The following is a 58,324-nucleotide window of genomic DNA, read 5'->3' as shown; positions in this document are numbered from 1 at the left end:
ACATCCCGGCCCGGGCCCCCACCACATCTCGGGCTCGACTCCACCGTAGCACGATATTGCCCGCTTTGGGCTCCGACCATGCTCTCACGATTTTGTTTCTAGGAACTCACGTGAGCACTTCCCAGTGGGTCACCCATCCTGGGATTGCTCTCGCGCGAACTCGCTTAACTTCGGAGTTCAGACGGAATCCGAAGCTAGTGAGCTCCCAAAAGGTCTCATGCTAGGTAGAGAGGCTTACAAGATCCATTCCCCCGGACGATGTGGGATGTTACAATCCACCCCCTTTAGGGGCCCGACGTCCTCGTCGGCACACTTTCGACCAGGGATTGGCTCTGACACCAAATTGTCACATCCTGACCTGGACCCCCATCACATCCCAGGCTCGACTCCACCGTAGCACGATATTGTCCGCTTTGGGCTCCGACCACGCCCTCACGGTTTTGTTTCTGGGAACTCATGCGAGCATTTCCTAGTGGGTCATCTATCTTGGGATTGCTCTTTTGTGAACTCGCTTAATTTCGGAGTTCCGACGGAAACCGAAGCCAGTGAGCACCCAAAAGGTCTCGTGTTAGGTAGAGATGAGAATATACATATAAGGCTTACAGGATCTACTCCCCTAAGCAATGTGAGATGTTACATGTGTTATGCAAATCTTATGGATTATTTTGACTAAAAAACTATGTAAAATCGATAAAAACTTATCTCAATCGGATTGAAATAAGCTAAATTTTAGAGTACAATTCAATTTTGATTGCGAAACACCACAACGAACTGTAAAATACGTAACTCAACGGGCATCAGCTGCCTAAATGTACTACTTACTCAAATTATTTGAGCAACCTGTAACATGAATTGGTTCTCATTCTGTAGTTCTATATGGTAATAATTTCATACCATGTCAAAATATTTGATTTTTTTGGTGTATAAATTATTAAGAAGCGACTTATTGTAACGTCCTTCTCAAGTTATAAGCAGCAAGAAACATGATTTATTGAATGACTTCCAACTGGCCGTGGACGCCAACAGACCAAACAATTGAATATTTACATAAACTCATGTCTTCGTCTCTCTAGTCGTGTCACTCCATCCCTGTCCAAGAGAAAAGTAAGCTCCCCAACAAAACCTTTTTCCTTCTTCTGTGCCATTTTTGTGTCCCCGAAACATGGTCGAAATGGGGATTGTGGGTTTGGAAGAGAGGGTGAACATCGAGGTGCAGGAGTTCTGCCGTGCGTTGGTGGCCTCCGCCGGCCTCCACCGCAGAAAAGACGACCACCAGCAACCCGACCACAAGCGTTTCGACTCGAGGGGTGATTATGAACAAGACATGTTGGTGTGTGTCACTAGCGGCGTTTCCTTCTTAGGCCTTGCCATCGTCGACCGTCTCCTCCACCGTGGCTACTCCGTCCGCCTCATCGTTGACAACCAAGGTAATTGTTAGTTATCTATTACTGTAAATCATCATTAGTTAATGCTTTATCCATCCAAGTTCCAATTTGGATTCTCGAAATGTAGAATGTGAGTTAAGTCGGTTGGTTAAAGCAGTATGTCTACTTCTTTGTGATCGTATTTGAATCGGCTTGCTTTTACTGAAAGTGATTGTTTCAGAAGCCTAATAAAAATCCGAATGAAGTTGCACAATCACAATAGAATGTTTCTTCATTTATTCCTATTTCTTTCATTGTTTGTTTGTTTTTATTTAAAAATGTAGTGACTTTGTCAGGTTAGTCCATCTTTTCTAGAGCCCAAAAGACTTAAAAGGACATTTCAGCATTTTCCTGACTACAATCATGCGATTCGCTAACATCATGAATCGAATCCATGACGTTTGTTTAATTACATTTACATTGCAACATTTTTCTTTATTTGAGCGCTATTTTGATTATTGTAGAACCTTGAGGAATTGATACCCGATAAATTAATAATCTCGATTGAATAATATTTTTTTGACAATCTTGACTTTTGAGATAATACATTATAAAAAATTTATATAAATTTCACGTAATATATAAATTAAAAATGATCAAAGAAATCTAACATTGCAATTGTTTTGGTGTTATCTGGATTATTTTTGTTGTACTCAATCAATGCTTTGCGCTTTTAAACCGTCATTGTTGATTTTTTACACCTTTGAGATGAGAAGTCATTGTTGTAACTTGTATGTATGATATGTTGTGTTAATATGACTTTTGTTATTTAAATAGAGTTTTGTGGTTAAATATTCATAAGTTATATAATATTAATGCATTGAACAATGTGCAATATATATATTTTAAATAAATATATTCATGAATTTTATATTGCTAATCAAATACATAGAATTATTAGTTTGTAAAGCAAGAAATTAAATACAATGTACAATATTTAAGAAAATATTGATAAATTAATTAGCTATTACCTATTAATTAATAGAATTTATCGATTATTTAATATTCTCTAAATTAATATATTTTCTTTGGTCTCAACACTATCAATTTATAGAGATTTAATTGTAATCAAGCATAATTTTTGTACATTCATTTTCTTCTTATGCATTTTGTGACTTTGTCAATGAATTTCCATCTAATTCAAGGGGCATGCATAACTAGAGTGTGCAAGGGACTAAAGTGTATGAAAATCTTTTCTCTTCTTTAACGTAGTCTAAATTTTTTATTTTTTATTATTTTTTGACAAGAAACGATAGTAAAATTTCATTACTGAATCACAATTACAAAGAGTCCACAACAATTACAAGAGTTGCCATATAATTTTCAGTGACCAAATAAATTGATCTGGAGGTAATTCGCACAAACTAGATTTAATAATAACCCCCCAATTGGCAACCACAACCGCACACTCACTAGCACAAGCAATGTCTGTACAAATTTGCCATAAAAACGGCAGACGAAACAGATCCACACCATAGCCATGTAATGTTAACGTAGTAAAATGAATTTATACGGATTAAAGTAGTAAAATGAATTTATACAGATTAAAATATTGTTTTGATCAACTTAGTTACGCATGTAATTAGGTTGCAATATTGATTTACCTTAATGCGATATATGAATATTATGGAGGCAGATTGTCTGCCCTCCTGTTACGATGTCCTTCTCATTCTCTTTTATTTATACAGTTACGGTTAAATCATGTTAACATTTTATATTATTTATAAAGATAATAGACAAAAAGTAATAAAAATATAAAATATTAACATAATTGAACCGTAATCGCATAAATAAATAAAATTAAAAAAAACATCATAATAGGAGGACAGACAATCTGCCTCCGAATATTATTCCTTTACTTGTACCCATAGAGAAGATGTCGTGTGAAATTTGCTTAATTACATCCGGAATTTATGTGTTGTCGTGTCCCCCCGAAACATATATTCCAGAAGATGCAGAAATAATGAGGGAGATGAGGACAAGCGGCACCAACAGCGATCGCATATCTGCAGTTATTGCGAAGCTAACCGACACCGACGTTGTTGAAAGCTTGTCACACGCGTTCCATGGCTGTCGTGGCGTTTTCCACACCTCTGCATTTGTTGACCCCGCTGGCCTCTCTGGTTACACTGTGAGTTACTTTACCCTATTCATTTGTCTTACTTTTCTCCAACTTGAAAAGACTTCTACGTGGCATGCAACCGACTGCACACAAAGGAATTTCGATCCTCTCCTAACTTTAGTGTTCAAAGTCTAAGAATCAGAGAATTCGATCTCTTGGTTTGTGAAGAGAGATGGGAACTTTAGATTTGTGTGGGATTGGCTAATAACAATAAGTTAATGAGAATCGTCAGATTTAATTTTAAATAGTTTAAATTGTCTGATCGTTGGACTTAAGAGGCTGAAAATATCTTTATCCGAAATCCTAACAAAGAGTCACATCCGCATTATTTTGATGCCTTGTGGCCTAGTCTATTGTGTCTGTTGTCCTTTGTCGTCGTTCGGACTCTAGATTTTTTTTTCTTTTCGCCAGACACTAGATTTCTTTTGGAGGAAGTGATTTTTGCATACCCTTTTACTCTTTTTGCATGTACTTGTTCTACTGCAACCATTGGATACTTGTGTTTATTTATGTCCTTCTTTTGTGCTTTGATTATGAACGAAGGTTTGGAGGAGAATAAACAGTGTGCGGAAAACATTCGTTTCTTATTGATAATGTACATACATTTGACCAAAATTGCTTAAAATTGAATAATTAGTGCTATGATCATCTCATCCGACAAAAGCTAATCTTACCAACCTTACTTGTACGTCATGAATTGCATATAATTTTGTGTCTATCATTTTCATCAAGAAAAAAGTAAAACTAAATAGTTTCGCATATTCCTTTGATTTTGCTGCTTGTGCACAATTCTATTTATTTCTGACGTTTAAATGGCGAATGATCGTTTGGATTTGAATGATGTGATTAGAAATCCATGGCTGAGATAGAAGTGAAGGCAAGTGAGAATGTGATGAAGGCATGTGCAATGACGCCATCTGTGAGAAAATGTGTGCTGACTTCTTCACTTTTAGCCTGCGTTTGGCAAGACAGCTCCCAGAATTTGAACTTCTCCCGTGTGATTAACCATAACCACTGGAGCAGTGAGTCACTCTGCATAGATAAAAAGGTACTGTTTACAGTTATTTTACTGAAATTACTAAGGTTTTAAAATGCTCTAGCCGAGTTGTAAGGCAGTGAGTCACTTTGCATAAATAAAAAGATACTATTTACAGTTATTTTACTGGTAATTACCAAGGTTTTAAAAGGCGCTAGCCGAGTGGCGAGACAGTAGACATTTAGATAGAATTTAGACAGGTGCTTAGTCAGGTTTAGAAGACCTTTCTTCTTTTTTAAACACTTAGAAATTAATCGTGGCGGTGACCAATCATCTAGCGCTTAGGCATGAATTTTTAGAACAATTGTAATTACACAATAACATTTCTATGCTGATCACAAGGGTAATTATCATTAGTAATTTTATAAAAAGTTTGATTTGGAAATGGTAGCTCTGGTATGCATTGGGCAAGCTGAGGGCAGAGAAAGCTGCATGGAAAATAGCCGAGGAAAAGGGGTTGAAGTTGACCACCATCTGCCCGGCTCTCATTACCGGCCCTGAAAATTCAACTAGAAATCCAACCGCAACTCTTGCATATCTCAAAGGTATTTGTTCATTCCCGCCTTTTTTGTTTTCTAAAAATTTGGTATTGAACTCGTTATACATGGTAATCCAATCGGATGAGTTTAACGATATTCCAAATTATAAGTGAAAGAAATGTCACCAAACCGTAATACCACCATGAGAAGAAGCAAGCTCATGGGGCTCTTTGCTCCACTCGAGCACTGTGGCCCCATTGAGCACCACCTCCTCCAGCAGTGCTTAAAACCGTCCAAATGTGTTAAAATTTTGGAGATAGAATCCTCATCGGATCCTCTTTGTGAGGATTCTAAAAATCCTTTAATCTTGTTATTTCATCGTATATCGTGCGGTCAGAAATCATTTTAAATTATATTATTTCATCGTAATTGACAAAAACTGACCGCAGGATGTACGATAAACACACCGAATTAAAGGATTCCCGGGATCCTCACAAAGAGAATCCGACGAGAATTCTATCTAAAAAATTTGTTACAAGTCAAAATCCACATGTTCCCTTGTAATTTTTACTAATTTTGGTTGTGTAACACAGGAGCGCAAGAAATGTACCAAAGTGGAGTGCTAGCCACAGTGGATATAACAAGACTGGCAGAGGCACATGTAGGCGTGTTTGAGGCAATGAACAAGGCAGCATTTGGCAGATACATCTGGTTCGATCGAGTCATTGACGGAGAAGAAGAGGCCGAGAAGTTAGCAGAGGCGACGGGCATGTCGAAGAACAAGATCCTGGGCAACGGCGGCTCTAACGTTGTCCACAATCGATTCGAATTGTCGAACAAGAAGCTTACAAATCTTTTGACGGGAAGAGTACATTGCTCTTACCATTCATAAACAAATTCGGCATTTCAATTAGAGTTCAACCCGTTGTTACAATTCCTTGTCAATAAAATGCAAAGAGCCTAACGGATTAGACTAAATTGTAAAAAAAAAAAAAAAAAAGAACAAAAATACAAGTGCAAAGGAAAAAATAACAGAAAACTACAGGGACAAAAATAATTTGTAAATTATGATTACAAAAATTTAATTTAATTTAAAATTATTTGTCTATTTAATTATTACAATAAAATTTTACTATTTTTTATAATTTTAGAACAAAGTATTTGTCAATTTCTTTACACTCGATTAGAGATCTTAAATATTTTCAAAAAGATGCAAATTAAAAAATGGATGGTTTTCATCGTCAAAGTTCGATATGGTGTGAGCATCCTGTTTTGAAAACAAAATGAGAATCACTTCCCTTAAAAGCCTCTGTACAAGTATTATACGCAAAACTATTGTTTCTATAAAGGCAATTACTTCAACATTGAAGAATTAGGACCGAAATTCTGGATTTTATACAGATTTTCAGAGATCACAATATTGAGCGAAACTAAACTAAATAACATATGTTTTCAGATATAAATTTTGGGAAAATTTATAAAAAAAAAAAATATTTATAAATGAAAAAATAAAAAGGGAAAAGGGGGAAGTGGGAGAGAGGCTCAGAGAGTTGCTAACAGTGCTCAGCGAAGAGCCCTTTTACAGGCACTTCTCGTACAAGAGGTGTCAGAAATTTAAAGCACTCTTCATCTTTGCCGTATCAACATATATATATATATATATATATATATATATTAAATTTGACCACTAAAAAACCAAAACCGAGAAGAAGCAAAACCCAGAAAAAAAAAAAAAAAAAAAAAGCTGCGAGCAAGAAATAAAAGTGTGAGGTTAGGGTTTTCGGAATGTGTTTGAGATGTCATTGGTTGCGGCGTTTTATAACCTTTTCTTTCTGGGCCTTTAGGGTTAACACCTCAGGTGAGTCCACAATTGACGTCAAAATACCCTACTCGATTAGCAAATTCAGCCCCTTTTCTATGGGCCTATGCTTCCTTGCTAAATTAGCAGACAAAAGGGATCACTTGTACTACGATCTAATGATCTTCATTTGTAAGTGAAAAGAATGAGTGAGAACAGATATTTGAATGATTGCTTCGGTTAGTCAGAGACGAATTCACTTTGGGACAAGGTGAGTCAATTGGCTCTCCAAACTCAAAGATTTTTTGTGAAAGAACTAGGTGTTGTCTTTTGAAAATCTAAGATGCCCTTAAAAGTTTCTTTCCAATTGTTCGATCTATTGCCTCTATAGGCACTAGGCAGGGCAGCTGCTAGCCTCATGTCCTTATATGATTTTGCTATAAGCATCTTTCAATTGTTATGCTCGCTCAAAAGTTATTGACATCAGTCAACATGCTCACTCGAAAGTTGTTCGCATATGTCAACATGCATGCAATATGACTTGACAAATAACCTAAGGCCTACCAAGGCTGGATGAAATGCTACTTTTCATGTTACACCGCCAAAAAAATTATGACCCCCCCTCCCCAAAAAAAAAATCCTAATGGCGATAATTCACCTTTTTAGACCGGGGTGTGCTATTCACACACCCTATTTTACTTCTCACACACTCCTTGATAATTTATGTCCGTTGATCTTCTTCAATTCGTTCGATCGGACGACCGAAAATTAAAATGGTATGTGAAAAGTAAAATAGGATGTGTGGATATCACACCCCTTTTAGACCCCAGGAAGACTCAAATAAATATTCTAACCTCTTATAATCATTAATGTATGGTTCACAAGCGTTAAGAATTAAGTCTAGGACAAACCGTGTAAAATATAGGTTTGAAATTCGCCCCAACCACTGAGTCACCAGTTATGGTTTAGATATGGTTGTTAAATGTTAATTAATTTATAAAGTAGGAGAAATTTTTAGTTGTGACAGGAATACGAGTGGTACACCACGTGTTTTTATGTAAGTAGTAAGAAATTTTATTTTTTAAGTTATTAATTTTTTAACACACATATTCTATCATTTATATAGTGATACGGTGATATACCATTTCGTGTGATGATCACACTAAAAAATCTCTGGTAAAGTAGATCACAATTCTAACAAAAGGGCCGGCAAGGCAACAGAGATATGTAAAGACGATGCAAAAAGAGACTCAAGGACACATGAAATCTCGTGAGTCAACCCAAGCGGACGTGGGAGAGATTACCATAGTGTCGACATGCATTGTGGTGATCATGATTACTATTTATTTATTTATTTTAACAACAAAAAAACAAAGATTATTATTTGTTTAATAATTTTGAGTACCAATTTATCAATTTATATTGAGCTGGAGGGTAGTGTGGCAGCTTACAAGGCCTTGCTTGAAAATTGACAACCATATGCCGGTCAAACATATTAGTAATTCAAATTTGTTTAATTTTTTCGTTTTTTTTTTAAAGTATTTAGATGATAGTTTCGTCATGGCAGTCTATTTTTTTGAATTTATTTAATTAATCAAGTTGGGAGTTTGAAACATAAAGAATCATGAGTTTCATGCAGAAGTAACAAATTTGCATGATCAAATTTCAAAAATAAATCACTTCTAGCAAACGCACTTTTTATAAAATTTGTTAAAATTAGTGATTTGTTTAATTACTATTTCTAAGATTAGCCCGTCTTATATTCCGAAAATTCATTCATGATGATGCATCGTGAGTTTGAGGGAGTGTTGAAAAACCGAAAAAGAAAATTATTATGAGATTGATGAATTAGGAAATTTATTTTATTTTCTTAAGATCTTGATTATTTTGTAAGTATTTTGCTTAAGATTCACTTGTCTTGGGTACTAAGTTTATTGTATTTTTATCCCTTATAAATTCATCTAAGATGGGAGAAGATTAAAGCATTCAAAAGGCTAGAATTCTGAAATATACTTTTAGTTTTTAGAAGAAGTAGTTTCCGCCCTAACAACATTTAGGGACTAAAAATTTGAAAGCGTTTTTGGGTGCAAGAAGCAATTAGATTTGACGTGTTTTTGACAGAAAAAAAAAAACACTTCTAACATAATTGCTTACGAATAAAAGTGGTTTTTAAGAAAGTAATCCCATACTGACCGTAACGGAGGAACAAACGGAGATGTTTAGGGCAGCAGAGAGCAGGGTGGAGGACAAGGAGTGGGAAAAGAGCAGGGTAGATGAGGAACAGTTCCCCATATTTGCTGTCATCGGTAAGAGAGAGAGAGATAGAAAATTTTTATTGTGACAGAAACACAATTGATATATTACGTGTTTTTATAAAATTAGTGAAATTTTTTATTTTTTAAGTTATTAACTTTTTAACACACATATTTCATCATTTGTATAGTGACACGTAGTGTATCATCTCGTGTGCCGGTCACATTGAAAAATCTCTCATCTCTCTCAAGAGTGATGCATGAGCACCGTTTTTTCCCTATTTTTTTATTCTGCCTTCCTCAGAGTTTTATACAGAAGAAAATCTTCTGCTTTCGTTAACAAAGTTTTACAAGTCAGTTAACAAATAGATTAAAGTAGCAGACTCAGAGAGAGAGAGAGAGAGAGAGAGAGAGAGAGAGATTCTATTTCTTCTGCTTGCAGAGATGTTACATAAACAAGCGGCGGTTATATATAAAATCTGGGGGTTTGAGATCAGATCGAACTTCCAGCTTGTTCATCTTTCATTATACGCATTCCACATTGTATTTCAACAATCGAGCTTTTTAATCATCCAGAGTCAACCCAAGATCGCGAGCTTTGACTTAAATCTCAACCTTTGATTTGATCTCCGCTTCTCCAGGTCAGTTCTTTCTTTCACTTCCTTAATATACATTTGCATTGCTCATTTCATTCATCTATTTTCTCGTAGTTAAGATTATGAATGCCTATTTGAACCTCTCATCGTAATTTAGATTAGACTACATTGTCGCTCGAACTCGAGTTAGGAGAAAAAATGTGGAATGTAGATTAGATATCGCTAGACGATTCATGCAATTGCAAGCCAGTACTGTGATGTGATATATGATTTGCTATGCTTCTTAGTGAGTGATTTCTTTCACTCAATCGAATTACCTTTTATAATTACTAATTGGTGATTGCCTGATTTACTGCGGATCGGTCCCACTCATGTCTAACCTTTTTATTGTGAGTCCATCTGTTTGTGAAGAAGGAGGTGGATTGTCTTCCCTCTCATTTACATACTCTTATCATGTTTTCCAGTGATGTGTGATCACGGTTAAGTAACGTTAACACTTTATATAATTTTTTTTATAGAAATAATAAAACAAAAAGTAATAAGAATATAAAATGTTGATGTGGTTTAACCGTGACCATACAAACAGAAGGACATGGGGAGAGTATGGAAATGGGAGGGCAGACAATCCACCTCCTGAAGAAAGTCTTGACTTTCTGTTTGAGCTTTGAGAGAAGGGTTTCTTTTTTTTATTTTTTTCCTTTTTTTTTCACTATTCAATTTTACACACATCATACATGATATTGTTAAATTGCTAATTAGTTAATAAGTTAATACATCGCTAACTACTTATTCAGGTTTACCACACAAATATTTTCCATAATTTCAAGCAATAATTTTTTAGGTCAGCATTGAAAGTCTTTGATCAGAAAGCATTTAAATATCTAATTGTGATAAGAAAAAATAAGAGACAATATTATCGATAATAATGGAATAATTTTGACAGTAATCAAATGGTTAAAAAGTTTTTAATTTGGCTACTAATGACTAGGATATCTATATACTATATTTGTAGGATTGTGATACTATCTTTTTCTAAATTTGATTAATGACTTTTTATTTTCCTGCCATTGTTCTTTTCCATGTTTTAATTAATTATTAATTTTTTTCTTAATCCACTTTTCCCTCATTCAACACCCCAAAACTACAAATTCCCATCTCATCGTTTTTAGTTTTCGCATTAGATTCTCTCCCAAATAACGTCGTTTGCTTCAAAATGATTCTTTCTGCTTTCTAGACTTGGCAATTGGGAAGGATGAAACTATATTGGACATTGCTGATACATTCTTTAATAAAACGAACCTCATATCGTTGATGCATTAGGATTTTTCCCGATTAAATGTAGCATCATTTCAAAGTGGCCTAGTGATTTGGGACAAATTTCAAACCAGTATTTCACACAACACATCCTAGCTTCGATTTCTGGCGCTCGTGAATCACACGATGGTGGGCATAAAGAGCCTAGCGCGTGTAAATCACATAGTAGTTGTCATGAGGAGGCTGAAATACCTCTATGAGTCTTCTCGGCCCCCAAAAGAGTCGACTGCCGTGCTCAGCCACTAGCTGATCCCTTTTCCTTAAAGAAAAACTCTGTATTAAATGTGGCAGTAATATAGTCAATTTTAAGTGTCTATATTATTTTTATTTATTTTTTTCAATCATGGTCATAATTCAGGGCCCATGTGAACTTCCAGGGGGCGTTTGTTGCGCCGAACTATCTCGGACTGGACTAGCTTCAAGGACTAAACTAGATTGGCTTAGACTAGACTAAGCTGGACTAATTTAGTGAAGCGTTTGGTGCAGTGTTAGACTAAGAAGCTGGATAATAACAAATTCTAATATTATATTATTTAATATATAAATTATTAATATTTTATTATGATCTAGGTGACCGGAGATAACGAGGAGTCTATCGGGAGTGGTTGTTGAGCATGACGAGGACGAGAGAGGATAGTCTTAGCTAGTCCCATGATTATTGGGGGGTCTCGCTAAGACCTCTTAGTGAAGGGTTTTGTCCATGCTAGTCCCCTTTAGTCTCATTAATGTTAGTCCCAGCATGGAACAAACACAGTATTGGACTAACAGTTAGTCCAGTCCAGTCCAGTCCCACTTAGTGAGGGCAAACAAACGCCCCCCATAGATTAGAACTTAAAAATTAGGAGCAATTTGACAATACTTTATTAGAACATGAGATTTAATAATGCTTTCAAAGTAGGTGATACTTTTTTTTCCCAAATCTACAATTTGGATAATTGATGTGTGTTGATTTTGACAGTGCATTAAGAAAAAGAAGTACAACTTTCATCAGATAGAAAATTGATAGCATGTCACCACCTTTGCATTTGTCACACTTTTATGGTAACATTTCCAATCGAATTGCACCCTAACAAAAATTATTCAATTTCCAATTGTCTTTTTGGGGTAAAGAGACCGACCTCCTTTGCTTTTTCACATTGCTTTTGGCATGTGTGTTTCCCTTCCAACATTTGCATGTGTTCTCAACCAAAATATCAAAGTGCATTTCACGAAAACATGTCAGGGTAAATGTTTAGTTACGTCTTGTTTTGTGTACGTCTTAGATGTATTTTTAAAGTTTTATTAGTAAATATTATTTTTTTTCCAACAAAAAGTTTCCCGATTCGCCCAAGGGCGGATGCCCAATGGGATTAGGGTGGTTCCAACGCCACTTGTATGTTTTTTTTTTTTTTTAATACAAGTGATATTGTAAACTAGTTTAGCCAACCTACATTAACGATAATTCAAACTTAAGTGCATAAGGTTGTACATTATTCTCGCCAAATTTTACGTACGACACTGATATGATGACGCTATTTTGTTTATTACACTACAAAAATCTTTATTTATATCTTATCTTTGTAAAATATAGAAAATTTGATGTAAACGTTTGTGTGGTGAAGTTATTATTTTTTGGACAAAAGTTCAATCGATTGGTGGAAGGTGAGTGAAGGGATGGGATGGGATCATAGGAGGACAGAGCAGAAATTGTTCGAGAGCTGAATTAGGCATGAGACATGAAGTGATCATTCGTCTCACGAAAACACATTGAGGGAAACTTATTCATAAACTCGGGCCTCCCTCCCTGACTTTGCCTGACGTGTCTCTGTCTCGTCTTCCTTCCCATTCCATTTTCTACCACCTTTCTCATTCTTAATTTTTTTCAGTCGGTCGGAAACACGGTCAAATACATTAAGTATTATAATAAAAGTTTACAATAACTTGTATTAGGATACTTGGTATATCCACCGTGTACTTGACTCATTGAAAAATCTCTCTGTTCCTTCAACCCAAAACCCTAATTCTTACTGCTGTGCTTTATAGAATTCGGGTTGCCTGAGTTTGATTTTGTTTCTCATGTCGGTTTTATGAGTTTAATTCTTATATAAAGAAATTAGATCATATGGGTTTAACTCCTATAGCAATATTTTTCAATGGTGTGAGTTTAATATTTGTGAGAGTTGTAATTTATAAGAATATTCAAACTCATGAGTGCTAAATATTGTAATTAGGAATCACACTCACTCATATTGACCCAAATATTATGATTTACCATGTGAGTTTGTTCTTTATAGTATCGAACTCAAATTTTCCGACCCGCTATAAAAGACTCAATAACACCTGTTGTTCTAATAATGCAAGTTTAATAAACATGCTCTATTATAAGAAATAAACTCACGAGACCCACTGGACTTAACATTTAAACTCCCGACTCATTTTTATTTGAAGACATGTTATTGAACTACGATGTTATACTATGAATAAGTAAAAACCGTTTATGTAAGTTATTCTTTCGTTGCTTTTAGTCTAGTTGCTGGAAATGGCCAACATGCTGTCTTGATTTGGGGGTTTTGGCCCGTGGGACCCACAAGCCTTTGACCTAGTCATCAGTTGGAGATGATTTTCGTGTCATTCCAAACTATTTTTAGCCTTATGGCTGTTTGGCCGGGCCGGTTGGAGATGTGCTTATGCAACTCTCTTTCAAAACAATTTTATGGACCATTTTGCCCTCCTGTAATTACCAAGATAAAAATGCATGAAAAAAGAATAATCTCTTCACGTCTCTCCTCCCACGTACCAGTATAAAGCATAAGCATGTAGGAAAGACCCCTCCCTAGAAACTTGGGATCAAAATCTACGCTCCTTCCGCATCACCGTTGAAATTTATAAAACCTCTCATATTTTGCAGGTCAGGTGAAATCCAATGGACGAGAATAACCCGCCTCGGGCGTCACGTAACCACCACGGGAGTTCGTCGTCGTCGTCATCAACGTCCGGGTCGTCCGACCATCGCGGAGAATGTCACACGTCATCCACGGGATCCACCACGACACCAGCGCGGAAGAGCCGGTACGGGTACGCCGTCGACGACGGCGCGGGGGACCGGATCGAGTGCACGGGGAGGTTCTGCAAGTCGTGCAGCGGCGCGTTGATCGCGGACTGCGTGGCGCTCTGCTGCTGCCCCTGCGCGCTGGTGAACTTTTTGACCCTGGCGTTCGTAAAAGTGCCGTGGATGGTGGGGAGGAAGTGTTTGGGATTGGGGAAAAAGAAGGGGCAAAAGCGGGAAAAGAGGAGGAAATGCAAGGGGGGGAGGAGTAGTAAACGTGGGATCGAGTGGGTGGTGGAGAGAGGGGAGGAGGAGGGAAAAGTTCCCGAGATTTCATGGCGGGGTGGGGATGGCGAGGAGGAAATGGAGTGCGACGGTGCCAGGCAGGAGGCGGAGAGGATGTGGTTAGAATTGTACCAGATTGGACATCTGGGGTTCGGGAGAGTTTCCTTTACTGGTATTCAATCTCTGGGAAATAAGGGGCAATTAGGGAATGTAAATTAATTGTATACAATTAATTGTTTGTGTAATTTAATTTAATTTGTATACACTTGGGGTTAGTGCAGTTCAATTTGCCTTCTGTTTTATTGTTTATACTGTATACGGAGCAGAAGCGATTCACGCAGACTCATTTTCTTCTTGTATAACGGTAGAAAGTTTAATATGCAAATTTACGAAAATATCGATGATGTTTGCGGTTAAATTTATCGTATTTGCCTTGAAATAGAGGGATTATAAATCACAAGAAATGGAGTAGTTTTGGAGACGGAGACAGGGACCGAGAGACAGGAAGTGTGAGTTTGTGGCAGTGGGAGAGTGACAGGAGGCAGCATGAGGCCAAGGGAAAACTGCGAGTTGGTTACCTTTTTCAAGAAAAATAAAAATAACCAGCCTTTTAATTTGATTTTCATATTTACTTATTTTGTTTGCTGCTAGGTGTTGCTATCGGTATCACCTGTGAACTTACGCCTAGTCATGTTTTGAAATCATGAAAAGTTTAAATTGGATTTATAACTCAACTTAAGTTTGATGAAAAAATTGTAACACGAACTGGATTCATAAATTCGAAATAGGGAAAATAGGGTGGGTTATGTAACCCATCCTCACACATGGTTTACAAGTCCTGCGATCTTCTTCTTCATTGGTGCGCAGATTTTTCTTCTTCTTCAATTTGGCCTTCAATCTTCTATTTGGTTTGCTGTTGATTTTCTTCTTCGTTTCAGCGACCGTGAGCTCGCCTTCGATCTAGGTCGTACAATGGGGGTGGGTGTGGGTTGATGGAAGAACCCATCGCGTAGCCTTTCAATAAGTTGATGCCACATCCACATCATCAGTTACTTGACACAAAGATTTATACTTAGAAACATATAGATAATTAGGCTATCTCCAACCGATCCGGCCAAAGGGCCATAGGGTTAAAAATAGTTTGGAATGACACGAAAACCGTCTCCAACCAAGGGCTAGGCTAGGCCAAATGACTTGTGGGCCCCACCAGGCCAAAACCCCAAAATCAGGTCAACGGGCTAGCCATTTCCAGCCAGCCTTCCAGCGCCAGAATGTCAAGCTTGACATTTTGCCAGCTCAACCCATTTGAATGCCAACAGGTACCTGATGTCAGCATGACGCCAGCTAGCAACGGCTAGTTAACATCATGCTGTCGTTAGGTTACTATTGGAATTTGATTTTTTTTTTGGACGAATTTAAACAAAAAAAAAAAAATTATTTCCTATAAATACCTAAGCCATTCATACACCATTTCTCACATACTTTTCAATTTAGCATTACTCACTTTAGCGACACATGTCACTCGAAATCATATCTGAAAAATTATTGAGATAACATAAAGATAAGAAATCTGGAGAGTTACTCACGTTAGCGACACATGTCACTTGAAATCCTATCCAAAAAATTATTGACATTATATAAAGATAAGAAATCCTGAGGCTTATTTATTTGACGATAAGTGGCACTCAAAATATGTTGGAAAACCTTATTTTAATATAGTAGTTTAATTTAATTAACCATATTAATTCAATTAAAATAATAAATTATGTTTGGCCTATGACTCTTTGGCTCCCTTGGTTGGAGATGGTATAAAATATAGTCTGACATTGTTCATTAAAATATAATTTATCGCAGAGCTATAAGGCTAAAATGAGTCATTTGGTCCTCATTCGGTTGGATATGATCTTATGTAATGATTTTTTAATATAAACGACATGTCATGATAAAGTTATTATTATACTTGTTAATATTGAATGATCGGATTAGATAGTGCAAAAGAAATTGAAGAATGCAAATAGCTTATAGTTCAGTTGATTAAGAACATTAGCTCATACACTTAAGATTCCGTGTTCAAATCTCCTTTTCCATAAGTGAATTTAGTGTAGATTATCCTATTATCGTTTGTTATTAAAAAAAAAAGAATAATAGAAAGGAAAAAACTACAATGGCAATTGAGTAATTAATCAGGTTTAGACCATCAAAGACTCTTCACACCCCGCCAAATTTTTGGCAAACCATGGCATATGACACACGCTTTTATATAAGGAAGTGCCGCGTGGCACATATCGATAACTGAACGGCGTAGGTTAGTACCTTTCTATTGGATATGCGCTATCCTGCACCTAGATGCGCGCTGTGCCTAATCGGGCTTACGGCTGCGAACCCATACAAACGGAACAATTCTTGCTTCAGCTAGCGACTTCTTCAGAGAGAGTGCGAGTGAGGCTCGAGAAAGTTCCGAGTCGACACAGTGAGCGAAGCGAAGATGGCGAATGAGCCAACTCGGATAATGCTGGGAGTGAACGAGTCGACCATCAAGGGCTACCCGCACCCCTCGATCAGCAGCAGGAAGGCGTTCGAGTGGACGCTCCAGAAGATCGTGCGCTCCAACACCAGTGGCTTCAAGCTCCAGTTCCTTCACGTTCAAGTCCCCGACGAAGACGGTCATCTCTCTCACCATCACTCTCTCTTTCTGCTTTTACTTTTATGTTTTTGCTTGTTAAATTGTGCTTGTGCTCTGTTTGGTTGCCGAGAAAACGGAGGAATTTGAATAGAAAATGAAAGGATTGGGAAATCGAAACCGTTACTGTAAATTTGTGCTGGAAAATAGTGAAATAATTTGATCAAGGAGTGTTAGGGGGTCGCAGATTGTGTGAGAGTACTAAATTGGCTTCGCAATTGAATACTTTGTTATTGTCATTTGGTTTTAAATTGCAATTAAATTGGTAATAATTGTCGATTTGACCTAATCGGCGTTGTTTTTAACAATCGTTAAGGTTTTGGTACCAAACGGGAGGCCATTGAGTATGAAGGAGCTTCATAACCTTTTAAGTAGTGTGATAATTTCTTTCAATTTTTTAGTTCGTTTAAGCGGTGAATATTGTTTACTATTTGAAGTTCAATTTCGAGTTTGATCCGTTACAAGATCGGACTATTTTCTGTACAAGTTTGTTTATGATTGTGTCTCAAAGTTGGCTTTGATATCGTGACTTCTTTTAGCATGTTTCATGTATTTTCTCGTCGTTTCTAAAGGCGTTGTGTGCCCGGAACATCATGATCATGATCATAATTATTGTCGACGCGGTCCTCTAGTATTAACCGTCATCATAGCGTAGTGAAATTGTGATCATGAATTGATCTGGATTCATTGTTGTATGAACTTTGAACAATGTTAATCACTATACGTATAGTCCGACAGTCGAGCTTCTGTATGTTCTTGTTGATTTAAGCATGCTTAGCGCTTTGTTTTGGTTGCCTTGAAAACTGTCTGATTCTTTATCCTTCTTATTAACGATGTGATGTTAACTGATCTTCGTTGCTATGTATTAACTGGAAACTAATTGTTACTGCAAATAATATGTTCCCTCTTTCTATAATAGGTTTTGACGACATGGACAGTGTGTATGCATCGCCGGAGGATTTTAAAAACTTGAAGAACAGAGACCGAGCTAGAGGGCTTCATCTGCTGGAGTTCTTTGTTGACAGATGTCATGCAATCGGGGTACTGACTTGTGTTGGGGGGCGACTTTAATTGATTGCATCTGAAGAATACTCTATTTTATGATAACACCTACGTATTGGAATCTCGTAGGTTGCTTGTGAAGCATGGATCAAAAGAGGGGATGCCAAGGAAGTAATCTGCCGCGAGGTGAAGCGTGTGCAGCCAGACCTTCTGGTGGTGGGCTGTCGGGGTCTTGGTCCTTTCCAGAGGTATCTCTAAGTCCTTACCTTTCACAGACATGCCTGATATCCACAGTTCTTAGTCTTCTTAGATTGCTGACGTCCTTTTCTCGCATCTTTTGAAACTGGCGGATAAAGTTATTGAGCAATTGTTATATATGCTCACTGCGCTGGATCCCTTTTTCTGTGATGTGCAGGGTTTTTGTTGGGACCGTGAGCGAGTTTTGCGTGAAGCATGCTGAGTGTCCCGTCATCACAATCAAGCGCAGTGCAGAGGAAACACCCCAGGATCCTGTCGATGACTGAATGTTACCGGAATGTGTATGTTTTGTTTCTTTAATTCCGTCAGTACACTTCCGGCACCAGACCCTTGTACCTAAAAACCAACTGGGAATAAATTACATGTATCGCTTCGGTCGTGTGAATTTTAGTTCTTTCAAATCGCATGCAGAGGGAATTACACTAATATGTCCGATGAAACTTGAATATTTTGCGTTGTATTGCAATTAGTTTGGGAGCTCGTTTTCGAGCTTTCTTGTTCATCATCTTACATTCAGCTTAATACTCTCTCTTTGCCATATTTGTTGCTTTTGTCAAATGGAGATGTAATGTTTCGAATATGCTTCTGCATATCCCCAAAAGTTTGCGTATCGTTCCGTTTGGGACCCGAAGAAAGCTGAAATGTACATCAAACTAACTGCTGAAATTCGAATCAAAATATCGAGAGTTGTTACATGGAGGCGTATTAACTTCATCCACAAGCATCCCAAAAGAAAGCATTTAGATCTCTCCCTAAACCTACATATTCGCTCGCAGAGAAGCTGGCTGATCTACGACGACGACGATTAGACCATCGTGCTTACCGTCCCCAACAGCTCTTTTATCTCGCTCTCCAGTTTCGATTTCGTGACATCCGACACTTGGCCATTTGAATCATCCAGCATTGAGGTCATCTTCTCCAGTTTCTGCTTGATTAAGTCGATCTGCGACGCCTCACCAGCAGCAGCGGGTGCCTGTGAAGCTAATGCCTGGGTTTTGGTCTTGCCCCTGGACTTCTTAGCGGGAGCAGAATTGGATATTTCACTCAGTTCACGAACCTTCGAAGCAGCTGCCAGATTATGAAGCCGGAAATTGACGTTGGAAGCTCCAAACGGACTGTCGTTTTGCGAATGGTTGAAGGCTTCTTGTGCATCAGCTAGCCTTGCAAAGGAAACACGAGCGCAGAAATTGGTGTAGAACATCTCAGTTTCTGTTTCGTTCAGCTCTCCGAACTTACTATAAATCTTGATAAGATCAGCTTTTGTGGGGAGATTGGATCCAGGGCCAAATGTCACAAAAAGGGATGCAGGTGAAGCTATTTCGTCAGTCTTCCTACGCCTTTTCTTCAAATCCGGAGTTCCAGAAGCATGCTTTGATTTTCGCTTACTACCAGGCTCTGAACCTGGTGTCTCAGTAGCTTGCTTTTGTGTAGACTTAGCAGACTTTGTCTCACTGCTCTTCTTGATTCTCTTCTTCCCAGATTCAGTTTCGGGCAGGTTTTCTGCAGTCTGATTTCGGTCTTTCCCCAATGAGCCAGGTTCAGATTCTAACTTCTTTCTCTTCTTATCAGGTTGCTTCTTCTTGTATATGTCGTAGTAGGATCCACTGCGATAAATCGAGTCTCTGAATATGGACAGAAAATCCTTAACAATCTCAAAGGATTTCTTTTTTATTGGAGATGATGGATTAACAGCTGCAGAGCGGACTCCAGATAGCACGTTACGATTAGATACATTAGCTTTCATCTGATCAATGCTCTTCTTGTCATCTGCTGATGGTTTTTTCGAACTCGAGCCACCAGATATCTCATTCCCAAGACCAAGTTCTGTAGAGTCTTTCTTCTGTAACGTCTCCATGCAAGGATTCAGCATCTTCGGCGACCCAACAAGGTTCTCATTATAAACTTTCAGAGATTCTACTTCCATGTCTAGACTCCTTTTTCCAGTGCTTAGATTTATGAAGGGAGGGGACAAGTACTTGCTCCTTTTCCTCTCTCTCGTGGAAAAGGCGTGATCAATTTGGTCTTTCATGTCAGTTTGTGAACCGCCACTGCGCAAAATTGGACTATCACCAGCTTCTTCTTTGGTCTCGCCACCATTGCTTTCAATTCCAGTACCTTCAGCCTTCTTCCTGCTCCTTGTTAAGGCACCCTTCTTAGTTTCTTCCTTACGGCCACTAGAACCATTTTCAACACATGATAGTTTTTTCATCTGCGTGCTCATTGGTGTCTTTGAAAGCTTGGCCCTTCTCTTTCTGGATTCAGAAGTCAAATTACTCTCACCATGATTCTCGCCAACTTTCCGCTTCTTCCGCCCAGATGATACCCCTGCTTTCTCTGATGTTGCTCCTTCCTTTGTTTCCACCTGAATATCATCATACTCTCCCATTAGATCAGCAATGCTCTTCTGCTTCCTTCTTTGGTATTGCCTATTCTCTAAACCTTGAGCTGAATTTTCATGTAAAGGTTGATCAGTTTGACCTGATTTTCTGGGAGAAGAAAGCCAGTCTTCAAATGGCCCTTGGAGCGGGACATCCACCGCCCTCCAATCATCCTCAAGACCAGGAACTGGCTGCGCTTCGACGAAAACAGGCAAATGATAGCCCCCTTTTGAACAATAAAATGCCGACAACCAACTCTTCAAAGCATTCGGCTGAAGCTCACTAGACGTGGACATAACTTCTGCAACATGTTTCAACTCAGCAAGAAGCTCTGCCGGCTCACACAGACGATCCAAAAGCTTCCCAACCCTGCCTTCTGGCACAAGAACTCCTTCCTTAACTCCGGCATTTACTGCCAACGGCCGACCAACCTCACTCAGGAACTTTTCCTTTACACAACCACAACTCATCTTCAACATCACAATCCTTCCAACCTCATCCACAGCCTGCTGCACAGCATTAACAAACGCCTTCGAGCTACTCTGCCCCGACATCTCCCTAAAGTTCTCCTCAAACGGTTTCAGCTGCAATGAATTGCACCAAGCAAATGTTCCGTCCCCAAAATACGCCACCAGGAGTCTGTCTTTGGCCTTCAATTTCAGGGCATACTCCGAAGCGTCCGAAGGATCACAAATTTGTGCAGGCCACCACGGATGGCTCTTAATCTTTCCCCACACAAAATCACCAACAAGAAACTCATGTCCCTCATCATCCATGTCCTCACTAATCTCATCAGTTTTCTCATTCGGGTCTTCTCCAGTCCCATCCAAACAGCTCCCATTCTCTTCAAACCCTCCGTTCACATCGGTCCCGGTCTCAATAATCTCAGTCCCATCCGGGCCTTCTCCAATTCCATCCAAAGAACTCCCATTTTCTCCAACCCCTCCTCCGTTCTCACCATGATCAACCTCAGCACCGCCTCTCACCGCCTTCTTCTCGTTACTCGAACCAGACTCCAACTTCTCAACTCTCCCTTTCCCTCTCGGCTTCACCAAGCCCTCCTCAGCATCCGAGACATCAACACTCAGGTTCCCAAAACTCCTTCCACCGCCGGAACTTCCCCGACCGGACCCTCCCGAGTCGGTCACAACTTCCCCGATCGTCTTCTCCTCCGGAACTTCATGCTTATCCGGTTCAGGTGCAGAACCCAAATCCTCCTCCAGGGATGTAGTAGATCGCGTCCCTAACATCCCCATTTCCTGAAAAAAATAAAGCTCAAGCTCAAACCTTGATTTCACAGCTGAACCCAATCACAAACAAAACCCAAAAACAAAAACACAAAATTATGCAAAAATATGTAAAAATCAGCACTTTCTAGGGTTTAGGTTTATGTCCAAAAGAGCTTGAAAATTGGAATAAAATAATTATATTAATAACTAAATGCAGTGCACTAACAAACGAGAACAAATGCATACATACAATAATATATACATACATATATATATATATATATATATATATATATATATAACCGAAAAATAAAGAGAAAAGGGAAATTATATACACGAAGAAACCAAAAGCTTCAAGCTTTGAAGCTTTTTCCTTTTGCTGGTCAGCAAAACCTACAAGCTCTGCAAATGATAGAGAAAAACTCCGATAACAAACAAACACGGATTTCCTGAATCAAATCGAATTCTGCAGAGAAAATCCGAATTCAAATTGTGAGAGGGAGAGAAAGAAATGGTGGATGGCGGGGGTAAAATATCGCGGTAAAGTGGGCGAGAAATTGGCGTGAGGCGGTGGTGGTGGTGGTGGGAACTGAGAGAGTGGAGAAGGAGAGAGTGGGAGTTGAGAAGAAGCGGCTATTTCGCTCTTGTTGTCGTTTTCTGGCAGATCGGCTATCTCCACGTTTTGTGCCCGCCCAGCTGACATTTGGGTTGGTGGAGTGCGTAGACGCGAGAGTATGGATTGGGAGCGTACTCGCTGTACTATGGGGCCATGTGGTTGTTACTATAGGGATTTCGAGGAGGAGTAATCATGATCGCAGGTTCGATGCCGCATTGGGGATATCAAACGGCTGAAAAGCTATTATGTTTTGACGTTAAATGAAAAGCCGCGGATTTGATGTGGATGATCGCCACGTGTCCGTTGTGGATTTGGTTGGAACTAGATCCCCTCTAAGCTTAGCAAGCTGAGCTTTCTGAGCAAATCATACGGACCGTTGAAATTTGATCCAACGATTGCAATTATTATAACTGTTAAAGGGCCCTCTGTTTGTAGCCATTATATCCCCTCGTAAAGGCGATCCTGAATTACTGATTGGTGATCCCAGCCAACATCTGGTTACAACGACGTTGTTTTATGGTGTAACAGGTTTTGAGACTTTTCTTAGAGAGAATTTTCAACTCGGAACATTTTTTTCTATTTCACGTGTCATAATATAAGTATAGATACATTTCATATGATAGAAAAGACAAACGTAATTCATTCGTCTAAGAATTTATTCATTCTCCCACCTTGAAAGTTTAAAAGAATATACGGTTCCTAATTTCAAATGTACTTTTATCGAGTCAAAGGAGAATTTTGCTCATAGTTTTTGTCTCGAACTGGAAGGGGTTCGCTTTGCTTTCTTTAGGATGAACTCGCACAGATTCAACCCAAGAAAATGACAAAGCAATTATCGACATGTCGATACCAAAGACAGAATAGAATATGGGCTTTTTGGGCAGGTTGATCTCTTCCTACTTGTACATGAAGCAATGAAAGGGATGAGGAAATAATGTGCACCACCCAAACGCATATGATGGAAATTGGACTAAACAAAAAAGCTAGATTAACGTTGCTAAGTGATAAGAAGTGCCCAAATTTACCATCTCTAAGCCAAGCAAAGTACACTTCTAGCTCCACTAGCTAAACAATCAAACAACATAATCAAGCACTAGGGCGATCCAAGTCAAAAGACTTTTTACTTTGGAGGTATCGGGAGGAACGTCTATCGTACGCAGTCCCATCTTTGTTATGTGACATTTTGATCACAAAAGAACATTCTTTCCAATGCACTAGAGCTCACCCAACATAACCAAGTACTAATTTTACGAAAACTTTACGATGGACTAATGTATGACATGCACCCAAGTATTGAAGTAACATGTTCATGAAGGCACATATTATCTTGTTTTTTATACTAACAAACATCAACATCATCGATATACCGGTCATAACATTAGTAGATAACATGTTAATGAAGACACACATCGACGCCTTATTGAAATCTACAAATAACATTTGAATTTCTATGACAAATCAAACTACAAAAAGCAAAGCAATCAAATATATTCTTCACCTTAAAATTACAATTCCAACTGCATTGAGAAAATTGAAGCAAGAGAGCAATGACATATCGCTAAACACCTACAATTCCAAATAAAAAGTACACAAAAACAAAGCTCATTTGCTAAAATCCCCAAACCGGATTAATTAAGCGCTAATTCATGATTAAACAATGTTAATCTTCGCCCCGGCGGCTTCCAGCTGCTTCTTCGCCTCCTCCGCCTCGTCTTTCGAAATTCCTTCCCGGAACTTCTTCGGCAAGCCCTCAATCAACTCCTTCGCCTCCTTCAGCGCCAGGCTCGTCAACGCCCTCACCGCCTTAATCACCGCGATTCTCGCGTTGCTCGGCACGTCCTCGATGACGACATCGAACTCCGTCTTCTCCTCCACGACGGCGGGGCCTTCGGCCGCTCCTGGCGCCACAGCCACCGCGGCGGCTGGGGCAAGAGCCGCGGCGGAGACACCGAGCTTGTCCTGGAGGTAGTCGACGAGGATGCGGGCCTCCTCGAGGGTGAGGCTGGAGATGTCGGTGCCGAGTTTCTCGATCTTTTCCGGGGCTCCGACGGCGGCGAGGGGGCGTATGTGGGTGGCGCGGTGGGTGAGGGTAGGGTTTTGGGGGTTGAAGGGGAATTGGAGGGTGGGTTTGGGGGAGTGGGAGGGGAAGGAGGAGGCGGAGGTTGCGGCGGGGTAGGAGGGAGTGCCCAATGTGAGTGTGGAGAGAGTGGCAGCCATTGTTGTGGATTTTCGAGGTCTGAGAGAGAGAGGGAGAGAGAAATGGAGAGTGGGAAGAAGATAGGATAAGGAATTGTGGAACGAAAATGTCCATGGGTGATATTGTAGCTGGTGGTTTCCTTTGGTTGACGATTTTACCCTTGTGAATTGTGATAATTTTCCTTCAAATTGCACAGTAGTTCCGTCGTTTTTCAGGGGTACAAAAGGTATGTGAATAGGAAAAAAAAACAGAAAGGTCACAGACAGGGGGCATTCCGAGAATCGAACTCGGGACCTCTTGCACCCAAAGCGAGAATCATACCACTAGACCAAATGCCCTCCGTGTACTTAATTTTATGAATTTATTATTAGTTTAAACCATGTATTTAGACAGGCCAGCACATGTCATCATACAATTGGAGGAACTTTTTTTTTTTTTTAAATATATTTCTCTAGTTGTGTAATGACATTTGGTCTTCTTATAAATCCTTCCTGGTTGAGCCACACATAAGAATGACATTGCCATAAATGGACAAGATAATGCAGACCCCTGCTAACCCGAGCAAGCATTCAAATATATGTCCTACATCCATTCGGTTAATTCAATAAGAAATAGGCCTTAGCGCTCGATTTCGTTGGTTCCATCCAACTAAATCCAATTCAGTTGTGAAACTCAACGCCACTATTCTTAAACAACTTGGAGTCAGGCCTTCTTTTCGTACTCTCACAAATATGAAAAAAAAAATGAGAAAAATTGGATTCAATTGTCAACTGTTATGGATCCATGGGTCTATGTGTCTATACAGATCATGTTCATGGATTAACGAAAATGTGCAAAATCTCTATTTACCTCTGACTCATTCTGCCCCGTATTGTGCGCACAGTGAGAAATCTCTCCCCACATTACCTTTCCATATATTTGATATGGCCAAGATAATGCAGACCCCCCCCTGGCTAACCCGAGCGAGCATTCAAATATTTGTCCTACATTCATTCGGTTAATTCAATAAGAAATAGGCCTTAGCGCTCGATTTTGTTGGTACCATCCAACTGAATCCAATTCAATTGTGAAACTCAACGCCACTATTCTTGAACAACTTGGAGTCGAGCCTTCTTTTCGCACTATTACAGATACGAAAATAATGGGAAAAATTGGATTCAATTATCAATTGTTATGGATCCATGGGTCTATGTGTCTATATAGATCTTGTTCATAAATTAACGAAATCCGCCTCTGACTCCTTCCGTCCCGTATTCTGCGTACGCAGAGAAATCTCTTCCCACATTACCTTTCCAGATATTTGATATGGCAGTCCAACTAAAGCCCACATCAACTATCCAGATATTTGATATGGCAGCCCAACTTAATAGTTTCAAGCCCAAAGCCCATATTCCAGAGATTTTGGTACAGGTATGCATATAATTCTTTGTATTTCATTCATTATTTTCAACTACAGTTTTGCTTCCTCAATATATATGATCAAATATTTGAAGCACCTCCCAATCACTTACACCTATCAATACCACACAACAACACGGTTATGGTACAGCCCCCAAACATCTGCTCACCACCTCCGGCGCTTCCTTCCGTACCAATACGCGAGCGCTGCTATCGATGCAGCCACAACAACGCCGACAGTTGCATGAAAAGCGTACATTGGCCTCTCCTGAACGATGCCAGAACTTGTAACATCATGGGGTGGTGATGATGGCTGTGGTTTCTGGCTAACTGTCAATGCGAAACCCAAACCTTGCCTTTCCAACTCGGCTAGGTCCTCAACTTCTGGCTTCTGCCTGGTGGCCTTGGCTATAGCTTCATACTCTTCCTTGGTTCCGCCTTCGAGAAAAGACCCGACAAGTTGACCCTTTCTTACCCAATAAGCCCCGAATGTGCCTCCTGAGAAGTCTCCGAAATGGACTACATCTCCTGCATTGTCCCCGTAAAACTGCCAAGACAGGGTGAAGATTCTCGAGTAAAAGAATGGTAGATAGTCGAATTCATCAACTTGGTTTCGTTCCATAATTGCAGTAACAGCGTGCCTTGCGGATTTTCTTGCTGAGTCAACGTGTTCAAGCCTTCGGGACTCACCAAATACTTTTACTGGAAATGTGGCAACATCTCCCACTGCATAGACTGAGCTATTACTTGACTGCATCTTTCCATTCACTTTGATCCCACCTTTCTCCAGCGTTAGTTGACCTTCAAACAGGCTCTTGTTTGGACGGATTCCTATTCCCACAACAACCACGTCTGCAGGAAGACTACTTCCATCTCTAAGATTAACAGCAGTCACCTGTACAAGAATTGAGCAGAAAAATTTAGCATCTCAATCGCGTCAAATTCAAAGAAAATGTATACGTATAACCATGGAACCAATGTTTTCTCGATTTAAGAAAGTACAGAATTTGTTTTGACGAAAGCAACTCAATAACCACTCAAAGTTCATGTTATTCCAGAAGAATTTAACATCTACCTTCCTGTTCGAGGCAATGTCAAACAAGGACAAAATGGTTCCTTAAACAAACTTCACTCCTTTGGATTTGTAAAATTCTTCATAAAAACTTGCGATCTTGGGTGTGAATAATCGGGCCACTGCAAAAAACAAAAGCATTGATCCATTTGCTTACAAGAACTCTCTCACCACAAATCGAACAGATGCCCCCCAGGCCCCAACACAGATAAAAGATGCAACAACGTTTGGTCTGCATCAGAGAATAAAAGTACTTACTGCAATGTTCTTCTGGAAAAACCATCGTTACATTCATCCTATTGATCACTAATGATGCAGCACACTCCATTCCAATGTAGCCACCACCAATGACAATAGCATTCCCGCCAGACGAAGATTCCATCAAGTCTACAAGTCTATTGGCATCAGCCAAATCTCGTAAATAACACACATTTCCAGAATCTGATCCCTTGACTCCAAATTCTTCCAGCTTCAGTGCCTATTTTCGACACACAAACACATATCCATTAAATGGAGAAAGTGAATTTTCCTTAGCATCCTTTACTTCGGAAATGCCCCTTAAACTAACAGCGTTCTATAGTCTGAAAATAATGTCCGATGCAACCACATTAACACAGCTGTAGAAAAGGTAATTAGCACTTTACAGGTCTACAACAACATTTTAACTCCTCAATCAGGTTTTGTTACTCGTTTACTTGAATTCGCGGTACATCAATATTGCTTATATTGTATTTAAAATTTTCCGTTATACTTCTTTTAGCAATGACAGAACATACACAGCAAGAAAAGCAAAAAGTAAAATAAGATCAGTTTCAATACCCGAGCCCCTGTTGCAATGATGAGAACTTTGTAACTTATAGTCTCTCCAGATCCTGTCAGTAGTGTCTTGCGTCTCACATCAACAGACTTCACTTGAGTTCCGATAACTAATTCGATCCCTATAAAGAAGAAGATAACAATTATATTTCAGTTAAAGCACCACGGTTTTTACCAAAAGTGATTACGGAAAGCACAAACAAAAAAATACCACCCCCTATGATTCCTGTTAGCATATAAAGTTAAAGAAGCAAGACGTCATAGATGCATACCATGCTCCTTATACCACTCTGGAGTTAACCTTTCCTCATTAGCACCAACACAAGTATGAAACGATGGAAGGCGTGCAGGCGCTGCACATGAACACAATTTGCAAGAATTAATTCAATGCAGAATTTCAGAAAGAGATATGTGGGAAGTAACTAACATCAATGATGAGAAAGCATTTGCTGAAGGCATGTCTCTAATACGGCAGCCAAACATTGATGTCTAATGTCTGTGATATAGAAACATTATATACCTTCTGGAAGTAGAAAGCCTTTGCTTAAAGCAGGTCTCTCATAAGGTGGAACCTGAAAAAGATATAATCGCAACCGTTGAATCTCCCGAATCATGGAATTTACTTTCACAGAATTGATCGCTTATGTTACAAGTTGGTTCATGAAAATGGCGACTCCAAACCAACCAGGCTTTGCGAGGATTGGGGGAACGTCTATACTCTATAGTAGACAGCCTTATCCTTGCTTTGCAAACAGGCTATTTCCACAACTCGAACCAGTGACCTTTTGGTCACAAAGGAGCAACCTTTCCGTTGTCCCAAGGCCTCGCCCTCAAAGTGTTTCACTCATGTTTTCGAAAATTATGCAAAGCAATACGATTCCATGTCACTTATGTGAGGGGGTTCGTAATCGTTGGTCCAACGGTTTACATTGTTCAATCCAATCAGCTAAAAAAAAATTCCAATCCCAAAACCAATTGGCAATGCAAAGTTTGCTTAACTTTCTGATGCAGGACAACTCTCCACGTCCTCACACGCTAAACAATGTTTCAATACAAACCCAAATCCTAGAATTTGAAATAATATAAGAATTCATGTATCTTTTCCTGTCTTATCATAAAATACAAAATAAAATAAAAACACAAAACTAAATCTTGCAAATTGCACATACATACATACATATATATATATATATGCATGAAGAAAAAAGAACTCACTGATTCTTCAGAAATGATGCAGAGTTCACCATGGGAGATGCCTCTCTTGGTGAATTCAAGAGCTGCATACCCAGCAGCCACCCCTCCTCCCAGAATAACATAAACAAATGCCCTTCCCATCTCTCCTTATTTTCTCTCTTGTCCCTCCCTCCTCTTTTTGTTTTTTATTGTTTTCCTGGAGTGTGGAAGAAGAGATTGAATTATATGGATATTTAATTTCTATGATTTTCTGGTTGGGAGAGCTTTCCTTTGAAGAAATGCTCTCCGAGGAAGATGAACAAACGCTGAATGTGAAGTCAGACAGGATATCATTGAGAGAGAGCTGCCTCCTTTTACCATTTACCCTTCATTGGATTTGCATCTGGATACCGATGGATGGAAAAAAATTTCCATAAGCAGAAATACGGTTTGATACAATAAGTGTTATAATTTAAGTGGTTCAAAATTATTATTTTTAAATATTTAATTATTTATATAATAATATTTGATGTGGCAGGCTGTATTTCAACACGTTAAAAAATCTTTCTAAATGAGGATTATTTGTGGGACCAACGATTTGATCGTGATGATATTTCTTTTGTTTTTATGAGGTCAGGCCAGCGATTGATGTGGTGACAAATGTAAAACGGCTATCATGTCATGTGGTGGTGGATAAGAATGAGATCATTCTTAAACAATATTCATTCATTGTACATTGTGCGACCATAAATCATTTTAAATATTTTTATTTTAAATTAAATATGAATAGTAATTGACGAAAACTGATAGCACGATATACGATAAACAAACACGATTAGGGTGGATAATATAAGAATTTGTTGGTACTAGGAATTTTGGAAATAGATTGAGGAAGAAGAGGTTGAATGGAAGTGAGAGGATTTGGAAATTATGTCAGAGTCGGAGAAGCCAACAGAATCGTGGATTAGGTAGGTTAGTGTTTCCGCCACACGTTCCCTTCTTTGAACCTATCCTCTCCTCCATCTCTTCAATATTATACGTGTTTAGAAAATTTTATAAATATCAATAAACGTAATTCACATGTCATATTATTGTATGTGTGTTTGGACCCAATTTTACACCATCGGTCCGTGGTATCAAGGCCGTTAAATGGGTATGGCTTTAGACCGTTAAGATAATTTTGTTGGCATTACTATTGATTTTAATCGTAGTAATTATCTTGAAAATATCCTTAAAACTTGCAGAGATACGCGTAGGATTTTATTGTAGATAATTAAGGGTTTTATCAGGTTGTGGAGAAATTAAAGGAGATTGTACAACTGACTGCTTGCCAACCCCTTACAATTAATCGGCAGTACAAAGAGTCATGGAAGGCTTGCCATGCAGCTTGATATCTAGTCAGTTACACAGTTTCATATTTGAATGGATTTGCATGCAGAACCACGTGGAATAATGGGATAAAGGAAAATAATGGTCTTGGATAATGATGACACAAGGAACCTAGTAGGCTAAGCCCTTTTTTTATAGTGTTTTGATTATCATATAAAGCATGGCTACTGATGGGTTTTTGATGAAGGAAGCCTAGGTGGGCTAGAACTGTGATGTGATAAGCCTACATGGACTTTTATTAGGTTTGAAAAGTCTTGGAACAAATCTCATGGCTTTGTTTGAAGGATATGCCTTGGTTTTTTATGTGGACCAATTTCAATTCCACGAATTAGAGTTGCAGTGGAACTCTACAAAATTATCAAGCCACGTCAAGCATGCATATCTTTATAAATATGAGTGGTTGTGCAACAACAAAAGACCTTCAACTCAACACACAAACTGCCATGCATAAACCCTCGCTCTACGCGAAACCTCTCAAACATCTTGAGATTTTTATTTTCTTTTTCGCCAACACATATTCAGTTTGGATAAACAGCATTGTGAAGGTAATCGGCGAACATCTTCAATTTGGATAAACAACACTGTTGCCATAGAATCAGCCGATTACGGAGCACCTTCAGTTTGGATAAACAGCATTACGTCGAGGCCGATTGGTTATCTATCCAAGTCTCTGTTGAGAAGGATTTTCGAATCCTTATTGGCAGAGGTCATCTCATTAGCCTGCTCGGCAAAGTGAGGTGATACAAGTTACTACATTCGGCACATTGAAAGCCGAATTTGATATTGAACTTCGCAGAATTAGCAGTCTTGTCTTCAGGCTCTAGAATCCGAAGGCCGAGACATGTTCCTTCCTCGCCCACAGTCGCAAGATCAAGAAGTCAGTAGCACGCCTAACGCAACATCAACTCATTTTACTCACCGGTCGAGCTTGGCCGTCGAGTTAGCACGCCCCGCACACAACCGAATGACGTAGTTAGCTCATTAGTTACTTGGCATGAGCGCCACGTAGGCTTGGTAGTTTTTAGGTTCTACAATGTGTTATAAAGAGGTGAAAATATAATGCTCATTTAGATGTGCTTTTAAAATAACTGAAAGCGCTTTTGGTGGAAATGTTTTTTGTACCAATCCTTAGTAAAAATACAAGTAAATCCTGGAAAAAAAACACTTAAAGTGCTTCTGGAAGAAGCACATAACTGGTGTTTCTTGCATAAAACACTTAAAGTGCTTTTGGTACCCAAAAATATTTTATGTAAAAACTCTTTCAGCCATTTTAAAAGCACATCCAAACAATTCCATAATTGATATGTCTTACTTTTACAAAGGCTAGTATGTCTTCTTAGTAGATAATGCTTTGCCTTTACAAAAATTTTACTTATACTAATTTTTTTTTAAAATTTTGATTGCCATCATTCATGTAAAGTGTGAGGATTTGAATCCTAGTTTAAGGTTTATAGGACTGGTTTGGGGTTAAGGTGATTTTTTTTTAAAGCAGCTTACAAAAAATGGAATTTTAACGAAACACTTTCGATATTGTTTATTTTTAACGAAAATGATATTTTTACTCTAAAAAGTCACTCTTGGTACTATTCACTTACAACATCTTTTTGTCAATTTGATTAAAACTTAAAGTTTTTAAACTCCTTTCATTAGTTTTCCTTCCTAAAAAAAAAATTGAGATCTGAATTGTGTTTGATAAAAAGGAAGGAAGTTGCATTTTTTTTTCTTTTCAAAATTGCGAGTCACCGGCAGCAGAAAGCAGAAGCAGGTCATACCATCCTTCCCTTCAAAGCGCTTATTTTCGTAGCATACCGGTGAACAGTGTTATTTTCTTTAGTGTAATTACTTTTCTTTGGGCCGAAACTCGAAACCTCGTATGAGGTATAAACCTGGCCCAACTACCTTCCAAGAAAGCAAGTTGTTGTCAAACTTCAGCTATGGGCCTTATATCTTGTCCATTTGGTAGCTCCAAACCAGAGTCCAGCTCTATCTTGTGGGCCAAATATTTATATTTTGGAACAAACATTATAAGTAATTTTAAACACAATATTTTCTCTTGGTAATTTCAAGTCTTCAAAATGAGAGAAATATAAAAATAATCAAAAGATAAAAATAATAAACGTCTGTAAAAAGTGAAAAAGGTGGGTTTGAGATTCTCTTTGGATCTTTGTGTTCAAAGTAGGCAGGCTAACAAATTTGAGCCATTCAAGAAAAAAGAGATTATGACCATTCAAAAATTTTTTTTTCGTGAGGTGAGCCGGTGAGATGAGCTACTGAAGAATGCATGATTTAAGTTGAGTTGTTCGAATTTTCTAAATTCGACTGCTCTAGACACAAATAAATAAAAGGAGAGGAATTAAACAAAGTCTAGTAAACAAATAAAAGGAGAGGAATTAAATAAAGTCTTTCAAGCATGGATCACGTTTTTAATGGGTCCTCTAGTTGGTGTCCCATTGTCTTGGTAAACGTCGATTTAATTAAGTTTTAAGTCGATTTGAAAAGGTATTGGACAGTAAGACGAAGGTATCAACTATTGACTAAAATAGTTAACATGGTTATTTAACTTATTTGAACCCTACTTTTTTTACGATATATTAGAAGCGTGAACTATAATATTGTTCGCCTGTAAATTTAGACAATATTGTTTTCCATCAAAATTTCATGATTTTATAATTTAACCACTGATATGCCAACTTATTTGCCAAGACAAAGCTTTGGAACAATCTTAATGGTCATAGTTCAGATTAATAATCCGACAATATAACGTTTTAAAGATGTTAGTAAGTCCAGTTTTCCTGATATGTGATATATAAGAAATAAATAGAAGGATTGGTTGTTGCATATGCAATTAATAGAAGACGAAAGTTTAACCTCCAATTGGGAAAAATCTCGGTTGCATATATTTTCATTACGTATTCAATGTCGACCTTCTTCCTTGATGAACAAGTACTTTCGCTTTCATCCAATTTCCTACGATTTGTCACCATCCATCCCTCACATCTTCACGAGTGATCGTCATGGAATCACATAACTTATCTAATGCATGACATATATATTCTTTGTCGGCACCACTGACTTCTGTTACCATTTAGCGAGAAATTGCACTTGAACATCTCCATTATGACAATTTAATTACTCAATAATTCACAATTCACAAATATTGTAGTCTATATTGAGGTTTGCAACTTCATTATCCCTCCCTCGCATGTTCACTAGTGATCATCATGGAATCACATAACTTTTCTAATGCATGAAATCTATGTTCTTTTTTACTTCTGTTACCATTTAGCGAGAAATTGCACTTGAACATCTCCATTATGACAATTTAATTACTCAATAATTCACAATTCACAAATATTGTAGTCTATATTGAGGTTTGCAACTTCATCATCCCTCCCTCGCATGTTCACTAGTGATCATCATGGAATCACATAACTTTTCTAATGCATGAAATCTATATTCTTTTTCGGCACCGCTGACTTTTATTACCATTTCACACTGGTGCTGTTGTTGATACTTCAAAAATATGTTATAAAAATTTAGAGAGAAATTGCATTTGAACGAGTGCATCATGACATGTTGTAGAGTTTTACAACAACTTCGTAGCTCCAAAATTCACGGAACATAAATATTGTCGGCTATATTTTAATTTGGGTGTGCAACTTCACCATCCCTCTCTAACCTGTCAACTAGTAGTCATCATGGAATCACATAATTTTTCAATAGCATGCCATCCAAAACCCTTGTCTGCACCATTGATTTTCATTACCATTTCACATTGGAGCTGTTGACGCTCTAAAATTGTCCTATTACATACTACTTTACAAAAATTTATCAAGAATTCTCACTTGAATGACATATTTTAGAGTGTCATAACACCTTAATCACTCCATAATTCACAAATAACAAATATTGTAGTCGATATTTGGCTCATCAATATCCAAATCCATTAATTCGTACATTGACTTTGGAACCATGGTCCTTAATTTGCAGGCCACCGATAAACTAATGGCACTTTAATTGAATTAGAGAAGATCTAGTGAACCCCAAAAAGGCCCGTTAGTTAATTAATTAACTAAAACTAGATTACGATTTCATGAACTTAGCTAGCAAGGATATTTTGTTATCAACATGAACCCATGTACAATTTTTCTACATTCATGGCCGACCCAACATGTGAATTTTTCCCATCTTCCACGTGATCTTTATCATTTGTGCTTTGCGATCAATTTCAATTGAGCATATAAAACATGTGACTGAAAAGAACGAATGGCTGAGAGACGAAGTTGCTTTTCCTATTGCCTTTTGCAACAACCAAGGATCTGTGCTCGATCATATTTTGCCATATTTGGCAATGCAAAGTCGACGAAATGGTCCCTTGAGGTTCTTTTCTGAGCTATTTCTTTCAATAAAGGTTGGATGCTAAAGTTTAGGGTTGATTAAAATTCTCGTCCGATCTGCTATCCAGGACAACCTAATTTTGTTTGTTTCTTATCACTCAACTGTTATTGTAAGGCATAAAACATAAAAGTTGTTAATTAAAAATGGATTAAACTAATATCGCACTAATACGATCTCCCTTGAAGAAGTACGTTGACTAATCATATAAAGCTACCAAAATATCCAAAACGAACTAAACCTGTTAAAATCGCCTTAAGTCATGCCAAGTGGATAAAACCAAAAAAGAATAGAACATAAACATGCTTATAGTTCCTTAATCAAAGTCATCAAATCATTAAAAAAAAAGGAAAATGATTATGATAAAAACTAACCATGTTGACCAAAAAAATTACAGAGCCCAGATTATTTATTTAGATCTTGAAAATTATAAAGAAAGCACACTATAATCAAGATTTAAAACTATTTATACTAATTAATATCTCAAACAGTTTAATTACTTTGTATTTCTTCAACAAAAAACAAAATAAAAACAGATTAATTACGATATATTAATTATAAAATATATATGTGATGAGAATTGCCATGTGGTAGCCTGTTGGACTAGTAGATACCATAAAAATATAAGAAATTAGACGAGTATTAATTTGAAGGGAAAATAAAATATGGAGTTTAATAAGGAGCATGTGAAAACTTGCTTGCAGTGGGTGCAAGTTAGGTTCACGTCGAACATCAGTTTTGCATGGCCATGCACAACTCTGGAAAGCCGAGACCAAATCTGACAAGAATAGCTATATTAGCTTTCCACGTGTCGATTTCCCAGCGGTTCATTTTTGCTGTATCAATTGTATCACGGCATGGGTATCTTCATCGTTTTTTCTTCGAATCTTCATGGGCATCACCACTTCCAATTTTCATGTGCAAACTCGTCCTAAATAAAGGTTGTGTGATCAACTCAACTAAATCGAGAAGCTTATTAACATATAAGAACAATCAATATAAGTTTTATAAGCATCTATCTCAATAACCATATTCAATCTCGATACCACAAAAAAAATTTGACATCTAATCGCTAAACATAATGAGGTAAGTAAAAGACGTCAATGACTAGTGACTTAATAGCTACTGATATGTAAGATTTACTCCCTCAATTAACCATTGTCGTACTCTTTTTTTTCACCTCGTTCCGTGCAACTAATTTAAATGGTTAATGTCGAACTTTTTTATGTCATGGGAATAATGTACATATGTATATCCCGGTACTCTTGTTTATGCCATATAAGGGAGAAAATTGAAAAGTTTAATTTCCTATTACAAACTAATTAAAATTACTTATATATAAAGACCATATATTTATATTATATATATATTTATATATTTAAGAAAAACATACATATATATTTATGTATTTATATACTAAGTTTTCAAATGGACAAACCTAAGTTTTCATATGAAATCGGTTGTTTAATTACTCTCCATTTAGCAGTTGCATAGACCAGAGATCCTCCATGCTCCAGTAGTTATCATTAGATTGATCAGCAGGCAAAGGAGGAGGATAAGCATCCATATTTGCTTGGTGTGTTGGTGCGGAGTGGGAAATATCCATTGTGTCCAGAGTGTTAGAGATTGACACTTGACTTGTGCTTGCTTGATCATTGACCTCAGAGCTTTGTCCTGGTGTAATATTCTCAGCTTGCTTAATGTGCTTTTGAATTCTAGTCCTCCAATAGTTCTTGATTTCGTTATCAGTCCTTCCCGGTAGATGTTTTGCGATTTTCGACCACCTGAGTATTGCAAGAAACACAGTAAAAAAAAAAATTGCAATGGGCCAAAGTTAATAAATGATTGGACAAGTACTTGTACTGGTATAGTAGTTGCTAGCTAAAAAATCCCAGAAGAAAAAAGCTGTCTTAAGCTTAAGTAGAAATAACACTCACTAGAACAACATGAGAAAAGCTGCTATAAACACAACCAATTAACAGCAATAAACCCTAACCCTAAATTATACCTGCAACTTGACCATGGTTGTGCTTTGTGTGGAACTGAATATGTGTGTGTGTGTGTATAAAATAAAACTTTATCTGCAATTAACTATTGGTAAAAATTCCAAGTCATGCATGTTCCATGGGTGAGATTGAAAATCCTACAAGTGCCCGCTGGACTTCTTTTATTTATATATTAGGCAGAGCAGGAGCTGGACTCCTTTTATTTATATATAAGGCAGACCAGGACACAGAAACTTCGTCATTTACATAAACACAGAAACATTTACTTGCCATACGTGTATATTCATATTATATACACAGATCTTACAAACTCCTCCAGTTCATTCGATCTCCAAGTTTCCATGTTCAAACCCCCATTACTTATACCTTGAGCTTGAAAGGGATAGCTCATAATCTTTTTATATATCTAAGGTATTCTGAATGATATTACCAATCCCATTATTCTTTCTAATGGATAATATCATACTTATATATATGTATATATGGTGCCCTTTTGTCCATGAATATTTATCAGGTGAAGGTGTCGAAAAATACTATCCTGATTTGGCAGAAAACTGGGCTAAATGCAGGAGAAAAATTCTTCAAGATAGTACATTCCATTTAACGCACATTAATATTGATCATAATTTAGTGTCCTACCTAACCATGTTCCTAGAATTAGTAACTATCATTTGAGATTTTTAAATCTTTGATTAGCAGTTAAATTATGATTAATTTCTTAGCAGAAAGCTCTCGTTGCGAGCGCTGCCTCCATGTATATTATTAGTTCGATACAAAATACAAGCATCCAAAACAGTATGGTTCACGTCGGCTTCAACCAAAGTAAAAGGTTTTGTCCTTTTCTTCAGAATGAGAGCTAGGGTTGGCATGTGAGAAACTGACAGGGGTTTACCTTTGAATGGAAGGTTTTTATTGCTCCAAATACTTTTTTGGTTGGACTTCACCAAAGTGCCTCTCAATATATATCACAAGTCCAGTCCACCACCACATCTAGTTTGAGGTATTTTTCTTCCCACGTAAACAAACAGTTTCCAAATCTTTAATTTAGTCACAAATGAGGGTTTCAAACTCTGAATTTCTACCCTACTCGTACTGTTCTACTCATTACATCATCTATTCTCACCACAGGGTTTCTCTCAATGATTTATCTCGATAATTTTTTACATTTCATCACTATGATTTTTTTATTTCAGTTCATCTCGATATGGAACAAGTCATAAGAGCGTAATTTAAAAAATAAAAAATAAAAACTTGTTTATTTTTACGCCCCCCCCCCCCAACCCCCAGGCCCCCCCCACCCCCCCAAAAAAAAAATTCAATTTCATGGGTCCATCCAACACAAGAGAATTACATATATATAGGAGAAGCTATGCCACACAGAGTTGTCCTGCAACACACGTGGGAGAGCTTCATTTGGTGGGTTCCAATACATGGAAACCCACTCAACCAACGACTGTTGAAGATGGTACACCAATTATAGATAAGTACCACATTTCAATTTTTTTAAATAAAAGAAAAAAATATGATCAATTACTTGTCCTTCTCAGTAAATTAGCTGGCCTGGAGATATCTAAAATTATTATGGAGAATAAAAAAGGGCTGTAAGCAATAATTAGGATGTTGCCCTTGACACAGATCCAACAATCTGGTATTAATTGGTAATAGTTAAAGGATACGATCACAAGCCTCCAGAAATCCATATATCTTATAACACATCTATGACAAATCGAGGGACAATGCTTAGTGATGAGTAAGAGCAGGTTACATCTAGGATTTGAAACTCTCTAATGTTACCCCAAAAAAAAAAATAACGGAGACACAAAAGAACGGTTGAGGCTGAAACATGTAGCAAAGATTTTTCAATCTTCCGGATGGATGAAATTGCTGTAATAGAAGAATATGTATGTAGAATCAAAATGAAGGACAAGAATTGAATTGGGAGTTTTGTAGCCCTAAATACAAAGAAACAGATCTTTCTCAGGATTTTTGCTGTCAAAATTTTGTTGGAAAATAGCAATTAAACCTACTTCATACAAAATTACCTCTCTCTCTCTCGATTAGGTTCAAAACTATTCAAATAGGGCTGCTGACAAGTGATCAAAGCCCTATGAACCAAAAAGAAGAAACCTAGCTACTTAGCCATCCAAATTAAGAAGGTGACGAGGAGAAGTAGAATAGTTGGTCATAAGACTCGCAACTTATCAAATCATATGTATATACCTGTCCTTGTCGTTAAATTATCAGCGTACTTATACACTTACCTTAATGTTTTATATGTGAAAAAAATAGAAAGTGATGATCACCTGTTACCCCACTTTGCATGCAGTTCCATAATCAAAAGTTGTTCCTCAGGAGTGATATTTCCTCTCCGAACATCAGGCCGCAGATAATTCAGCCACCGGAGTCGGCAGCTCTTCCCAGTACGTTTGAGACCTAGTAACATAATATACACCTAGTGACATATTATATAATGTAGTTCTAAATTATTGAATTGTTCTAGCTAGGGTTTGATATATACATATATAGCTAGGGATCAAACATGTTAATTAATTACCAGCAGCTTTGGCTAGGGAGTTCCATACACCTTCACCATGATTTGCAATATAGTTGATGAGAATCAAATCTTCTTCCATGGTCCATGGCCCTTTTCTCACTTCAACATCCTGGGATGAACTATTGAATGGATTTTTATCCATTTTATTTCAGTGTTTGTGCGTTTCTGGAGAGAGAGAGAGAGAGAGAGAGAGAGAGAGAGAGAGGCAGTTAGGCAAGATAATAAGAGATAATGGGTAGCTGGGGGTTCTTATAGAGGGAGAGCAAAATATTTTTTCACAGCAATATTACTGGAGTTAATCAGCATTAGTCTAGAGCTTTTAATCTTAACTCGTTTAATCAGTTATACAAGGATCGATGTATATTATTATTGTCCATGATACATACTTATTTGCATGCATGACTTTCGATTGGTTTGGGTAGAATAAAATCTGTATACAAAAATTTCCATGTACCAGCGAACACAAACACATGCCCTCCTACGTAAGCATAATGTATCCAGAAACATGTGCATGCGTAAGTTTAGGTCATAGAGATATTAATTTTTTAGAAAAAAATAAATTGAAAGGACCATATATACGTGCACACAGATAAGCATTAGGTGTTCAGAGACTCATAGTCCTCAATCACAATAGATTCCATATGAATTTATTGATTTGAAGGTAATTAATTCAACGTTGTTCCGGTCGAACTTAAAGTTATAGGGTTCATTCTTGGGACTCTTGAAACTCGAGAATAAACCGTAATACATGTCAATATATACTGGGGATGATAGAGATATCATCTACTAATAAATTGTAATGCATGTCAATATATATTGGTGATGTTAGAGAGGTAATCTACTTAAATTATATTGTGTAGACCACATGATGTCACAGTTGATGATTAGATTTCTTGTTTAAATCATTAAAGAAAGTATTCAACCATCAACCGCCATATTACGTTGATTACAAAATATGATTTAAAAACATGGTACTCCTGTAGCATTTTCATATATATATATATATATATATATATATATATATATATAACTATGCCACTTAAACGAAATGAAGTGTGTCGTTAACTCATTGCTCTAGAAATTAATAGGGAGTTTTAACGAAACACTTCCGGTACTGTTTACTTTTAACGAAAAACCACATTTTTACCTTTCCTGGTACTATTCACTTACACATTTATTTGTCATTTTTCATTCAAACTAAAGTTTTTGAAGACTTTTCGTTAGTTTTCCAAAATTAATAATATAGTTTGATGCATGGGTACATGTGCATTATCATTTGGTAATGCTACATTTATCACAGTTTTCATACCACATTTGTCTCATCTCTTCCATATAATTATGGAGTCTATCAGTATGTATATGTGGATCTCATCTCTATTAGATAGTTTGTACAAAATATATGATAAGAATATTATTTTTATTATCTTTTCGATCCTTTCCACCGTTGCATGTGTACGGGAAAACCCACTATATATCATTTTTGACAATTTCTAAAACATTTGATTTATTTCCAACAAAAAGAACATCAGAGATACATATCACTATATCAGTATCAGTTATACATACACACACATGTTTGTGTGCCGGATGCTTGTTCATCATCATCTATATGCAAAGGGGTGTGCTATCCACACATCCCATTTTACTTCTCACACACTCCTTGATAATTTATGTCCTTTGATCTTCTTCAATTCATCCGATCCGACGGTCGAAAATTAAAAAGGTGTGTGAGAAGTAAAATGGGGTGTGTGGATATCACACCCCTATGCAAATTGTGTTATGTTTTTACTCCCTAATTAATTTGATTATTGCGTTAAATAGCTCGCAAAAGTAATTATATGTGGAGTAGTACGTATTACTGTGTGGATAATGCATGCATGTGCGGCACGGTTGGAAATTCTCTGGCAAAGCCAGAAGCTGACGACATGATACCGATCGTCGATTCCACTGTTGCTCAGAGTATCCAACTCTGTTTCTCCATTTTACGTGCATGATACGCACAACTTATACACACACAAATATATACGGTTCCATACTAAAGTCTTTAGTTAATTTCTTCGCGTTCCAATCCCTGTGTTGGGGATTGAGCTCTTAAGCTTCTCACATTGTTTTTTTTTAATAAAGTTAAGGTTCTACTATAAAATTAATTAGTCATATGAAAAGTATTTCAATCTCTTATAAGCACATGGTATTAACATATATAGAACTATGAAAATATGGATGTATGATTGTATGAATGCACTCAAAAAACAGAAGAACTCTAGAGAGAGAAAGGATGAATCTTTGAGAGAGAGACTTTGTATTGATTTCAGACTGAGTGATTACAATGCAGCAAAGTCGGTTACTGTCAACACATGCAAGCTCCCTTCTATCCCCAATGTGAGATTTACTATCGACACGCCCCTTTCTGGCGAAGACAATACAAACTGGGTAGCCAATGACTTTACATGTAGTCCAACCTGCTCTTATACAATGAAAACAATTAAAATTCTACCGTAAAACAAATTGGCCGTGCGGGGACTAATCCAATCTCTTATAAGCTCCCTACTTTCTCTGATGTGGATTAACTCTCAACATCTTTTCTTCTTTTGTAGGGTCGGCTTAAAGGTAAAGGCAGCAGAACCCTAAACCATTTCACACTTTCTTTCTAAATAAAAAACAAAACAATTTTTTTTTCTTTATAGCCGACATTCACCTCTCCCAGACCATACGTAAAGCGGGAGCCTTGTGCACTGGGTACGACCTTTATTGAAACAAAATTCTTGATTTTTTTTGTATCCTAGAGAGAGAATGTTTAGTCTTTATAAATCTTTATTTTTTTTAATCTTTATTTTTCATTAGTTTAATAAAGAATCTTTAGGTGTGATTATAAGAGTACCTAATTTTTTGGATATGACCTATACACTACTAAATCTCCGACCGGCCTTTCTTTTTGGTTAGATCTTCTTTTAAGCTGCAAATCACCTAATAGATGGATTTTCTATCCAAATCCAACAACAGTCTTTGGTTGATTTTTCTTTTTAAGTACTACCTATAAAAAGTCCTTATTTAAGCAAATGTCAAAAGTGCTTAACATACTCTTATAATCTCATAGAAATCATGTAAAAATCCTCCGAAACAATACATATAAACTCATCAAAATACACAAATGCAATCAATAAAATTATTTTTATCATCTTCATTGAAATATTTGTGGATATTGCTTTTTACACACCTTTGTTATTGTTTGGCCGTAAATGTTCTTCAATTCATTCGATTCAACAATCAAAAATTGAAAAAATGTGTGAGAAATAAAAATAAATGTTTAGATAACACTACCATATTTTATTGTTACTGCAAGGAAATCAAAGCTACGTTTTTTCGATTTGTAGATTCGTAGAAAGTCATAAGAGGACAAGTTGGCATTTATCAGTAAGTACAGAAAGTGACTTAAAAATCTATGTTAAATACCTAACTAATGCAATATTAGCCACTCATTACATGACTAAATAAGAAAGTCCTCTTCCCCAATCTCCTTACAAATATGTACTTATAACTTGACAATTCGTGCAAAAGTCATATGGAAGTATACTCGTTATAGAAACCCATATTGCAGGGAGGAGGATTATCTTCCCTCCTAATCTTTCTCCCCTTCCTTATTCCTATCCTACTTGAATAGTTACAGCTAAGCCACATCAACATCTTATATTGATTTTTTTATAGAGATAATAAGACAAAAAACAATGTGTGAGAGGAGGGAAGGGAAGAGATGGGAATAAGAGGGGATATAATCTTACTCCTGTCATGCGTTGTGGGTCTAAATTAGCTAAGCTTAAGAAAATGACGATTTTATATAGTAACCAACTACAATCCAAGATGCGTATAGTCTTTTTTATCACGCAAACAATTCTTTGTTTACTGCTAAACTCGCATGATCCATATCAATTAACAGTTATCAATAGTTGTGTGCACTATGATTTCACGTTGATCAATTGTTGCATTGCATTGACGAAAGTACTAAATTTAACCGGACTTGCCCCATCCTAATAAATACCATATTACATATGTACATACATACACACATATCAACTGGATAAGCAAATTTTGTCTATATCCATCCATAGCTGCGCTTTAGGGTTAAGTGATATACGAACGCATGCTATTGCTTATGAATCAGAGATAGTTTGGACAGAATCAAGTGCTCAAAGAAAAGAGGATAAGGGCTTAGTGGCTAGGAAGTTGTATGAGCACCACCATGGTCCTTTGATTTAGGGCACGACATGTGATCACAGCTAACAAGCACAGTTCGTGGCCACGGAATTTACCACGGAGTTCAAAAAATAAAATTTAGACAATCACAGCCAAGAAAACTGATGATTTTCTATTTTGTGGCTGAGATCATAGACTAGTCTGCAAGCTGTGTCCTCACCCTAAAAAGGAACAAAGACAAACTCACATTACGGATTAGATGGTGCTTGTCCAATTCCAAATCTGAACACTATCCATTAAGTAATTAGGTGTTACAGCAAGATTTGATGGGATTTCATAGAATTTTTTTCGTCATTCTAACTATTTGGGTTTAGATGACAGCATTATTTTCTTCATGTATGTTAAGTTGTTAACTGAGTAATGACTTGTGACATATCAATTAAGTGGTAACATGGTGCGAGTAAGATCGCTTTCGTGGCCAAATCTTGTGCAGGTGTGGACATTAGTTAAGGATAAGGGTTTGCTTAGATTCTTGACAAAAAAAATTGAGGGGATGCTATTTAGATGCACAAAACCGACACAATTTGTAAACATTTTTTCTCTAATACAAAGTGGTTTTTTCAAGAAAGTTGAGGTTCCATCATAAAACGAATTAGCAATAGTAGCCAAATTTGCTTATAAGCTCTTGAAAAATATCTTCTCTCATCAGTATGGGATTCAGTCTCGACACGCCTCCTCACGTGTGACGAAATTTCAAGCATAGCATGTGGACAACACAAATCGGGTGACGTAGAGCACATGTGGCCGTTGAGCTTTACAGGTGAGACAACATACTCTGATATCATAAAGAAAATTGAGGTTTCACTATGAAACCAATTAGCAATATGAGGAATTGCCCAACTTGCTTATAAGCTCATGCAAAGTCCCTCCTCTCATCAAGATTCAGTCTCAACATAAACCGGCGAAAGGAGAAACCTTGAAAGGGTTTATAAGAGGTTGGGCTATTCCTAACATTGCCAATTGGTTGTATGGTAGAACCTCAACTTTCTTTATGGTATCAGAGTACGTTGCCCCACGTGTAAAACCTAATGGCCACACGCGCTCCACATCATCCAATTTGTGTTGACCAAATATTTGACTTGAAAATTCACCATACGTGTGGGAGTGTATGAGAATGTGAAGGTAAAAGAGTCCCACATTGGTGAAAGGAGAAACCTTGCAATGGCTTATAAGAGATTAGTCTACTCCCCATATTGCCGATTTTTGTTTTATGGTGAAACCTCAACTTTCTTCAAATTTCACATATGATGATAGTGTAAGCCCCTATTAAAGAGTTTTGTGTCAACAAGTGTATTAATTTTGTGTGTCCAATCGAGTCCAAATTCGGGTGTGATATTAGATCTTGATTTAGGTAATTTGACTTGTAACAAACTCACCGACATCTACATGTTATTTCCTTTATAATGGGTTCAGCTCAAAACGCGGATTGCACTTTATTTGAAAATCCAAAAACTTGAAATCTTCATCTGATTTGTTAAATTTCCACTTAGTTTTGTTCAACTGCAATGGTTTTGTTTTTTCTGGATTGTGGGCTGAAGCTCAAAATCCGACCAAAAAGTTCGTAAAGAATAATACTCTCGCAGCTGGGTAGGAGACGCTTCAAAGATTCGGAGATGGAGGGTTGCAAAAGTGTGTAAGCATGAATCCACCTTCGATATAATCATCAACATAATTTAATTTGTGTTTCAACATTATATTGAATTATTTACATTTTTCGTTGTTATAAGTCTATGTATCTCCGCTATAATCATCAACTTAATATAAAATTATGCTAATACTTGTAATTATAATAGTATTATGTATTTATATGTACGTTTAGGAGTTTAAATTTAGGAAAACTAATGAAAATGACTTGAAAATTTTGAGTTTTAACGAAAATAACAAAATAAAGAGTAAAGTGAATAGTACCAAGATTGACTTTTTAGTGTAAAAATGTGGTTTTTCGTTAAAGTGAACAGTACCGGGAGCTTTTCATTAAAGTTCCCAATTTTTTTTTTCGCTGATACAAGCAAGATTAGAGGAGATTCGAACTCAAAACTTTAGGTGAATGGAAAAATGTTTTTAATCAACTGAGTTTCAAGACTCATACAGATTTAAAAGTATTTTAGATGACCACATTTGTAAATTATAAAGATTGTAGAGGTTCTTTAATATTATAGGCTATAAATTTGGACCCAAATTAGAATTAGAAAGTAGTTTGGGATATTGTTGACGTTTAGATATAAGTTTCTATTATTTTTTTTCTGTTGCATGCGCATGGCTTGCACATTACTTGAATTAATTAAATCTCGACCTTCCATTTTTCAAATGAAAACGAGCGTGCGTAAGCCATGCGCATGTGTCTCGTGTAGCAGAGAAAAACAAGTCTCTCAGTTTATTTCCCTTTTCTTTTGGTAATATAGAAGTAGAAGTAGAACCCTCGTGGGCCGTGATAGTCCAATTGGGTTTGACAATAGACTTCACGTTGGGTTTCAAATCCAAAGGTCCATTGGGGGCCCAAATGTAAAATTCCGGTTTTCTTGCCATATCTCAAGGTACGTAGAAGGGCGAAACAGAGGCCCAATTCAAATTTTCTTCGAGTTGAAGGTAGAAGATAAATTTTTTCTCAAATAAACTTTTCTATTTCAACTCGGAAAAAATTTAAAAGTTCATCCTTATTTTTCATTTCAACTAGCCTTGAATCTAACAAGTTATCAAATCCAATTCCGTCGTAAAAATCAAAGAACAGATAATTGCTTTTACCCAAGAAGAGAGGGAAGAAAAAAACACATGATCTGTCAATCTATATACACAATCTTCTAAGATACAGAATTTTTTTAGTGCAAACACGGATTAACAAAGCAAACATGATAAAATATAACCTTGGCTCGTGTGTCAAAACAATCGTAACAACATAGAAACTTCGTTTACAGCTAAACAGTGTAGCTAAAGTAGCAAATACACACACGAATTCAGAGAAAGTCTCGGCAAAACATTCTGCTATTACAACATTCATTGAAATAAAGAAAACTATACTCACCCACAATCTCCAAGGCAAGAAACCAAACTCATTGGCCTCAATTCTCTCATGCCTGTAAAGAAAGAGAGGGGACTGTAAGAAACTTAGAATTCAAGTATGGATGGTATCTTGCTAATAAAACAAACCTAATCCACCATGTTTTATGAAGGCTTCGTGGTTAAAGATACCAAAAATTAATACCGTGAACTGATAAAACATAAAAAAATTAATTAAACTTGCCTTGCTAGCAATGTTGTTGGAAAGCCATTCCAACCCCTCGTACAGACCCTCTCCAGAGGTTGCACAAGTGCTCTGGATGTACCTGGAAAAAGAACAACAATTACATCTGGTATTCAACTTTTGCCCAAGATCTTAGCATTGATATTCAAGAACTCATTTAACTGGAACCATCCATATCCAGCTCAAGAGAGAAGACTACTAATAAGTAGATTCCCACCATAAGTCATTAACTCCATTATTTCAGTCTCAGCATGTTCAACCATAGGAGGAAAATTACAGGGTTCACATTGGACTAATGATTGCAGGGTGAAAATTACCAAAATAACTTACCAGTGACGTTGACGGAGAGAATGAAGACCAAGCTTATCAGTTATCTCGGCGGCATTCATTGCATTAGGAAGATCTTGTTTGTTGGCAAATACAAGCAGAACAGCATCCCTTAGTTCATCCTGAAAGCAATTAATAATATTAACTTCAAACCCTAGTTCCAAGTATACGTAAACAATATGTACCATTGTTGTATCCTAAACAAGGTTCTGATCATTTACAGGGAACGAAAACAAAGTTTTATCTCCGTACAAATGAAGTAGAATCCTATATAAAGAAACGAAGCAACAAAGGCAAAAAGGATCATAATTAAAAGAAGGGAATTGACAAATGTAACTCAGGGAAGTATGTATCAAACTAAATGAAACTTTAATAGAATCCACAAATTCAAGTACAGAAGAAAATGGAAGAACAAAACAAAATTCAGAAGGCATACAACCTCCTCATCTCCATTTACAACAGGAACATTAGAAATCGCAACATAAACAAGCGGAATGAAAATATAAGGGAGTCAGTAACTACCTCATTCAACATCCTGTGCAATTCATCCCTTGCCTCAACAACTCGATCCCTATCATTGCTATCAACCACAAAGATAAGACCTTGTGTGTTCTGGAAGTAGTGCCTCCACAATGGACGGATCTACAAATGGAAGAAACCAGATCAGTCAATGGATATGTATAATTAGAACTTCAGAAAGATGTCCTCGTTGGACACAAGTAAACATTAAAGTAAATATACCATCCAATTCTCTATATATTCCAAAAAAAGAGATCACATAAAATGTTTTTGCGTCCGCCTACGCGGATCTCACTCCCTTGGTAGAAGAAGAACCACAATGACTAAAAACTTGTTGCACAATCAACAACACATTCAGAGTGCGTATTTAAGCAAGCACGCGGAAATACAAAAGATAGAAAGAGAATTACCTTGTCTTGACCCCCGACATCCCAGACGGTGAAGCTGATGTTCTTGTATTCCACTGTCTCCACATTAAATCCTGCAAAAAATAAAAAATAAAAACCACTCTTGTAACGAAAATGCAAATTACGACACTTTTATCCACAAGAAATCAGAGAATTGAAACAATCCTCATCTTGACCGCAACAGATCACGAGGATAAAACAGCACCAACGAAACCAAAACCAACATACAATTCTTCATAAGCGTAAAACTAATTACTCCCGAAAAGTGACATTGATCCAAAATTCAGGTCGAAATTGGAGTGTTTCCAATGAAATGTGGAAACCGATGGAACTATAACAAGAATGTTAGGGAATCGAAGCTCTTACCAATGGTGGGGATGGTGGTGACGATTTCTCCAAGCTTGAGTTTGTACAAGATGGTGGTCTTACCGGCTGCATCGAGACCCACCATCAGAATTCGCATCTCCTTCTTGGCAAAGAGCCGGCTGAAGAGCTTCGTGAACGTAAGCCCCATTTTTCTATCGAATTCAGCTGCCACACACAACCAATCACACATCATCCACAGTTAAATCAAAATTACCGAATTTGATTTCAATTTACAACAACATCAAGCAAAAACCAATCCAATTTTCATTCGTATGAATCATATCGCACTGCAAAATTCAATCAGAACCATTTGATGAATTGAAAAACAACGGGAAGGGGTTTCAATTTACATGGAGATCAAAGATCGATTATGCAACTGTCGATCTACGATTCAAATCTGGTAACGGAGAATTTGAATTTAGGACGAAGAAATTCTAGAGAGAGAGAGAGGAGGGGGAGAGAGAGGGAGACTGACCTGGAGGAACGAGGACGAAGCAAAATGAGAGGAGGCAACAGGGGAAAGGCTCGATTTTTATTAGTATTGCCTTTTCTCTCTCCTGGACCCTGGTCAGTTATTAACTACCGCGGTTAGATTCAGAACGCTGTCGTTTAACTGAAGTTCCAAATAATACAATGGCCTGTTTGGAATTTGGATTGTTTATAAAAGGCATAAAAAGTGCTTTCTAAGCGCTTTGACAACCGAAAGTGTTTTTGACTGGTTTTGATTCGATTTTATGTGGAGCACTTAGGTGACATCCAACCGATGCGGTCAAATTACTATATAGCTAAAAATAGCTTAAAATAACACGAAAATCATCTCCAACCAAGAACTAGGCCAAATGGCTTGTGGGCCTCACTAGGCCAAAGCCCCTAAATCAAGCCAGCGGGTTGGCCATTTCCAGCCAACCCTCCAGCCCAGCCCTCTAGCGCCATAATGTCAAACTTGACATTTTGCCAGCCTTTCACCTTAGCCCATTTTGGCAACAGTTACCTGACGTCAGTATGCCAGCAGTTAGCAACAACTAGCTGACGTCATGCTGCCTTTAGGTTACCGTTTGAATTTGAATTTTTTTTGGACGAATTAAAAAAATATATAATTTTTTCCTATAAATACCTAAGTCATTCTTACACCATTTCTCACATACTTTTCACTTTAGCAATACCTGTCACTTGAAATCCTGTAAAAAAAATTCTTGAAATTATATAAAGATAAGAAATCCAAAGACTTATATGTTTGGTGACAAGTGTCACTCAAAATATGTCTGAAAACTTTATTTTAATATGATAGTTTAATTTAAGTAACTATATTAATTCAATTAAAATAATAAATTATATTTGGCCTATAACTCTTTGCCCCCCTCGGTTGGAGATGATTTTTTGTCAAAAGACTATGTTTGGCCTATTGCCCTTTAGCCCTTCGATTGGAGATAGTATAAAATATGATCTGATAATATTCATTAAAATACAATTTATTACAGGACTATAGGGATAAAGGGAGCTCTTTGACCCTCCTTTGATTGGAGATAACCTTATATGCCAGAAGTCCTTTTATCACAATTATGTGAAAATTTTTATTTAAAAATTCCAGTACATCTTGGAAAAATACTTAGAAGTGTTTTTTGAAAAGAAAAAAAACATTGTTATATGCTTATTTAGAAAGGAATTGTTATTAGCACTTTAAAAATCTCATTCTACACTTCTCATAAGGGTATTTTTCTTTCTAATTATATAAAATTTGGAGTGCTAATAACAATTCCTATTTAGAAAGCGTTTTTACATCTTATAAACGCTATTAATCTTTTATTTCAAACGTCATCAAAAGTGTTTTAAGTTATCAAAAAATCATTTATAGTCATTCTAAAAACAGTCTAAATAGATTCTAAAAGCACTTGTTCTGTGCTTATTTTGAAATCACTTTTAATTGTTATAAGTAATCATATGTTTTATTAAAAAAAGACTTATTTAATGAAAGCACTGATTTCGAATGAGCCCAAAATTTTGAACATATTCCTAATAAGTAAGAAAGCACTTATTTCAAAAGCGATTTTGAGGCGAAGTTATTATAGACGCAAACAGACCACAAGACACATATATCTTCTTCTCTGCGCGCTCTCTGTAGTCGTTTGACGGTTACTGTGTGGTCATGGCTTGTGCTGCCTCGCTCCACCCACTGTCTTCTTCCTCCCGGGCTCTCTTTCCACCTCTCTGCCGCCAGTCGACCATTCCCGCCATCTTCCACCGGCTCAGGAATTTCTCCTCAACCAGCCGCCTAGTATCCACCATGAACCGGTTGAGCCCGGTCCGCGCCCAGGCCAAGCGAGGGTTCTCAGTCAAAGAAGACGAAGTGGCCTCCGGTAAGCCAAAACTCCATTGAAACAGAAAGAAAGAACGAAACTTTTTAATCTCTACATACTCAGTTTGTTCCTAATTATTGTTTTTTTGCAATGAATTGCATGATGAATGTATAGCTGCGGATGTGGAATTTGAAATCCCTCTGAAAATTGTGGAATACCCGGACCCGATTCTGAGAGCGAAGAACAAGCGAATCGATTCTTTCGACGATAATTTGAAGAATTTGGTAGATGAAATGTTTGATGTAATGTACAAGTGAGTTCCATGACTTGTTAATTGTTATGTTGAGCATATGTGTTCCCCTATGCATTCACCGCGACTTTTAAATTAGTTTAAAGTAGAATATTGCTCGTTTTAAATTAGTTTAAAGTAAAATATTGCTCGAGAAAATAAAGAATCGTTAATTATTTGGTAGGTGCCACAATGCAAATTATGATTTATGTGAAATGCTTGTTATTGACAGGAGTTGTTGGCTTGGTTTTTACACAGAACTGATGGAATAGGGCTCTCAGCGCCACAAGTAGGGATCAATGTGCAGCTCATGGTTTTTAATCCGGTTGGTGAGCGCGGGGAAGGGGAGGAAATTGTGCTTGTGAATCCAAGGGTTACCAGATATTCTCAGAAAACGAGACCCTTTAACGAGGGTTGCTTATCCTTCCCGGGGATTTATGCTGACGTTGTGGTGAGTGCTGTTCTTATATATGCTGGTTTCGAAGTTTTCTGCTTTGACCCTGTTTTTAATTTCCCATTGGTTTTCAAATGACTACAAAAATGTGCAAGAAATTAAATCTTAGTATAACAGCAATAGTTGTTAGATGTCTGGTTCATTGCACATTACTTTCGTGCTATACAACGAGTTTAAACGACTTACTGTGTGTGTACAGTAGTCATGTTTTTGTTGATGCCTCTAAGTTTTGTGTTTGCAGAGACCAGAAACTGTGAAAATAGATGCACGGGACATCAAAGGTGCTAGGTTTACAGTCAGCTTGTCAGGTCTTCCAGCACGGGTGTTCCAGCATGAATTCGACCATTTGCAGGTTCATTATTCAACTATTATTCAAGCTACTTTCAGTTAGGGGAAGCATGCCTTACACATTTAGGTGCTAGATTTCATTGGATTTGGTCAACTTATAGCCTGCATAAACTGTGGCACTGCCGATTCCTGTGCTATGCAGATTAGGTCAGTTACAGAAATTCCACTTATGATGAGGGTAGGTAGAGCTTAATAAAATCCCAAGAGCAATCAATTTAACATTTGAAAGCTTATCGGATGAACAGAAACCAAGAATGATGAGAAGTATTTAACATTTGACAGTAGATTCTTAGGGTACTAAGTCCGTACTAAGTGTGGCGAGGGACTTGATAAAATGCATACAAGTACATGCCAATGAGTTTTGGGTAAACCAATTAATTGCCTCAAGGCACCTACCATATGGTTCTTATTTCGGAGAATTGAGGTTAAAAATCTATGATATCCCACTATTCGTTGGATTGTTTAAGCTTTGTCATTATTTATAGTCTAAATTCGAAAACAGATCCTAGTTACTAAAAGTTGTGTTGCTGCTCCTGCTCATTTCTCTCCGTTTTATATGGCTCATTCATCGCAGGGAGTTCTCTTTTTCGATAGAATGAGTGAAGGAGTTCTTGAAACCATTTGTGCACAGCTACAGGTTAGTATGTAGGCAAGCTGATAGTCTTTCCCTCGCTTTTGAATTTTGTAATCATAAAACTCCAAATGGGTTTGTTTATACTGAGATTCAATTACTATTAGGATTTATTTGCTGATTGTCGTCTTATCGTAACAGGCGTTAGAAAAGAAGTACGAGGATAGGACAGGACTCCCGAGTCCTGAAAGGGTTGAAACCCGCAGAAGGATGAAGGCTGCTACTGGTTTTGGAAAATCACAATTAGTATAGGCTTCCACAAACACTTCAAGAGCTTATAGATATGAAATCCCAGTGTTGTAATTTATGATTTTATTTATTTATACAAATTATACATTTGCAGGTTCTTGCTGAATTATAATTAGGCACACCATAACAAATCTTGATTATTATTTATCTGAGTTCAACCCAAAACAGTCCAAATCCCAATCTGATTAATTATATTCAGCAGGCCAAATATAATCCATTTAACAAAAACTTAACTTGTAGCAGGGAAAGCAACACACAACACATTCATGAAAACGCCGTTCTAACTACAAACGTCGTTGTTCCATGGCGGTATAGGGTCGAGAAGAAAGGCTTCGGAGACATGCCCTGCAAACTCTGAGGTATCTACGCGACTATACTAATCAATCAACCCCCTAGGCTAAGCTAAGTTTAGCAAGAAGAACCGCTACTTCCGGATTGAGCTTTTGTGCTCGCCTTCCCCTTCTTCAAGCAGTCGATTCGAGGAACGGTGCTTGTTTTGAGCACTCCGTACGCCTCCCAACAGAAAGGGTCGTACAGGTGCTTCCCTTCGTCAACTGATTTCAACTCTATGGTATCCAGAGACACACCAGTGCACGGAGAGCTGTCACTGCATGCGAAATGCACGGCCTTCGACGTGTAGGTTCCTTGTATGTTTACGTAATTCACACCCGAAATCGCCACAGCGGAGCTCTGATTTTGGCACTTGCTCTTGTCGCAGTAGAACTGGTCAATCATGATCGGGGTTTCAACTTCTGTTAGTTGAATGTTTGAGAACATTATGTTTTGGACAGACCCCGATCCTCCCTACATTACAAATTAGAAAAACCTTTACAATTTGGTTGTGTCTGAGATTTAAAATGATTGGTCCGTGTGTTTTTGTATGTAGCAGTACCTGCCAGGTCTTTATTCTGACTCCCGTGAGTGTACTGTGCATTTTAACGTCTCGGACAGTGACGTTCGAAACGCAAGCTTTCGTGTTGTCCTTCCCTAGCCCGCCAATGCTGACTCCATGTCCAGGTCCACAATTTACGTTGTGTATGTATACGTTCGAGCATCCAGTTTGTATCGATACACAGTCATCTCCTGCAGTCATTATATGTTGCAGTTCATTATATTGTTGTCGATTGTGTCAACTTTCTTTCTTACTTGGTAAAGAAGTAACTTCTGCTATACACAGGTTACGTAGTTAATTTTATGTTGTGATTTACAACTTCTGTCAGTTTTTTTCACCCAGGTTTTTGGACAAGGTTGCCCTTGTCGAAGACCGGATTCTGAAAAATTACCACAGGCGATACTGCTGGCGGAAATGACAGCATTTTGGGAGTTTTGGAGGTGGATTCCATCCGTGTTGGGGCTGTTGCCCGGGGATGAAATACTTATACCGGAAACCTGAACATTTGTGCAGGCGTCGAACTTGAGGTGCGCCTGAGGGCTGTTTTGAAGTGTTATGCCAGTGACACTAACGAGGTCGCTTCCATAGAACCTAAGAGCCTGCACATCAAAATGTATCAGCACACCACGATGATAAAATTAATCGCGAAGATCGAGTTGAAAGGTAATGAAGAGATTGTTACCGTTGGTTTGGTGCTTGGCATTTTCCCACTGTAACTTTCTGTGGCCTGCTGATGAAGTTGACATGAGAAAAGCATGCATGCTCGATTAGTTTCACTATAAATTAACAGAAGTGAACCTGATGTTTTTTTTTAAGCTGAATAAAAGCATTTGGCCGGCTGTGTTTTGGCTTTGACATAAGGTACGGATGAACAGTTTTTTTTTCCTTTTCACCCGACCAATATTCTTATTAATCTAATTCAAACTATAGGAAGGGGTCGGACTGGTGCAAGGGTACACTGCTTTAGCTAACTTGACTATTCCGAGAGATGCATATGGAGGGACAGTTAGTTACCAAATCATCGAGACTGCTATCCGTTGATTCGTTTGCAGGATTGTATTTCGGCGAGTCATTCCACCAAACCGAGCCTTGTCCATCAATGACTCCGGTGCCTTTGATCGAAATCCCTTTTAGTTTTGTGAATTCAATCCATTGTAAAAGACCTGAACCCCAATCCCCTGAGCTTGTTGGAGCTATGATTTTACCATCTAACTGCGTTAAAAATCGATCAATATATATCAGCAAAATTCTAACAGATGAACTGGTGACAATTTAAGATTTGAAAGCTCACCTGAAACACGATATTTTCTTCGCAGTTAGGGCCAGAGAAAGAGATTGGTTTGACAAGGAACACAGACCCGGAAGGAACACTTATAGTTGATGCCTGCACTTTGCAAGCTGCTGCCCACGCCGCCTCGAACGCCTGCCTTGCAATGCAAGAAACCAGTCAACAATAGCATCCAGTAGTAATTGTGTTACAAATTTACAGCATTAATTTCATAAAAAACGAGATGTAATTTTCAAAATCACCTTGGTGTCATCAGCTTTTCCATCACCTTTAGCACCATAGTCCAACACATTAAACACGTTCGAACCCCCGCCGCTCTTTTTTCCAAGTGTCACCGCAGTTTCGTCCGTTGTGATGTAACTGTCTCCCCTCGACGCAGCGCGGCGATGATCACCACCATAACCCTTTTGTTTCTTCCTCCAGTGCTGCTTATTGCCTCCCTCTCGAGCATCACACGGTTCGAAAAAACTCGAAAACGAGATAATAAACGCAATGAGAACAAAGAACAAGAGGGTTTTTAGGTTAAACGTCCTCATAATATTAACCTCTAACTTGTTCGAGAAAGATGAGAAGAACGTGAGGATTTGAAGTTTAAGTTTCTGTATTTATAGGTTGAGAGCTCATTGCACTGTGCAGTCACATGAGTCTACAGTTAAAAAACGACGAGGTCATACCTTCCAAATGCTTTCAAAAAATTTATTTATGTGCCAGGTCAGAAACCTCATGAAGTAATCTCTCAACACGTTATGTATAACGATCTTAATCGTTGGGTTTTATATATAAGATAATTTACTCTGATATCATAAAAAAATTGAGGTTTCACTATAAACCTAATTGATAATATATTAGAAGTAGCTCAATTACATATATATGCGTATGTAAGGTCATTTTTTCCGATGTTAGATTTATACTCTCAACATAATCTTATTTGGATTTTTGGATTATTATTATAATTAACTCCCCCATCAAATTCTTTTCTAGTTAAATCAGCCGGAGAACTCACATGACATGCTTTAGCTTTACCCTAACAACAAAACATACTCAAACAGCAAGAAAACTCAGAAGGCCGGCCAACTAGATCGAATATACGCTGATCTAACATTTCATGTCAAACAGCTTATTTATTCACGTGAGGACACTGTATTTCTAGCAATTATTCCTTTAAAAAATTAATTTAGTTGCTCTCATCTTTTCCTAACTTTGTCGTTTGAATTAAGCATGGCAGCGTAGCTGGGAGGATGCCATATCTTTGTACTCATGACCTTATATATTATTTCAATATTAATTTTTTTCTTATCGCACCGTATACTAGTTCGATTGATCAAGAACATTCGTTCTTCCATCCGAAGTTATGGCTCTATGTTTCTTTAGTATTTGCTTGTATAAAAAGATATAAAAAAATTTTATGTTCACCATTTTACTACCTACATACAACAATGACGGATTTAGGGGATTGGAAGGTTGGTAAAGCAAATTTTTTTGGACGAATAAATAGTATGCATATTAACATTTTATCGAGTCTTGGTAGACATGAGGTTAGTTGCAGGGCCGGTCCAAAAATTTTTTAGGCCCAGATCGACGTAAAAAAAAATGCCCTAACTTCATATAAGAAAATTATTTATTTTCAACATAAGACATTGAAAAAATTATAATTAGAAAAACACATCAAACTCAATAATTTAGAAACACATAAAGACTAATTTATTTTGTATTGAGAGAGGGAAACAAAAAAACTTCGGGCTTACAAGTAGATAGATGATGAGTTTTGTTTTTCATCTGAACTTTGAATGTGTTTTTGAATAAATCGTGAGGTGTTTTTTTCTTATTTACTAACATTGTCAATATGAGACTAAAAAATAATGATGTTTTCGAGTCTTTAATTGATATGTATTATTAATGAATGGGCACTAAATTAAAAATTTTGCTGACACGTGATATAATTTGCAAATTTGGTCTACGTATTATTCTTTGTTGAATATTAGACTTGAATTAAAACGAATATTTAAAAATAACAGCCTACATAGCTACTAGATAGTAACTAAAAATAAATTAACAACCAAACAAAAATTTGTAAAAATTGAAAATAATAAACATGTACATAGCATTTCGAACTTAGGACCTCTTGTTAATTTTAAACAACAAAAATCATTGTTTCTAATTAAACTCCTTGATCCTTTAACCAAATTTTATAAATTTATACTCTTATAAAAAGAAATTTGTAAAAAAAATGGAAAGTAAATAAGTACACATGGTGTTTTGAACCCAAGACCTCGTCATTATTTTCAAATGACAAACCACCACTTCTAGTTAAATTTCTATGTCTTTGAACCAAATTTTATAAATTTATAGTCTTATGAAAACATATATAAATATACCACTCTAATAATTTTGGTGCCCCTAATTTTTTTGGGCTCTGGACGGTCGCCCTGCCTGCACTGGGCCTGGGCCGACCCTAGTTAGTTGCCATATTGCAGGGCTATCGACCAACAGATGCCAACAACTTTTGAATAAGCATGTCGACTCATGTCAATAGCCTTGTACACACTCACACACATACAATACAAGGGTATACAATAATACATGGCTGATTTTCACTGTTTGGCTTGAAAGTTTTCTTCTTTTACCTAGAAAATAAAATGAAGTTGCACATAAATATAAGGGTAAATTGCTATTTGACCCCTTAAACTATTACTCCATTTGAAATTGACCTCCTGGACTTTTTTTGTGGATAAATTAACCTCCTGAACTATTAGAAATATGCCAATTAACTCCTTGTAGTTAGATTACGTCTACTATTCTATCAAATTCAAGGGCAAATTAGTGTTTTTACCATCAATTCTTACATGTCACTTATAACTACCGATAAAATTATGACATGTGGACACATAATAACATGTAATGACAATGTGAAATGGTCTATTATATAAATGTTTGGTTTCTTTATGTTTCTTATTATTATGTTGTGATAGAATCTCTCAATAATTAGTTAAATTGAAATGAATTAATAGTCATGAACCTTGGTGGAATATATGCAGACATATATATTGAATTGGAATCGATAAGAACATGAGTGGATTATTTAAGTTAGAAATTAACGTGTTCATAGTTTCTCATTAACTTTGTAGATATTCTAGGGTTGAGTTTTAGAAAAAGTAATTTAAACAAGGTTTGCAGCACTACGACTTCCTCTTAATAAATAAATAAACAATACTCAATCGTATCAAACAGCTGATCAGGATTTAGGATTTCGATTTGGAATGACACGTGTCAAAGAAAATTC

General features: G+C 37.3%; 9 protein-coding genes, 1 long non-coding RNA gene, 2 other non-coding genes and 1 pseudogene across 14 annotated transcripts; 5 read left to right on the top strand and 8 right to left on the bottom strand.

Annotated features, from left to right (window-relative positions):
• The first annotated feature begins 980 nt into the window (after positions 1-980).
• LOC126583528 (cinnamoyl-CoA reductase-like SNL6) lies at positions 981-6,146 on the top strand. Its single transcript, XM_050247913.1, has 5 exons — positions 981-1,427; positions 3,374-3,555; positions 4,397-4,594; positions 4,974-5,127; positions 5,655-6,146. The coding sequence occupies exons 1-5, from the start codon at positions 1,163-1,165 to the stop codon at positions 5,951-5,953; spliced, it is 1,098 nt and encodes a 365-aa protein (XP_050103870.1). The 5' UTR covers positions 981-1,162; the 3' UTR covers positions 5,954-6,146.
• A 454-nt stretch (positions 6,147-6,600) lies between these two features.
• LOC126584056 (small nucleolar RNA snoR1) lies at positions 6,601-6,698 on the bottom strand. The gene has a single exon (XR_007609974.1). It is a non-coding gene; the product is annotated as a small nucleolar RNA snoR1 (small nucleolar RNA).
• A 2,781-nt stretch (positions 6,699-9,479) lies between these two features.
• LOC126583527 (uncharacterized) lies at positions 9,480-14,626 on the top strand. Its single transcript, XM_050247912.1, has 2 exons — positions 9,480-9,752; positions 13,909-14,626. Exon 2 carries the CDS (start codon positions 13,924-13,926, stop codon positions 14,548-14,550), a length of 627 nt encoding a protein of 208 aa, XP_050103869.1. The 5' UTR covers positions 9,480-9,752; positions 13,909-13,923; the 3' UTR covers positions 14,551-14,626.
• A 2,083-nt stretch (positions 14,627-16,709) lies between these two features.
• On the top strand, positions 16,710-18,776 carry LOC126583526 (universal stress protein A-like protein). Its single transcript, XM_050247911.1, has 4 exons — positions 16,710-16,994; positions 17,931-18,052; positions 18,143-18,261; positions 18,429-18,776. The coding sequence occupies exons 1-4, from the start codon at positions 16,817-16,819 to the stop codon at positions 18,535-18,537; spliced, it is 528 nt and encodes a 175-aa protein (XP_050103868.1). The 5' UTR covers positions 16,710-16,816; the 3' UTR covers positions 18,538-18,776.
• Positions 18,777-18,915: 139 nt separating this feature from the next.
• Positions 18,916-22,559, bottom strand: LOC126583525 (PWWP domain-containing protein 3-like). Its single transcript, XM_050247910.1, has 2 exons — positions 22,214-22,559; positions 18,916-21,908 (listed from the first exon to the last, which is right to left on the bottom strand). Exon 2 carries the CDS (start codon positions 21,903-21,905, stop codon positions 19,077-19,079), a length of 2,829 nt encoding a protein of 942 aa, XP_050103867.1. The 5' UTR covers positions 21,906-21,908; positions 22,214-22,559; the 3' UTR covers positions 18,916-19,076.
• A 1,399-nt stretch (positions 22,560-23,958) lies between these two features.
• Positions 23,959-24,801, bottom strand: LOC126583524 (50S ribosomal protein L12, chloroplastic-like). The gene has a single exon (XM_050247909.1). The coding sequence runs from the start codon at positions 24,709-24,711 to the stop codon at positions 24,145-24,147; it is 567 nt and encodes a 188-aa protein (XP_050103866.1). The 5' UTR covers positions 24,712-24,801; the 3' UTR covers positions 23,959-24,144.
• A 156-nt stretch (positions 24,802-24,957) lies between these two features.
• TRNAP-UGG (transfer RNA proline (anticodon UGG)) lies at positions 24,958-25,029 on the bottom strand. The gene has a single exon. It is a non-coding gene; the product is annotated as a tRNA-Pro (tRNA).
• Positions 25,030-26,104: 1,075 nt separating this feature from the next.
• Positions 26,105-29,580, bottom strand: LOC126583523 (monodehydroascorbate reductase 4, peroxisomal-like; annotated as a pseudogene).
• Positions 29,581-35,409: 5,829 nt separating this feature from the next.
• Positions 35,410-39,731, bottom strand: LOC126583522 (MYB-like transcription factor EOBII). 2 transcript variants are annotated; one of them, XM_050247906.1, is made up of 4 exons: positions 39,495-39,731; positions 39,244-39,373; positions 36,373-36,718; positions 35,410-35,865 (listed from the first exon to the last, which is right to left on the bottom strand). In XM_050247906.1, the coding sequence occupies exons 1-3, from the start codon at positions 39,634-39,636 to the stop codon at positions 36,403-36,405; spliced, it is 588 nt and encodes a 195-aa protein (XP_050103863.1). In that variant the 5' UTR covers positions 39,637-39,731; the 3' UTR covers positions 35,410-35,865; positions 36,373-36,402. The 2 variants fall into 2 exon arrangements, with proteins under 2 accessions (XP_050103863.1, XP_050103864.1); XM_050247907.1 differs by having other exon boundaries at positions 39,244-39,392; positions 39,495-39,627.
• Positions 39,732-45,055: 5,324 nt separating this feature from the next.
• LOC126583521 (uncharacterized) lies at positions 45,056-47,404 on the top strand. Its single transcript, XR_007609762.1, has 2 exons — positions 45,056-45,371; positions 47,286-47,404. It is a non-coding gene; the product is annotated as an uncharacterized LOC126583521 (long non-coding RNA).
• On the bottom strand, positions 46,575-49,222 carry LOC126583520 (ADP-ribosylation factor). The gene is made up of 7 exons (XM_050247905.1): positions 49,075-49,222; positions 48,600-48,764; positions 48,237-48,307; positions 47,830-47,949; positions 47,311-47,429; positions 46,981-47,062; positions 46,575-46,813 (listed from the first exon to the last, which is right to left on the bottom strand). Exons 2-7 carry the CDS (start codon positions 48,745-48,747, stop codon positions 46,808-46,810), a joined length of 546 nt encoding a protein of 181 aa, XP_050103862.1. The 5' UTR covers positions 48,748-48,764; positions 49,075-49,222; the 3' UTR covers positions 46,575-46,807.
• Positions 49,223-50,241: 1,019 nt separating this feature from the next.
• On the top strand, positions 50,242-52,961 carry LOC126583519 (peptide deformylase 1B, chloroplastic/mitochondrial-like). The gene is made up of 6 exons (XM_050247904.1): positions 50,242-50,953; positions 51,068-51,206; positions 51,441-51,633; positions 51,878-51,988; positions 52,559-52,621; positions 52,757-52,961. Exons 1-6 carry the CDS (start codon positions 50,743-50,745, stop codon positions 52,865-52,867), a joined length of 828 nt encoding a protein of 275 aa, XP_050103861.1. The 5' UTR covers positions 50,242-50,742; the 3' UTR covers positions 52,868-52,961.
• A 61-nt stretch (positions 52,962-53,022) lies between these two features.
• On the bottom strand, positions 53,023-55,600 carry LOC126583518 (polygalacturonase At1g48100-like). 2 transcript variants are annotated; one of them, XM_050247902.1, is made up of 7 exons: positions 55,287-55,600; positions 55,048-55,179; positions 54,771-54,968; positions 54,439-54,486; positions 54,148-54,355; positions 53,757-53,947; positions 53,023-53,668 (listed from the first exon to the last, which is right to left on the bottom strand). In XM_050247902.1, the coding sequence occupies exons 1-7, from the start codon at positions 55,578-55,580 to the stop codon at positions 53,273-53,275; spliced, it is 1,467 nt and encodes a 488-aa protein (XP_050103859.1). In that variant the 5' UTR covers positions 55,581-55,600; the 3' UTR covers positions 53,023-53,272. The 2 variants fall into 2 exon arrangements, with proteins under 2 accessions (XP_050103859.1, XP_050103860.1); XM_050247903.1 differs by having other exon boundaries at positions 54,439-54,483.
• Positions 55,601-58,324: the final 2,724 nt, after the last annotated feature.

The sequence above is a fragment of the Malus sylvestris genome, chromosome 9 (assembly GCF_916048215.2).
Source record: "Malus sylvestris chromosome 9, drMalSylv7.2, whole genome shotgun sequence".
NCBI classification, from domain to species: domain Eukaryota; kingdom Viridiplantae; phylum Streptophyta; class Magnoliopsida; order Rosales; family Rosaceae; genus Malus; species Malus sylvestris.
Note: the sequence above shows the minus strand (reverse complement) of the source record. Positions and strands in the feature narration are given on the sequence as shown.

Bases quoted from the DNA above. Each gene is read 5' to 3' on its own strand.
- LOC126583524 (XM_050247909.1), bottom strand. From the start codon at position 24,711: ATGGCTGCCACTCTCTCCACACTCACATTGGGCACTCCCTCCTACCCC.
- LOC126583519 (XM_050247904.1), top strand. From the start codon at position 50,743: ATGGCTTGTGCTGCCTCGCTCCACCCACTGTCTTCTTCCTCCCGGGCT. The intron at 50,954-51,067 runs GTAAGCCAAAAC...ATGAATGTATAG, and splicing joins AGAAGACGAAGTGGCCTCCG to CTGCGGATGTGGAATTTGAA. The intron at 52,622-52,756 runs GTTAGTATGTAG...TTATCGTAACAG, and splicing joins CCATTTGTGCACAGCTACAG to GCGTTAGAAAAGAAGTACGA.
- LOC126583526 (XM_050247911.1), top strand. From the start codon at position 16,817: ATGGCGAATGAGCCAACTCGGATAATGCTGGGAGTGAACGAGTCGACC. The intron at 16,995-17,930 runs GTCATCTCTCTC...TTTCTATAATAG, and splicing joins TCAAGTCCCCGACGAAGACG to GTTTTGACGACATGGACAGT. The intron at 18,053-18,142 runs GTACTGACTTGT...GGAATCTCGTAG, and splicing joins ACAGATGTCATGCAATCGGG to GTTGCTTGTGAAGCATGGAT.
- LOC126583518 (XM_050247902.1), bottom strand. From the start codon at position 55,580: ATGAGGACGTTTAACCTAAAAACCCTCTTGTTCTTTGTTCTCATTGCG. The intron at 53,948-54,147 runs GTAATTTTTCAG...TAATGACTGCAG, and splicing joins CGCCAGCAGTATCGCCTGTG to GAGATGACTGTGTATCGATA. The intron at 53,669-53,756 runs GTACTGCTACAT...TTTGTAATGTAG, and splicing joins TCAGAATAAAGACCTGGCAG to GGAGGATCGGGGTCTGTCCA.
- LOC126583528 (XM_050247913.1), top strand. From the start codon at position 1,163: ATGGTCGAAATGGGGATTGTGGGTTTGGAAGAGAGGGTGAACATCGAG. The intron at 3,556-4,396 runs GTGAGTTACTTT...TGATGTGATTAG, and splicing joins CTGGCCTCTCTGGTTACACT to AAATCCATGGCTGAGATAGA. The intron at 5,128-5,654 runs GTATTTGTTCAT...TGTGTAACACAG, and splicing joins AACTCTTGCATATCTCAAAG to GAGCGCAAGAAATGTACCAA.
- LOC126583522 (XM_050247906.1), bottom strand. From the start codon at position 39,636: ATGGATAAAAATCCATTCAATAGTTCATCCCAGGATGTTGAAGTGAGA. The intron at 39,374-39,494 runs GTAATTAATTAA...TTATGTTACTAG, and splicing joins CTCCCTAGCCAAAGCTGCTG to GTCTCAAACGTACTGGGAAG. The intron at 36,719-39,243 runs GTGATCATCACT...TGCAATACTCAG, and splicing joins CATGCAAAGTGGGGTAACAG to GTGGTCGAAAATCGCAAAAC.
- LOC126583527 (XM_050247912.1), top strand. From the start codon at position 13,924: ATGGACGAGAATAACCCGCCTCGGGCGTCACGTAACCACCACGGGAGT.
- LOC126583520 (XM_050247905.1), bottom strand. From the start codon at position 48,747: ATGGGGCTTACGTTCACGAAGCTCTTCAGCCGGCTCTTTGCCAAGAAG. The intron at 48,308-48,599 runs GTAAGAGCTTCG...TATTTTTTGCAG, and splicing joins CACCACCATCCCCACCATTG to GATTTAATGTGGAGACAGTG. The intron at 47,950-48,236 runs GTAATTCTCTTT...TTCCATTTGTAG, and splicing joins ATGTCGGGGGTCAAGACAAG to ATCCGTCCATTGTGGAGGCA.
- LOC126583525 (XM_050247910.1), bottom strand. From the start codon at position 21,905: ATGGGGATGTTAGGGACGCGATCTACTACATCCCTGGAGGAGGATTTG.